This window comes from Trachypithecus francoisi, unplaced genomic scaffold, assembly GCF_009764315.1.
Source record: "Trachypithecus francoisi isolate TF-2019V2 unplaced genomic scaffold, Tfra_2.0 Lachesis_group5, whole genome shotgun sequence".
Taxonomy (NCBI): domain Eukaryota; kingdom Metazoa; phylum Chordata; class Mammalia; order Primates; family Cercopithecidae; genus Trachypithecus; species Trachypithecus francoisi.
This window is the reverse complement of record NW_022681470.1, coordinates 99,099,411-99,169,010: the sequence shown is the minus strand read 5'-3', so window position 1 is coordinate 99,169,010 and position 69,600 is coordinate 99,099,411. Positions and strand designations below refer to the sequence as shown.

Sequence of the window (69,600 nt, the reverse complement as noted above, 5' to 3'; positions counted from 1 at the left end):
TAGATTTGATATTTTAACTCTGGAGGAGAAGTAATTGGTGAGATTAGTCCTCAAGAACCTCTTTGATCATTTCTCCTGCTCAGACATCTTTAAACATTTGCTTATGTTGGGGTTAATAACAATAATTGTTAAAATAATGATTGCTTCCCCTTACTGAGCACTTAACTGTTTACCTTAAACTTACTTAGCAGTAAGCTAAGAGTTTACCTTACACTTACTTAGCAGGATGGTCTCGATCTCCTGACCTCGTGATCCGCCCGCCTCGGCCTCCCGAAGTGCTGGGATTACAAGCGTGAGCCACCGTGCCCAGCCTACAGCCACTTGTTAAGATAGGTTCTGTTGGCCGCATGCAGTGGCTCACACCTGTAATCCCAGGTGGGTGGATCATTTGAGGTCAGGAGTTCAAGACCAGCCTGGCTAACATGGTGAAACCCCACCTCCACTAAAAATACAAAAATTGGCATGGTGGTGGGCGCCTATAGTCCCAGCTACTCAGGAGGCTGAGGCAGGAGAATCCCTTGTACCTGGGAGATGGAGGCTGCTGCCACTGCACTCCAGCCTGGGTGACAAAGGAAAACACTATCTAAAAAAAAAAAAAAAAAAAAGGACCAGAAGGACACTGTCATAGCTCGTAATATTGCTTATCAATAATTCTGTAGTAGGCCTGAAGGGCAGCTCTGTTTGGGTTTCAGAAATTGACCCTTAAGTGAGAGACTGTCCATGTAACCGAGGGGACTAGGTTTAATAATTCATTTAATATGTGTGATTGAAAATCTGTATCTACTAATTTTATAAATATTAATTATCTATGAACATTATTAAATTCTGTAAGAACAGCATTCTAGGACCATTTTCTTCTCTCTGACTCCTAAGCATTGTTAGGTGTGATATCATTTGTTCTTTCATTCAAGAATTTATTGAGTATCTGTGAAGATGGCAGGTAATCTGATAGGTAGTGAGGACAGAAAATTGAACAGGAGTGGCTTCTGCCTTCCTGGACCTCCAGTGACTAGAAGAGAAGACATATTAATCCCGTGACTATGAGAAAGTGTGACAAGTATTATAACTGTAGAGGTATAGATACAGAGAGTGTAATGGAGGGAGTCCTAACTTCACGTTGGTGGGTGTAGGGAAGGCCTCCCTGAGGAAAGGACCTTTAGGATGACACTTGACAAGGATAGGAAGGGTGTACCAGGCAGTGGATGGCATGGGCAAAGGCCTGGAGAGAGTGGAAAAGATCATGCTCAGGTAGATAGGAAGAACTGCAGGAAGTCTAGTACAGGTGGCGGTTACAGGGCAAGGAGGACACAGCAGCATCAAGAGGTTACACGGGTAGACAGAGCCAGATCTTGCAGGACTAGGCTAGAATGTGTAAATTGACTTTAAAGAACCCAATGAGCTCCTAGGCTGACGTGACTATGGGAACAGAAAGGAGCTGTGTGGTACTAAAACCAGAAGAGTTAAAGTCTCAGAGGCCACATGGTTTATGCCCATGAAGCACTCTCTGGAGCACATGGTACCCTGAGCCTCAAAAGTGTGTGTTTGTTCCCTGCAACAGGGCTTCCCTTAAAGTGGAAATGGCTTTGTCAGGCCAACCAGGTTGACAACAACTGCCATGGTCACCTGCCTCTGTGTGCTGCAGGTGGCCTTCTCATTATAGTTTGCCTTTCTTTACAACTGTGCTTCCATGGAATGATGGGTGGATCAGTGGAACCCAGTATGTGCTCTTTAGAGAGTTGTCTCCAGGATGTAGGTTATCATGATCCTCTGTCCTCTATTTTATGTAAATTGATACTTAGAGGCTTGATTAGATTTAGGTTTACTTTTTTACCCCATAACATGACTACTTCATAGGTGGTACTATTTCTTTTCTATAAGGAGACATGTATGTCTAGCTGCTTCTTTTTTTGTGTAACAGCAGTGATTGATTCTCAATGCTTAGGTCAATTAACTCATTATCAGTTGCAAAATAATGATATTCTGTCACTCTTCTTTCATATATTAGCTGGAATACTTCAGTAAAGAGGAATATTATTATTTTTTAGAGATAAGGTCTTGGTCTGTCACCTAGGCTGGAGTACAGTGGCCAGATCATAGCTCACTGGAACCTCAAACTCCTTGGCTCAAGTGATCCTCCCACCTCAGCCTTCCCAGTAGCTAGAACTACAGGGAGGCATCACCACGTTGAGTTAATTTTTAAGTTTTTTTGTAGAGATGCTATGGTACCAAGGCTGGTCTTAAACTCCTGGCCTCAAGTGATCCTCTCACTTCTTTTCAAATCCCAGGGGAAAATTATTATTTTTAATAGTAAATATCTGGAAACTACTTACATATCTACTAGCATGTGGCAATAACGTGTTAGGATCCTTTTTGGTGGAAATAAAAATGGACATGTGCGTATTATTGATATGTATGCACTGATATTAAGTAAAACACTTTTCTGGGATTTCACATAACAAAACTAATAATAGTGGCTACTCTTTTTTTTTTTTTTTTGAGATGGAGTCTTACTCTTGTTGCCCATGCTGGAGTGCCATGGCACGATCTCAGCTCACTGCAACCTCCACCTCCCAGGTTCAAGTGATTCTCCTGCCTCAGCTTCCCATGTAACTGGGATTACAGATGTGTGCCTCCATGCCTGGCCAATTTTTTGTATTTTTACTAGAGACGGGGTTTCACCATGTAGACCAGACTGGTCTCAAACTCCTGACCTCAGGTGATCTACCCGTCTTGGCCTCCCAAAGTGCTGTGGTTATAGGCGTGAGCCACCGTGCCTGGCCAATAGTGGCTACTCTTTTCTTTTCTTTTTTTTTTTTTTGAGACAGAGTCTCGCCCTGTCACCCAGGCTGGAGTGCAGTGACATGATCATGGCTCACTGCAATCTCCACCTCCTGGGTTCAAGCGATTCTTCTGTCTCAGCCTCCCAAGTAGCCGGAACCACAGGTGTGTGCCACCATGCCCGGCTAAGTTTTGTAGTTTTTAGTAGAGACGGGGTTTCACCATGTTGGCCAGGCTGATCTTGAACTCCTGACCTCGTGATCCACCCACCTCGGCCTCCCAGAGTACTGGGATTACAGGCGTGAACCAATGCGCCTGGCCAATAGTGGCTACTCTTAAGGAGAAGAATTTCCTTGGGCCAGAGAGACGAATTTGCTTTTTCCTTTATATCTTTCAGTACTGTTTAAATTTATGATCAATGTTCACTTAAAAAAAACAATGTTCACAATGTTATGTGGTTCACTGTTCACATAACCACAGTAAAGGTTATATGAACAGTGGGATTACTGGCCTTTAAAAAAAAGCCTATAAGAATATTTTTTTGGTGAAAATAATGTATTTAAAAATAACTGTTCTACTGCCTGGCACTGAGTAGACTCTCAATACATTGTAGTTAATTCTGAAAAATAGTCTAAAAAAATCTTCATCAATGCAAACAGCAATCAACTTAATAACAATAGCAGCAACAGCAACAACAACAACAACTCCAGAAGTCCCTAGGGTGGATGAGGTAACATATAGGTTTGGGACTGAGTCTCCACTATTCCTAACCTATTTTTTAAAAATCCCTCAAGATTAATGAACACTTGCTTTGCAGGAGGCAGTCTCTGGAGTGATTTTCCTGACTAGTTAACTTCGCTAATGAGTTTTCGGTCACAGGTCTGGTCATCAGACAAACCAGGAGAGCCAGTCAGGCTCTTTAAGGAGGACTGGGTCATCGAGAGCTGTGAAACTAGCTAAAAATCAGAGTTGATGGAACTGGCCTGGGAGAGTTGGTATAGGTTCTTGAGCAAGTCAAGAGCAATACTTTGGGAAGGTTATTATGACCTTTGTGTCTTTATTCTGAAGAAATGTGCAGGATGCATAGAAGAAAGAGAATACAGGAAACCGGAAACCAGTGGGGAGGCTGCTGCAACCAGTAATGAGTTCTTAGACAAGCATAGAGACAGCAGGGAGAGAGAAGATAAACAAAAACCATGTTCTGAATGGAGGCAAAAAACTGTTTTAGTTTTCTATTTATGTGTAAAAAATTACGCCAAATTAAGTGGTTTAGGACAATACTCATTTAGCCTCTCATAGTTTCTGTAGGTCTGGGCATGGCATAGTGGGAGTCTTTGATTAGAATCTCACAGGGGTAAAATCGAAGTGTGAACTGGGCTGCATTTTCATATGAAGGCTGGGGTCTTCCAAACTCATCCAGGTTGTTGGCAGAATTCAGTTTCTTGCAGGTGTAGAATCGAGGCCCTCAGAGGCTGCCCTTCTCCACAGGCAGGTCACAGCATGGATATTTGCTTCTAATGGCCAGCAGAAGAGTATCTTTGTTGCTTCCATTTTATCTAATTCAGGAAGGCCTTGACCCTCTTTTAAAAAGCTCACCGGGCCAAGTGCAGTGGCTCACGCCTGTAATCCCAGCACTTTGGGAGATCGTAGCAGGTAAATCACCTGAGGTTCAAGACCAGCCTGGCCAACATGGTGAAGCTCCAGCTCTACTAAAAATACAAAAATTACCCGGGCATGGTGGCAGGAGGTTGAGGCAGGAGGATCATTTGAACCCAGGAGGTATAGGTTGCGGTGACCCTGGATCACACCACTGCACTCCAGCCTGGGCGACAGAGTAAGACTCTCAAAAAAAAAAAAAAAGGCTTACCTAAGTCTGTCCCGTCCAGCGGGATCGTTAATACAGACCTTGGAGGAGGGGGTGGGAATTTAGAGAGACAAGAGACACAAGAAATGGACACAAGACAGTATCCTGATCAAGTCTCGTTTATTTAGGGCGTTGGTACAGCTTATCTAGGCTGGTAAGAAAGAGGAAGTGCAGCAGAGCAGGCGGGGAGGAGAATAATGAGAGACGTCACTAGGCGCATGCTCGGTAGACTTAGTATTTCCCGGGCGCGGGAAGTTATCTACGCGCGCGCGGGGAAAGTTCGCGCGCGCGGGAAAAGTTGATGATGAAGAACCAGGAAGTGCGCCATCTTGTCTCCGCAATGCGGCGCTTAAGCAACAGAGGCCACGGCAATTTCCGGGCCTCACGGCTCGGGACATAAGTCAGGGATTCCCTTTTTACTAACTCAAAGTCAACTGATGAAGGATCTTAGCTACATCTGCAAAGTTTTCTCGATTAACAGCAAGTACAGGCAGGTTCTACCCATATTTAAAGGGAGGGGATTTAAACAACAGGTACAAGGGGCCAGGAATCACGGGAGCCATCGCAGAATTTTGCCTACTACAGGAATATAAAGGAACTGTGCATCTGAAGTCAGATACTTTTCTGTGATTTAAATTAATTTTAAAATAAAAGAGTAAAAAGTAAAAATTCCCAGTTACTGAAAGCCCACAGCATGCAAAATACTATAGACATACCATTTCAAATCCTCAGAACAAATCCTGAGAGGTAAATGTTATGGTTTTTATAGTGGAGGATACTGAGGTTCAGACATGTCAAAGAACTTGGAATTTTCCTTCTAGTACAACATGTTGTATCAAAACAACCCCCAAAAGGTAAATATTACCCCCATTTTACAAAGAAAGAAATGGATATTTATGCAGTTTAAATAACTTGGCATTCCCTGATACACCATGATGCTCCTGAATTTTACTAAAATATTTGTCTGAAATTTGCAAATCGCAAATAATCTGAGGATCTAGCAACATATTTTTCATGTCTGTTTAATAGAACCATAGAATATTAGTGCTGGAAGGAACCCAGAAATCATCTGGTCCAATTTCCTCATATGATGTTTTCCCTGATTTTAGTAAAAAATTATTCTCTCACCTCCTGTCCCCATCAGATCCCTGAGTGGAGTAGATGTTCTTTAGAGGCCCATCTTTGGGAACATCTCTTTTTTTTTTTGGAGACAGGGTCTCACTCCCTCACCCAGGCTTGAGTGCAGTGGCATGATCTCGGCTCATGGCAACCTCTGCCTCCTGGGTTCAAGCGATCCTTGTGCTTTAGCTTCCCAAGTAGCTGGGACTACAGGTGTGCACCACCATGCCCAGCTAATTTTTATATCTTTGGTAGCGATGGGATTTCTCCATGGTCTCAAACTCCTGGACTTAAGTGACCTTCCCGCTTGGCCCTCCCAATGTGCTGGGATTATAGGTGTGAGCCACTGTGTCCGGCTGGGGCCACCTCTTCATAAGCTCTTCCCAGGGACTCCCAGGGCTTTCTCCAGCTCCTCTGGGCAGATGAGAGAAGCCAGCTGGGTCTCTAGATGTGCCTCCAGATACACACTCCCAGCTGCCTGAAGTACGTGGCCACTTGCCATTGCCAGTTGACGGTTATGATCCAGTGTGGCCTGAAGTGAACTCTCTTCAGCAGCTCCTCTTCACAGGCTGTCTATTCCTGTGAAGGTGGCATCATTCTCCTAGTCATTCAGGCAGGAAGGTGCAGAGTCATCTTGGATTACATTTTGCCCCAACAACTCCCTTTCTGCTTTTCCCGCTATCCAGGTTCAGGCAATCTTCTATGTGCAATAAAGTCAACAGTTCCCCTCCTGTCCATTCCTGTGTGTAGTTCCCTTGTTCTCATCCTTGGTCCTCTCATCTTCGTCTCCGAGACTTGGCCTCCTGCTTTGGATATGGCTCCCTTCTGATACCTTTTGCACCCTCCATCCCAAATTAGCCCACTTTATACACAGTTCATATCACGTTACTTAGAATCATGGCTGCACTGTGTCCCCTGACATTTCCTCCTTAAAATTTTGTTTTTAATGCAAATTTATTTGGAGATAACTTTTCCTTATTTAGTATTATCCCATTTTATGTGCATTCCTTACTCAGTCTGAGACAATTATTCTTTTTGCTTTTATGTGTTATTGTGAAAAAGTATATTTCTATGCATGTAAAAATTATTCTTACATAGTACTTTTTTTTTTTTTTTTTTTAGACGGAGTTTTGCTCTTGTTGCCCAGGCTGGAGTGAAATGGCACGATCTTGGCTCAATGCAACCTCCACCTCCTAGGTTCAAATAATTCTCCTGTCTCAGCCTCCCGAATAACTGGGATTACAGGCTCCAGTCACAATGGCCAACTAATGTTTGTATTTTTAGTTGAGATGGAGTTTCACCATATTGGCCAGGCTGGTCTCGAAATCCTGATCTTGTGATTTGCCCACCTGGGCCTCCCAAAGTGCTGGGAGTGTAGGCGTGAGCCACCATGCCTGGCCTCCTCTTGGGTTTTTATGGAAGCTTCATGATGTCAGCATTCCTTCCCCCAGGGTATAGGGCGGCACCCTCTCTGGACAAAAACCAATATACATTATAACACCACATATATTTTTTCTTTCTTTCTTTCTTTTCTTTTTTTTTTTTTTTTTTGAGTCTTGCTCTGTCATGCAGGCTGGAGTGCAATGGCACTATCTTGGCTCACTGCAACCTAAGCCTCCTGAGCTCAAGCAATTCTCCTGTCTCAGTCTCCTGAGTATCTGGGATTACAGGTGCACACTGCCATGCCTGACTAATTTTTTGGATTTTAGTAGAGACAAGGTTTCACTGTGTTGCCCAGGCTGGTCTCGAACTCCTGAGCTCAGGCAATCCACCCACCTCACCTCACAAAGTGCCAGGATTACAGGCGTGAGCCACCATGCCCGGCCTATATATGCATATTTTTTCTAACACATACTTTTTCTTGGTGCCAACAATATTTTAAACACTTTACATGTATTAACTCATTTTATCCTCACAAAACCCTATCAAGTAGGTAGTATAAGTATGTCCATTTACAGATTGGGACATGGAGGAATCACAGAGAGGTTAAGAAACTTTCTCAGCGTCACACAGTCTGTGCCAAACCAGGTTTCAGCTCCAGAGTCTGCCTTTTAGTCACTATTCAACACTACTAATATCAAAGAAGTAAGATGTTGATGCAGCATTTATAGTATTTTTTTTTTTTTTTTTTTTTTTTTGAGACGAAGTCTTGCTCTGTTGCCCAGGCTGGAGTGCAATGGCATGATATCGGCTCACCACAACCTCCACCTCCTAGGTTCAAGCGATTCTCCTGTCTCAGCCTCCCGAGTAGCTGGGATAACAGGCTTGCGCCACCACGTCCACCTAATTTGGTAGTTTTAGTAGAGACGAGGTTTCTCCATGTTGATCAGGCTGGTCTCGAACTCCTGATCTCAGGTTATCCACCCGCCTCGGCCTCCCAAAGTGCTGGGATTATAGGCGTGAGCCACCGCGCCTGGCCTATAGTAATTTAAAAGATTAGAAATTACCAACAGGCGGGGTGTAGTGGCCCATGCTTGTAATTCCAGCAGTTTGGGAGCCCGAGGGGGGCAACTTTGTTGGGAGTTGGAGACCAGCCTGACAACATGGTGAAACCCTGTCTCTACAAAAACTATAAAAATTAGCTGGACGTGGTGGTGCGCGCACCTGTAGTCTGAGCTACGTGGGAGGAGGAGGTGGGAGGATCGCTTGAGCCTGGGAGATTGAGGCTGCAGGCTGCAGTGAGTTATGATCACACCACTGCACTCAGCCTGGGCGACAGAGACCCTGTCTCCAAAACAAAACAAAACAACCTCTGACAATGTAGGAATGCTGAAATGAATTCTATTGATTCTAAGTAAAAACTCAACCTATCCCAATTAGCCCAAGACCACTACTTAGTCTACCTAAGCCAAGTTTGTTGACTTGTTACGATGAGGGAGAACACACAACAGAGAAACTGGTGGCAGGGTGGTGGGAGGAGGGTGCTCACCAAACAAGAGGAAAATTGGAGTTATCATTGATTTTGGGAGAAGAGTGGAGTGTAGTGTTCATAGGCTCAAAGCAAAACAGGGTTGTGTGAAAGCATAGGCATAGGATGGGACTTTGAAGTGGATCCAGGGTCTTGTTTCCTTGGAAACTACGAAGTTGAGATAGAGGTGGAATGCTGTGTTCAGAAATCCCTCACTTGAAGTTTTGCACCTGGGTTGAAAATTACTGCTGTTTTTTGTGTCAAGGTGGCTTAGGTCCTTCATTGGAGGAGGGGGATGCTTCATTGTTGCTTGATATGATTTCAAGCAGCCAAAGTTCTGATGGTCTGTGATTTTGAGCACAAGTTTCTCAGTGAATAAGAAAGGAGAGAGGGGACTTATGAGCCTTTATAGCTGTAGCATGCCCTTGGGAGAAGAATGTTTTCTGTTATTTCTGGGCTAGCTTTATCTCTGTTAGTGCAGCCTAATGAATGGCAGAACAGGTTTTTATTTTCTCAGTCCTAGCGAATTTCTGCTTCTCGAAGTGCATGTTAGTGGTAATGTGTTTTATATCTTACTTTCTTATTTTCCCTCCCTTTAATCTATATTTTATTTTATTTATTTTTTAGTTTTTTGAGACGGAGTCTCGCTCTGTCGCCCAGGCTGGAGTGCACTGGCAGATCTTGACTCACTGCAAGCTCCGCCTCCCATGTTCACGCCATTCTGCTTCAGCCTCCTGAGTAGCTGGGACTACAGGCGCCTGCCACCCATGCCCGGCTAATATTTTATTTTTATTTTTAGTAGAGATGGGTTTTCACCATGTTAACCAGGATGGTCTTGATCTCCTGACCTTGTGATCCACCCGCCTCGGCCTCCCAGAATGCTGGGATTACAGGCGTGAGCCACAGTCCCCGGCCAATGTAAATGTATTTCTTACTGTAGACTGAGGTCAGGACAGTGGGCTGTACTGTACACATATTGATATTATTTGTATCCATTCCATGTATCACTTTCTCCTGAAGCATCGAATCTAATACAAAAAAAAAAAAAAAAAAGCAAAACACAAAACCTAGGCCCAAATTCCACCTTGGCCATGTTTTAGCCCAGTAACTCACATTTCCCAGTGTCTAATCTTTACCAGAAACTTCCTTATCTGTAAAATAGGGTAAAAGCCTTTTCTTCTTTCCAGGGTTGTTGTGGACTCAAATGAGAGGCTGTTAGTGAAAGGTTTCTGTGAATTGTGAAGCTCTTAGGAACCCAATTATTCCTGCTGGCTTGGCCACATAGTCTAAAAAAATCTCTACATAATTAGCATCTAGAGATTAGATAATTTACCCATTTTTTTCCACGTGCTTGTCTATTTCCCAGCATGATGGTAACATTTCCAAGGGAAAGATCTAGAATATATGTTCTATGAATTAATGTTTATCATAAAAATAATGAAATTGCTAATAACTATTGATTTATTGTCATGTTGAGACTCTGCTCCAAGTACTTTGTATGGACTGTATAGCAATTTATCCCTGCACTAATCCTATGAGGTATGTGTATTTATTGTTACTGTTTTACAGATATTGAAACTAAGACACTGAGCCTCTATTTTAGCCTCATGTCTTCTTTCCTTCCAGCTTTCCCCAGGCAAGTAAATGCAGGCCACAGTCTGCCAGCCGCCCAACCATTCAGGCTTTTCATTATTATAGGAAGTATCTGGTCAAGGACTACCAACATCTTCCTGTCCTGCCCCGTGAGTTCCCCAAGTGGAGACACAGCCTGTTCCCCAACACCTACACTCATGAACACAGGAGGGTTGGCCAAAATTGCACAGCTTTGATGCTTAGTTTTATACTCAGGTGTAAGTGACTGATAGAAGGGCCTTTTGGAGGTAGAGAGTGCACAGGCTCTGAAGAGGCAAGACCAGGGGAAGTCTGGACCTGCTTCCAGAGTGTCCTCCCACAAGGCTTAGTGCTCAGGACCTGTAGTGGGTTGAATATGTTCCCTAAAGTTCATGTCTATATTCACCCTGAGAGCCTTTAGAGGGAGCATGGTACTTTATTTCAGACTTCTGGTCTTCAGAACTGTGGAAGAATACAGTTCTGTTGTTTTCAGCTACCAAGTTTGTGGTCATTTGTTATGGCAGCCCTAGGAAACTAACACGGGTTGAGTATCCCTTATCTGAAATGCTTGGGACTGAGAGTGTTTCCGGTCTCAGATTTTGGAATATTTGCATATATATAATGAGATATATTGGGGATGGGACCCAAGACTGAACACGAAATCCATCTATGTTTCATAAATACCTTAATAACACTTACACTGTGCTCCATTTTCTCCAACAACTTGACTTTCTGTACTATAGGTAAACATAAATGTTTTCTCTCCTCACCCCCCCCTTTTTTTTTTTTTTTTTTTTTTTTTTTTGAGACGGAGTCTCGCTCTGTCGCCCAGGCTGGAGTGCAGTGGCCGGATCTCAGCTCACTGCAAGCTCTGCCTCCCGGGTTTACGCCATTCTCCTGCCTCAGCCTCCCGAGTAGCTGGGACTACAGGCGCCCACCACCTCGCCCGGCTAGATTTTTGTATTTTTAGTAGAGACGGGGTTTCACCGTGTTAGCCAGGATGGTCTCGATCTCTTGACCTCGTGATCCGCCCTTCTCGGCCTCCCAAAGTGCTGGGATTACAGGCTTGAGCCACTGCGCCCGGCCCTCACCCCCTTTTTTTTTTGAGACAGAGTCTTGCTCTGTCGCCCAGGCTGGAGTGCAATGGCATAATCTCAGGTCACTGCAACCTCCGCCTCCTGGATTCAAGTGATTCTCCTGCCTCAGCCTCCCGAGTTGCTGGGACTACAGGCACGTGCTGCCACGCCTGGCTAAATATTGTATTTTTAGTAGAGACGGGGTTTCACCATGTTGGTCAGGCTGGTCTCGAACTCCTGACCTCAAGTGATCCAGCTGCCTCAGCCTTGCAAAGTGCTGGAATCACAGGCGTGAGTCACCGTGCCTGGCCTTGCTTCTTCTCTTTTAAAATCACTGTCACTCATGGGGTATCTGCAGGCCTTTTTCATATTTTCAACAATATCTTTATACCACAGAGTAGAGAATAAACAAACAAACAAACAAAAAATACCCACAGTGAGTAAGGCACATAGGTCTTGGCTCCTACGTGGGGCATTATGGGGAACGTGCTGTTGATGACACTGGCCTGCACACATGCCATTTTATGACCCTTTGTGAGTGTGTGCACGTTGGGGAAACCGGGCATGTGCAAAAAAGATACGTCTCAGTGGAAAGGGGCTGGGAGGGCCTTTTTTTTTCTTTCCTTGGGCACCCTGAATAAGCTATACATTGTATGACCCATTGTGTGAGGTCAGGTGTGGCATTTTCCACTGAGGCACCACATTAGTGCACAAAATTGTTCAGATTTTGGAGCATAGGGTTTCGGATTTTCAGATTAGGGATGCTCAACATGTACAACATCCTTGCAACAATCTGGGTGTGAGCTTTCCTCAAGAGCAAGAAGAGCTTGCCACTTCTGCTGTATGACCACGGTGAAGCCAGCCTGTCACCCTCCTGCCCTGGATGACCCCAGGGAGCTCTACAGAGGTCCATGGCTGTGGGAGGCCAGTAATTGTCTAGGAGAGCTCAGTGCCACTTGCAAAGACAACAGATCTCTCTAGAAATTCTGGGCTGAGCAGGTGAAGGCGGCTGGCCAGGCCCATGAAGGAGCCTAGTCAGCCATAAGGAAAGGTTCACTGTGGGGCCCCCGACTTCCCATTCCTGATCTCCTTTTCACCTCTGCTGCCTCTGACTTCCTTTTCTCTTTCCCTCCAAGTATACCTCATACTCTGCTCCTGATGACACTCAAATCTCACCCCTCCCCGCCCCCCGTCAAATAAAAAGAGCCTAGCGGCTCTTGTAAGAACGGTGTATTCGTTTTCTAGTGTTGCATTGATAAGTTATCATAAACTTAGTGGTTTAGAACAACACAGATTTGCCGGGCGTGGTGGCTCACGCCTGTAATCCCAGCACTTTGGGAGGCCGAGGCGGGTGGATCACCTGAGGTCAGGAGTTCGAGACCAGCCTGACCAACATGGTGAAAACCCCTCTCTCCTAAAAATACAAAACTTAGCCGGGTATTGTGGCACGTGCCTGCAATCCCAGCTACTCAGGAGGCTAAGGCAGGAGAATTGCTTGAACCTGGGAGGCAGAGGATGCAGTGAGCTGACATCACGCCATTGCACTCCAGAATAGGCAACAAGAGCGAAACTCCATCTCAAAAAAAAAAAAAAAAAAAAAACAAAAGAAACAAAACAACAACAACAACAACAACAACAAAAACCACACAAATTTATTCTCTTATCATTCTGGAGGTCAGAAGCCCCACATAACTTTTAAGGGGCTAAAACAAATGTCTGAAGGACTGGTTTGTTCTGGAGCCTCCAGGTATATAATCCATTTTTTGAATCTTCCAGCTTCTAGAAACTGGCATTTTTTAGCACCTGGACAGATCACTCTAATGTCTGCTTCTGTCATCACACCCCCTTCTCCCTGATTGACCCTCTCGTCTCTCTAAGGACTCATGTGATTATATGAGGGGCTCATCTCAGTAATCCAGGATAAGTTCTTTATCTCAAGGTCCTTAATTTATTCACATTTGCAAAGTTCCTCCGCCATATAAGGTAACATATTCACAGATTCCAAGGATTGGGATGCGGGTATCTCTGTGGGGCTATTATTCAGTCTACTCCAAATGTGCACTCCTCCCTAAAGTATTTCTCTTTGAGCACCAAGGGGAACTCTGCCTTCAGCTAAGGCTACACAACTAGCCTGATGGTGGACTGTAGCAACTTGTAGGCAAGGGGTACAGCTCAGGGCAGCTACCCCTCCCTCTTCTGGGGCCAACCTGGAGGAAGTTCCTTCCAGAGTCCAGGTTATACTTGCTTCTGGCCTGCAAATTCCTGAGAATTCTTTGAAACCTAGGAGGGGCCTGGTATTATGCCCTTTTGAGTGAGAATTCAGAGGCCAGTGGAATTAGGGCAACCAGGCACTTCCTGATCATCTACTATGCTCCAGGATGCTGACTTGGAGAGATGAAGAAGGCAAAATGCCCGTTCTGACGGCACTCAGAATTTCGCAGGGAACTGGAAGGATAAATGAATCTGGGAGGGACTGCTAAACCAGAGTGGAGGGTAAACTTGTTAGAACCTGAGAAGAATGCTGTCTGAAAAGGTAGAGAAGTCAGGAGAAGCAGTGAGGCCCTCAACCGTGTGTATCACAATGCCTCCTGTCACTTCCTTTCTGAGCTTCCAGTACAAGCTTCTCGGTGGGTGTTTTCTGCCCAAGCACATGAACTTTGGAGACCTCGCACTTTGGACACAGTCCCTGGCCCTGACACTTAATAGTTTTGGGAACTTGGACAAAATACTCAAAGGTTCCTAGTCTGTAAAGTGAGAATGATAAAACATCTGCCTTCCTTGCAGGATTGTTGTGGTGATGTATAAGACATAAAATAGGAAGCATAGTCAGCAGTCCCTGAGCTTAAGGAATGTTAAGTTATAATCATTATTTCTGAACTTTGGTGCACAATATGACCCTGTTGACACCTCCTTTGCCTCCTTGGGACATATTCTCTTCTGGTGGTCCTCATCCCTTTCCAGCTATCCTCTGTCTCTTGGTATTCTCCTAATCTACCAACTCCCATCAATGTTCCTGCTTGCCCAGGGTGCCTGTCTCAGTCTTCTTCTTTTCTCCCTAACCCCTGCGAAGATCTCATCAAATTCCCTGCCTTTCGTTTTCCTTATCGATTTGCTGAGGGCTTACTGACAAGTATCTCCAGCTGAGACCCTTTACTGATTCCAGTAATAACAACTGGTGGATGTGTTCTCCTAGATAGAGAACAACAATCTCAATTTTCAATGTCGGGAGGGACTTTATGCATCTTTTTGCTTTCAAAAGCAATTTCTGTCTGGGCGTGGTGGTTCATGCCTGTAATTCCAGCACTTTGGGAGGCCAAGGCGGTTGTCTCACTTGAGGTCAGGGGTTCGAGACCAGCCCGGCCAACACGGTGAAACCCCCGTCTCTACTAAAAATACAAAAAATTAGCTGGGCGTGGTGGCAGGCGCCTATAATCCCAGCTACTTGGGAGGCTGAGGCAGGAGAATCGCTTGAACCCGAGAGGCGTAAGTTGCAGTGAGCAGAGATCTTTCCACCGCACTCCAGCCTGGGCAACCGAGAGAGACTCTGTCTCAAAAAAACAAAAACAAAAAGAAAAGCAATTTCTTCTCTCTGCATTCTCCATGTTACTAAAATGTAACATCAACCCCATAGCTCCTCAGGCCAGAAGAACCTTTGTTGCCTGCATTCTCCAAATGCCTAAATCACCAATTTTTTTTTTTTTTTTTTTTTGAGATGAAGTCTCACTCTGTCGCCCAGGCTAGAGTGCAGTGGCACGATCTTGGCTCACTGCAACCTCCACCACCCTGGTTCTAGCAATTCTCCTGCCTCAGCCTCCCGAGTAGCTGGGACTACAGGTGTGTGCCACCACGCCTGGCTGATTTTTTTTTTTTTTTTTTTTTTTTTTATTCTGAGATGGAGTCTTGCTCTGTCGCCTAGGCTGGAGTGCAGTGGTGCAATCTGGTCTCGCTGCAGGCTCTGCCTCCCGGGCTGACGCCATTCTCCTGCCTCAGCCTCCTGAGTAGCTGGGACTACAGGCACCTGCCACCACGCCCGGCTAATTTTTTGTATCTGTAGTAGAGACGGGGTTTCACCGTGTTAGCCAGGATGGTCTCCATCTCCTGACCTCATGATCCCCCCGCCTCGGCCTCCCAAAGTGCTGGGATTACAGGCATGAGCCACCGTGCCTGGCCAACTTTTGTATTTGTAGTAGAGAGGAGGTTTCACTGTGTTGGCCAGGCTGGTCTTGAACTCCTGACCTCATGTGATTGGCCCACCTTGGCCTCACAAAGTGCTGGGATTAGAGGCATGAGCCATCATGCCCCGCCCTAAAATACCAAATCTTATTAAATCTACATTCTACAATTCTGTCACATCCATCACTTCATCTCTGTCCACTCCTAGCATTGACTTAGCTGAGGACATCATCAACTCTGATCAAAGGACCCTAAGTCTAAGTAACAATACCGGTTTCATGGCAGGGCTTCCCTGGAACTAGGCTGGATGTAATGAGAATTTTCAAGAGAATGTGAATTGCTCTTTACTTGATTTTCTTTCTTTCTCTCTTTCTCCCTCTTTCTTTCTCTTTCTTTCTTTCTTTCTTTCTTTCTCTGCTTCCTTCCTTCCTTCCTTCCTTCCTTCCTTCTTTCCTTCTTTTTTTTCTTTCTTTCCTTTCTTTTCTTTCTTTCTTCTGTTTGTTTTGAGATGGAGTATTGCTTTTGTCACCCAGTTTGGAGTGCAATGGTGCGATCTCAGCTCACTGCAACCTCCGCCTCCCGGGTCCAAGCGATTCTGGTGCCTTATCCTCCTGAGTAGGTGGGATTACAGGTGCCCACCAACAAGTCCAGCTAATTTTTTTTTTTTTTTTGTATTTTTAGTAGAGATGGGGTTTCACCATGTTGGTCAGGCTGGTCTCGAACTCCTGACCTCAGGTGATCTGCCCGCCTCGGCTTCCCAAAGTGCTGGAATTACAGGCGTGAGCCACCGCGCCCGGCAATTTTCTTTCTTTCTTTCTTTCTTTTTTTTTTTTTGAGACGGAGTCTCGCTCTGTCGCCCAGGTTGGAGTGCAGTGGCCGGATCTTGGCTCACTGCAAGTTCCGCCTCCCGGGGTTACGCCATTCTCCTGCCTCAGCCTCCCGAGTAGCTGGGACTACAGGTGCCCGATACCTCGCCCAGCTAGTTTTTTTGTATTTTTTTAGTAGAGACGGGGTTTCACCGTGTTAGCCAGGATGGTCTCGAACTCCTGACCTCAGGGGATCCACCTGCCTCGGCCTCCCAAAGTGCTGGGATTACAGGCTTGAGCCACCGCGCCCGGCCGATTTTCTTTTCTTTAAGACCAATCTGAAAGTGCGGAACTCTGTGCACCTGAAATGCTTACATTTTGATATTGACATGAAAAAATTGGGTCCTACTTTGCCCCAGTTTCTCAACCCAAAGAAGACATTCCAAAAGTTTCCTATGGGGCCTAGGAAGTTTGGCCTTCACAGGATAGTGGCAGCAGTGTTAACTTTGTCCTATGACCAAAAGGTGTCAAAGCTGTTACTCAACTGTCTGTGACAGTATGGGAAACCCTGACAGCACTGGAGAATTCCTCATGGTCCTTCCAGACCATGGTCACGGTGAGAACCAGATCCTGTTGCCCTGGCCCCGCGGGGAAATCCCCAAGATAGCTGCTGATAGTTAAGGAAACAGTGTCCTGCCTAGGCTGGGTGAGAGAGATTGGGTCAGACAGGCTGCACTTCCTCAGTGAGTGTGCATATGCCTGTTCGCACTGCCTATCGTTTCCTCACCCAATGTGAGAGCAGGGGGCTCAGCTGGGCTGAGTGGAGAATTCATGGGACCTTTCCATGGTCAAGACCCAAAACTTCTATTGTATAGCATCCCTGGAACAGAGAACAGGAGGCAGTCAAGGCCCCAGCTTCAACCTTTTGACAGTAAACCGAAAAGACCAAGTAGTGAGGCCTCCACTGTCTCACACAAGCCAAGACCAGGTCTTAGACTATCCAGTGTTCCTTTCTCTCTTTCACGGTGCTGAATTTGGGGAATGAGCACTCCATTGTCATAGGAGGGGCAGATGGGGGTGGAAGAGTGAGAAGGGTGAAGGTAGGACATAGACATCGCCACTAAGCCAGAGACCCCTGAACTGCCATAGCCATGACATGCACAGGTTGTCCTCAAATCCCAGGGCCATGGACAGGTCTTGGTGTCTTTCGAATTTTAAGTTGGTTGGCATCTGTCTAGTTTAAAACCCGATTTAGCTTCAGTTCAACCAGGGAGTATGATTCTTTGGGGAGAGGGCGCTGACCTAGAAATCTACATGCTCAGTGGTCTGCCCAGCCACTAATGGCTCTGACACACTGGAAAGGCACTCACCCTCTGAGAGTTTCAGACTATATCTTTGAAAATAAAATTCAGTGGATGAGGTACTGGGTGCAAAGGTATTGTCCTCAACAGCTCTAAGTTGCTACTTCTAACTCACAGAGTACATATCACAAAGGATCCCACCATCCATTGTCGGTCTGAGCAGGGAATGGGACTTTGGCAGACCATGAATCCTATATTAGTTTCTAGAGGAACTATAACAAAACACCACAGACTTGGGGGTTTAAACCGAGATTGTACCACTGCACTCCAGCCTGGGTGACAGAGTAAGACTCTGAATCAAAAAAAAAAAAAAAGTGTATACATGGGAGCACTCTGAGATGAGTAACTCAAAGGGGTGGTTAGAATTTGGGATCTACTAACAGCAGGGGAAAAGGAGGAGGAATAAAGGACATATGGAAAACCAAATGACTTTTGAAAAGATAAATGGTCCCTTAGAATAGATGGGAGATTCGAGTCTTGTGACAATGTCTATTTGGGTGTGATGACTACTTTTCATCTCTGAGATTAGATTTGCTTCTAGTCCTGAAGAAGATTTATGACAACTGAGTTAAAAATTTGAGATTTGCGAGGAGGATCTGCTATTAAACAGGTAAGGGATTTTAGCTGTTTATTTCAGCTGAAAATAATTCTTAAGTCGAAACTGGCACATTTGGAGGTAGCATGTCCTGATCCCCTTAAAAAGGGAACTGAATAGACCCCGTATCTCTGATTCTGCCCAGGGTCCTGTGCCCGCTGACACCAGAAATCACCACTCCTCTCAGCCTTGTTTTGTGGTTGTTTTATCATGCTGCAATTTGGCTATGTCTTTTCTAACGGTGTTTAAAAGCAATCAGATGCAGGAACTTTTCCTTTTATTAACTATTATTGAGCTTATATTGGACACTGAACTAAGTGTCAGTTTACAAAAATGAATACACAAAAATCACTGCCAGTAAGGAACACACAGCCAAGATGGGGGAGTACTAAGATGTAAAGAGATGTAAAATAATGTGAGAGATTCGGCGAGAGTTACTAAAGAGTCAGAAAAGGGCAAGCATGTTTCTTCTCTGTCCTGAAGCAGCCAAGGGAGAGGAAGATGTCTGATGCCAATGCTGGGGTGTTGGTTTAGGCATGTAGATGCTGTGATGCGTAGTGGAACCGTTCAATGAGCAGACAGGAGAACCAGCTTTATGCGGGGAGGGAGAGAATTGCTCCCCTCATCCCCCGTGAGTCACACCCTGGAGATGATAAATTTCAACATTTTGATTTCGGGAGATTTTGAGTTTTGAGCTTAAAATGACCGAAGAACCACGAGGTGGATCTACGTGTTTCGAGTCCAGAAGTCTGAATACAGATTTACGATTTATGAGTACATAGGAGGTGGATCCAAGGGAGAGATTAAACAGGGCACAGAAGAGTTTCTAAAAATAATATTTTTCGGGGAAAAAAACCCCCAACAAAACACGATTCTTTCAGCAGAAACCAGAACATTTGCTCACAGACTCTCCTACAGAGAGCCCTGATAAAGTAATAAACATGCTAACAGTAAGAACCCCAACCAATTTCATAGGGCAGTTTGTGGTAATTACTCTCAGTATGGAGCAGATAGTCCTCTTGCAAAACCCGATTTAGCAAACTTTGCTAGCTCCATGCGGGGCCTCCAAAGGACACAGTTGGGCACTAAATCCTGGCTGAAAACAAAGGCCGATTTAGAGGATGCGTATAAACGGATGCACAGACTATCCCTCAGTCTTCTCTGTAGCAGGCCCTCCGTATACGCGGGTTCCCCAAGATCGAAATATCAAACAAATGAATTTTTTAAAAAAAGTACAACAAAAGCTAGTAAAAATAAAAACAGCATAACAATTACTTACATAGCATTTACATTAGATTTGGTGTTACAAAGTAATTTAGAGACCATTTAAAGTACACGGGAGGATGTGCATAGTTATGTGCAAATACTACGCCATTTTCTATGAGAGACTTGAGCAACCTGGATTTTGGTATCGGCGGGAGCCCTGGACCAATCCCCCTCAGTTCTACCGAGGGAGAACTGTTTTGTTTCTTCCAGCACTGCTTTGACCGACAGCGTGTTGGGATTCGCTGACCTCCATGAGAAAGCTTGGCAGCATGCTGAGATCAGTTTTCCCAGGGCCAGAATTCTCCCGTGTGAGCTAAAATAGAGTGGCTCGGTCCAACAAAACAGAGCCTAGAGTCAGGAATTATGGCGAACCTGCTCCCTGCCGTCCTCCCTTGGCGCACAGATCCCTGGCGCCGCCGCTCTCGAGGCGGCCTCTCGGGTGTTAGCCTCATCGTCTGAACGGCGCTTCCTGAGGCTTTATATAAGCACGGCTCTGAATCCGCTCGTCCGGATTAAATCCTGCGCTGGCGCGCTCCTGCCCGCCTCCGGCCTCCATTTGCTCTACCTGAGGCTCCCTCCAGAAGAACTTTCCCTTAGCCTCAGTGCAGTGCCTTCCGGGCGTCCTCAGACCAGACACAGGCCAAAGCCACTGCAGAATCCGGAAGCCCCTGGTTGGGATCTGAATTCTCCCGGGGACTATGGCGTAGTGGGTGGGGAGGGGGGGAAGAGGGTGGGAGGGACCTGAGCAGAGTGGAGGAGGAGGGAGAGAAAAACAGAAAAGAAATGACGAAATGTCGAGAGGGCGGGGACAACTGAGAAAGCTTCCCGCCGGCGCGCTTTCGGTTTTCAATCTGGTCCGATACTCTTGTATATCAGGCGAAGAGCGTGCTTCCCTTGACAGAAGCTGTCTTTCAGGCTGTAGCAGTCATGTCTGGCAGGGGAAAGGGTGGAAAAGGCTTAGGCAAAGGGGGCGCTAAGCGCCACCGCAAGGTCCTGAGAGACAACATTCAGGGCATCACCAAGCCTGCCATTCGGCGTCTAGCTCGGCGTGGCGGCGTTAAGCGGATCTCTGGCCTCATTTACGAGGAGACCCGCGGTGTGCTGAAGGTGTTCCTGGAGAACGTGATTCGGGACGCAGTCACCTACACCGAGCACGCCAAGCGCAAGACCGTCACAGCCATGGATGTGGTGTACGCGCTCAAGCGCCAGGGGCGCACACTGTACGGCTTCGGAGGCTAGGCCGCCGCTCCAGCTTTGCACGTTTCGATCCCAAAGGCCCTTTTTAGGGCCGACCACTTGCTCATCTGAGGAGCTGGACACTTGACTGTATAAAGTGCAACAGTAACGATGTTGGAAGGTAACTGGCAGTGGGGCGACAGTCGGATCTGAAGTTAACGGAAAGCTACTGTGGCCCATGGCGCTCACAGCCGTAAAGACTTAAGTCGTTGACCGAAAGCGGCTTTTTCACTTAGTTGGGCTTTTTTTTTTTTTTTTTTAGCCTTTATCGATATGAAAGGTTGAATGTGCTCTAGGTTTGAGCACTCCTTTCTCGGCTTGCTCTTCTGGAGCAGAATATAGGCACACCTAGAGGGGCACGTCAGTCTTTGCGATCACCAGATCTGGTTCAGAGAAATAGGCACTGGCAATTTACACGTGCCTTGCTAGGTAATCTCACTATATTTGCTCAGGCAAAGTGGGAGAATCAGCCTTAGATTTTCGTTCTAGAGATGCCGGCTTTCCCACCTGATCGGCTTAGATTTCGTGATTGACTGTTCTGGGCTTCATTTTACCCTCTACATAACAAGCGGGTGGACTAGATGCCTTAGTAAGGGTCCATGTTATATGGTATCTTCAGCCACGCACTCAGCTCAATCTTAACACAGTTAAAAAAATGAGTTTCTAGCAAGCTATCTGCCCAGTGCCTGAGAAGTATCATTTCTTGTGTTCAGTAAAAAGGCTCCTAATTTAATCAAGGACCTATGAGATAACTGTCTTTCAGCTGTGGCATTGCAAGGATACAAATGCAGAGACATTTTAACGTGATCCTTCTTTAAGAGTGAACCAACGATATGATCTGAAAGCAACTTCACCACTAATTCAGGTATGTGACTTCTACTTCTTAGGGCCTGTTGTAGCTTAGAATGGGAGACCTGCAGAAACGTGCCTACCATCAATACAGAAAGCACAATTTAATTTTGACAAGGCAAAAGCCAAATCTGTATCAGCATGGCATATGTTACAGCAAGCTATTCTTTACACTACCACCTCTAAATTGCCCTAATTTGGATTAAAGTGTGGGTTCACATTTCTAATCCTTATAGTTTTGCAGCCATTGCATAGCCCATAATATATATATATATTTTTTTTAACATTCTAGGCTTATGATTTTACTGTGTATGTATTTGGAAGAAGAAATTCTGTCAGCTCCCAAAGGATAGACCAGCAGTTGCTTTATTGGTTTTCAGATGTGGCTGCTCTCATCAGCATCAAACACTTGAGACTGAATTAAGCTTAAAACACGGTACTTAGCAATCAGGTTGCCCGCAAAGCACTGGATGCAAGACTTGCCTTCCAGGAGCTTACCAATCAGGTTGCCAGCAAAGCGGTGGATGCAAGACTTGCCCTCCAGGAGCTTACCATCAGAACGGAGAAGACAAACAAATGCATAATATATAGACGACATAATTCCATACCTGTACACATTTAAGAATAAACAGTCCAATAGTAAGAGGCAGTACATATTCAATTGCTGAGAAATGTAGACAATAACTACTGTAGGAATCCTAATGCTACAGAAGTCACTGGCTGCTGGGAAACCAAGGAAAACCTGGCTATGGACGTTGGGGCTTGTGTCCGACTCTGAATAAAGGGCAGAATGATTGGCATCCTACTGAGATACATAGTAAAGGGGGTGCGGGCAGGGAGGAAGTGGCAAGAATAACATTTGTGAAGATGTCCAGGTAAGAAATATTGGTTGTAATGCTCAAGATGTTTCCTTTTCCCTTTTAAATCTGACCTGTGATTTCCAGCATTGCTATTTCAAGTATCACTGATTTTTTTTAATTTTAAAGGCAATGCTGATGAATCTATCTGATCCTCACCAAGATCCACTAAAGGAGATATCAAAAATTTGAAGATAAAGAAAGGGAGTGGGGGAGAAAACACATCCATTGCCTGAATTAGTTGTTCTCAAAATGTAGCCTCTCATCTAGCAGCACTGATCACCTGGGATAAACTCTTGGGCCCCACCCCAGACCTATTGAATGAGAAACTGAGGGGTGAGATAGTAATCGGTGCTTTAAAAAAGCCCTCCCGGTGATTCTGATACACATTAAAGGTTGAAAGCCACTGACTTAGGTAACAGCCTGCCTTCCTTCCTTTCTTCCTTTCTTTCTTTCTTCCTTCCTTCCTTCCTTCCTTCCTTCCTTCCTTCCTTCCTCCCTCCCTCCCTTCCCCCCTTCCTTTCTTTTTCTTTCTTTCTTTCTTTCTTTTTCTTTCTTTCTCTTTCTTTCGTTTCTCTTTTTCTTTCTCTTTCTTTCTTTCTCTTTCTTTTCTTTAATTTCTTTCCTTCCTTCCTTCCTTCCTTCCTCTTTCTTTTTATGAGATGGAGTCTCAATCTGTCATGCAGGCTGGAATGCAGTGGCACGATCTTGGCTGACCGCAACCTCCACTTCTCGGGTTCAAGTGATTCTCCTGCCTCAGCCTCCCGCGTAGCTGGGACTACGGGCGCCCACGACCACGCCGGGCTAATTTTTGTATTTTTAGTAGAGATGGAGGTTTTGCCATGTTGGCCAGGCTGGTCTCGAACTCCTGACTTTAGGTGACCCGCCCTCCTCGGCCTCCCAAAATGCTGGGATTACAGGCGTGAGCCACTGCGCCTGTCCTCTTTTTCTTTTTTTTAAACAGCTTTTGTTTTAATGAAAAAATATTTAAAACCTGAATATATGTTGCCCAGATGTTTACCCAAATGTAAAAATTTGCTTTAGTTTGAGGCCCAGCTAATTTGTGTATTTTTATTAGAGACCGGGTTTCACCGTGTTGGCCAGGCTGGTCTTGAACTGCTGACCTCAGGGGATCCACCCATCTCAGCCTCCCAAAGTGCTGGGATTACAGGCATGAGCCACCATGCCCGGCCACTTACTGAGAATTCCTGCCTTTTTCACAGGATTATTTTAAGGATCAAATGAAAAGTTCTACGTGAAAGAAGAATGAGGCCATGAAGTGATACCGAAACCAAAGGTGATATATGTATTGCCTTTCCCACTCAATGTAGTTCGTTTTTTGTTTTGTTTTTTTGAGAGACGATTTAACTCTACTTATTGTTACCAGGCATTGCTTGGGTACTGCTACTACGGAAATAAAGAAAGACAAATCCTTACCCTGAGAAATGTTGCCAGCCTAATGCTGAGAGGTTAAGGAAGGGAAGGGGTATTAAGATAGGAGAGGGCAGAGGCAAGGAGGAGGGCCCAAAGAGATGAGGGCAAAGAAGAGCAAGGGAGCCGGGCACTGTGGCTCATGCCTGTAATCCCAGCACTTTGGGAGGCCAAGGCAGGCAGATCACGAGCTCAAGAGATTGAGACCATCCTGGCCAACATGGTGAAACCCCGTTTCTACTAAAAATATAAAAATTAGCTGGGTGTGGTGACACGCACCTGTAGTCCCAGCTACTCTGGAGGCTGAGGCAGGAGAATCGCATGAACCCGGGAGACGGTGGTTGGAGTGAGCCGAGATTGTGCCACTGCACTCCAGCCTGGGCGACAGAGCGAGACTCCGTCTCAAAAAAAAAAAAAGAAAGAAAAAGATAGCTCTCCTACAGAATGGAAGCTCAGTGTGGCAGGGCAGAAAGACCAGCCTGACTATGTAATCTACTAGACCAGAGCTGGCGAGAGCTTCAGTTAAGGCATGGTCGTGGGTAGACGGAGAAAAGGTGATACAATTGAAAATCAGAAGGTAGATTTAGTAACATTTGGAACTCATGAGATTTGCACAGAGGGCAAGAGGAAGGGACACCTGACCCAGAACAGATGGGGGTAATGAAGGTGTCTTCCAGGAAGACGGGGAATGTGGAAAGAAACAAATCGGTTTGGAAAGCAAGAGGATGCATGTGGTTTTGGAAATAAACTGGGTTTGAAGTGCCTAGTATCCATCCAGAAGGACCTGTCTACCAGGCAGTTAGAAACATTGGTGTAGCCAGGCACAGTGGCTCACGTCTATAATCCTAGCACTTTGGGAGGCCAAGGTGGGAGGATGGCTTGAGCCCAGGATTTCGAGACCAGCCTGGGCAATGCAGTGAGATCCTGACTCTACAAAAAATAAAAAAAATTAGCCGGGCCTGGTGGTGTGTGCCTGTAGTCCCAGTTACTCTCTCTCTCTCTCTCTCTCTCACACACACACACACACACACACACAGACACACACACACAAAATGTGTAGAGCTCAGGATAGGGTCTCAGCAGAAGATACCAATTTGGGACCATTTAGCTAAGGGATAGAAATATGGAAAGCAGGGAGTCAATCTCACTTGAGTTGCAGGGAGAAAAGAAGGTGGCCAAGGCCAGCACGGGGGAAACCAGGAATATTGATGGGGAAGAGAAAGACATGAGAAGACCGAGATGGGGACCTAGAGAAGGATAAGGGTGACCAGGAGAGTGGACAAGTCCTCTTCTAAGGAAGAAAAAGCAGTGTAAACATGGCCATGTCTCTTACCACGTAGTTCCCCTCCAAACACACACACACCTGTCCCCCACTAGCCTGCCTAAGGCAGAATTAAATGTGAACAAAGCACGTTTTTCACTTCATAAAAGCCACAGATTCAGAGTGGACTTACTGGCAACCAAGGTAGCCACGTAGAAGCTAGTTATTAGAGGAAGAGGTGGGTTTGAGACAGGGTCTCACTCTCTTGTCACCCACACTGGAGTGCAGTGGCACAGTCTGAGCTCACAGCAGCCTCTGCCTCCCGGGCTTAAGTGATTCTCCCACCTCAGCCTTCCGAGTAGCTGGGACCACAGGCAAATGACACCACCCCCGGCTAGGTACTTCTTTTTTCTTTTTCCTTTTTTGTTTTTGTTGTTGTTGTAGAGACAGGGTCTCGCCAAGTTTCCCAAGCTGGTCTGGAACTTTTGACTTCAAGCAATCCGCCCGCCTCCGCCTCCCAAAGTGCTAGGATTAACAGCTGTGAGCCACAGTGCCCAGCCAGAGGAAGCGTATTTCTTTACCGTATCCTGGCAGATTCCTGAGTGCAGGCCTTCACAGTGCCAGGACCACAAGATGTAATGAATTCTATTCCTGACTGGATATGAAAAAAATGCCACGAAATTTTCCTTTGAGATTCAGCCGGGGAGACCTGGAGTTTAGAGGTGCCCAGACTGGTGAGTGAAAGGAGTGTGATCCGGGGGGTGGGGGCAGTCAGAGGACCTAGATGTCTGACACCAACATCCCCAGGTTCCAGTCTCTGCTCAGTCACTACTGGGCCTGAGAAGCTGGGTGCAGAGATGGTGGGTGACCCACCCACCTCTGAAGGTCACTACTTTTTGAAGTCAGAATACCGCCCATGCACTGTGGGCCTAAGCAGGTTCTGAGGGTCTCCGCAGAGACCCAGAGGCATGCTCTAGAAATTGCTGTGACTCTGGAGCAGAAACATGTGGCAGTCCCCAGCAGGGCTCACCTACACTGCTCTCCTCACTTAACACGCCTCAGGAAAGGCAAAATGGCAGCTTTACAAAACGAAGTTTTCTTCCATTTTCCCTTCTCCCCTCTTAATTCTCACAGATCTCTGCAGTGACTGCTTTTAACCTGTCAACTGTGAGGAAACAAACAGAAAACCAAAGCCCTGGCTTCTTTGAGGTGGAAATAAATGACCGAGAAGGTGTTACCTAAGACCTCTACGGCCATTTGTATCTGGCCCTGTGTAGAGTGGGCTCTGCAAGACCCTGCCTCACTTTCCCACTAAGAGGCCTTGGACTTCCCAGCTCCCAGAGACTATAGAGATCGCCTCTGAGGCCTCCTGTCACGCTTTCCTAAGGTGAGGAACTTCATTTGCCCAACGGAGGCCCACGTTCTGCCTGTTTGATCTACTGTCTTCCCAAGGATCTGAACTCGGGGACCAGCGTCTGCCCACATGTCCGACGAAAACAATGTAAAGGAACTACTGAGTCTGGACAGAAAATCCAGACATACCATGCAGCTTCTAAGAGGACCGAGTGCCCTCACTGGAATAGAGTGAGTCTCCTTCTGTGGACATGGACAGGGAACAGCTCGATGAAGCCCAGATTCACAAAATTCCGCCCACACCCCGTGCCCCCGGGAATTTTGGCTTAGGGGCAGGATGTGGGGGTTAACACTGTGCTGGTGGAGGTGGCGCGGGCCCCACCGGCAGCCCCAGCGCAGTTCTCCCCACGTTTGCCCGGAGAACCCCGGCGAGGCCCAGGTGGTCATTTCCCTCCCCAGCCGGAGGGCCGCGCCGGGTGAGGCCGGTTTGGGCGCGAAGCACGGGCGTGTGGCCCTCCACTTCCGTAAAGGCCAGGCGCTCTCAGGACCGCGAGCCCTGAGCGTCCGCCTGGTGACCCCTGGCCTCGGGACCGACGCCCCGTCCCTCCTGCCCCGCCTCCCCCAGCCACGCAGGGCCCCGGTCACGCGCGGGAAGAGCCGGACCGCCAAAGCCCCCAAGCCGGCGCCCAGGAAAGCGGCCGCAGCCCGGCCAGTCCGGATAGGCCAACTGGCCGAAGTCGGCAGAGCTCAAGATGGCACCGCAGCAGGGGACCTGACTTGTCAACCGACCCGGTGTTTTGTTGGGGGCGTGACCGGAAGTGCCTTCCCCGCTCTACTGCCCGAGGAGGACGGAGGGCAAGCGGTACAGCTTCTTCCAAGTGCTGATGTGGGTGGCTCTGAAAAGAGCCTTTTGGATACGATGGAACCTCCGACCGAACGCGCACTTCTTAAGCCCGCTCACCACGGATGCGGCGGGCCAGCTGGATGTCCTTGGGCATAATGGTCACGCGCTTGGCGTGGATGGCGCACAGGTTCGTGTCTTCGAACAGCCCCACCAGGTACGCCTCGCTGGCCTCCTGCAGCGCCATCACGGCAGAACTCTGGAAGCGCAGGTCCGTCTTAAAGTCCTGCGCGATCTCGCGTACCAGCCGCTGGAAGGGCAGCTTGCGGATCAGCAGCTCCGTGGACTTCTGGTAGCGCCGGATCTCCCGCAGGGCCACGGTGCCGGGCCGGTAGCGGTGCGGCTTCTTCACCCCGCCCGTGGCCGGCGCGCTCTTGCGGGCCGCCTTGGTGGCCAGCTGCTTCCTCGGGGCCTTGCCGCCGGTCGACTTGCGGGCAGTCTGCTTAGTACGGGCCATAGCGAACCAAAACACAAGCCTACCAGCGCAGCGGCGGGGAGAGAAACGAGCTGCTGCCCCTGCGGCAGCCGTCTTTATAAGCACAGTCTTTTCCCGATTGGGCGGAACAAGAATTGAAAATCCCGCGCTGGCTGTCCATTGGCTGTGACGTCACCCGTCCTAAAGTCACCGGTTGGCTTGGGCAGTCCTCCCTAATCCCGCCCACCCGCCTCACTTTCTACTTTCCAGTTGGCCAAGTTTTGCAAGCTTGTTTTTCCCCTTTCCTTCAGGGTGAAAGTCGGTTTCCATTGCAGTTTTGTCAGATTGTTCCCTGTCCGCCCTTCGCTTCCTTTCTTGCTGCGCCCTGCGGCTCCGGCATGGACCCTCATTCTTCCATTTGCCCCCAACCTCCAGTTTCTACTTGGCGGATCGTTTTTCGCCTGTCGGGTACCTTTTGGGTGGGAGAGGTGTCCGCCCCCAGATTCCGCCTCCGAGACCCTTACTCTCCGCCGCCGGGGCGCTTTGGAAAACAAAACAGAAACTAAGACTTAAGTCAGCTCCGTGAAGCCAAGACCCAGCTCCGCCACACTGGCGAGCACTACCCGCTCAGGGTCCTCCCCATCGGGGGTGGGGGCAAGGAGCACGTCCCGCTAGTGCTAGGCTAGGTCTAAGTGCCCGGCCACGGCCTGCGGAAACCATTGGGGAAGCGCGCGCTCCGGGCGCAACACTTAAGCGCCTTGGGTACTGCCCGCGGCACTGGTGTTCGTGACTGTGTGGAGTGGACTGTGGCGGCGCCCAGGATGTTTGGCGCCTCCACCTGCGCTGGGAAGTCCTAGGACTGGGGACCCACTCATCGATGACCCAAGGCAGTTACGTGCTCCAGATGCAAGAGGGCACACGCGCGCGCGCGCACACACACACCCCATCCCGTCCCGTCCGCTGCAGGTTCTCTGTTTACTACTGAGAAACGCTGGGCTCTCGGAGCCGGCATTAGCAACTCTTTTATTTGAAAACGTGGGTGGCTCTGAAAAGAGCCTTTTGAGTTCACAGGTGCCCCTTCGAGACGCGGGCCGGGCTGGGCCCACTTGGGCCGGACGTCAGCCTCACTTGCCCTTTGCCTTGTGGTGACTCTCCGTCTTCTTAGGGAGCAGCACGGCCTGGATGTTAGGCAAGACGCCGCCCTGGGCGATGGTGACTTTGCCCAGAAGCTTGTTCAGTTCCTCGTCGTTGCGGATGGCCAGCTGGAGGTGACGAGGGATGATGCGCGTCTTCTTGTTGTCCCGAGCCGCGTTGCCCGCCAGCTCCAGGATCTCGGCGGTCAGGTACTCGAGGACCGCCGCCATGTAGACTGGCGCGCCGGCCCCCACCCGCTCCGCGTAGTTGCCTTTGCGTAGCAAGCGGTGCACTCGCCCTACCGGGAACTGGAGGCCGGCGCGGGACGAGCGCGACTTGGCCTTGGCGCGGGCCTTGCCTCCTTGCTTGCCACGACCAGACATGACAGCGATAGTAGTCACCTGAGTGAAACTCCTGTCTGGCGAACGGAAAAGTCACCCAAGACGCCGCCGTCTCACCCTTTTATAGACAGAACGCCGATTGTCCACGGAGCACTTTGATTGGCTCAAGCAAATCTTGTCCCGGTAGCCAATAGGATAGCTCAGCCAGAATCCACTCATTTACATAATCTCGTCTCTCTCGCATTGGGCGCCGCGAAAAACTCGCGAACCACCACGCAGCGTCATGCGCACGGCCTCTGTAAGGGCACAGCCGTTTCCGGTAGACCCCGAGACTACGGTTCTGCCTGCGTTCTCGGGGGGTCAGAGTCGGTCTTGGGTCTGGCCATACCTGAACCTGCAAAGTCCGCGCTGGCTCCCATGAAGGGCTCCGAGAAAGCCGTCACCAAAGCCCAGAAGAAAGACGGCAAGAAGCGCAAGCGCGGCCGCAAGGAGAGCTACTCCATCTACATGTACAAGGTGCTGAAGCAGGTCCACCCCGACACCGGCATCTCCTCCAAGGCCGTGGGCATCATGAACTCCTTCGCCAACGACATCTTCGAGCGCATCGCGGGAGAGGCGTCCCGCCTGACGCACTACAACAAGCGCTCCACCATCACGTCCCGCGAGAGCCAGACGGCCCTGCGCCTGCTGCTGCCCGGCGAGCTGGCGCAAGCACGCCTTGTCCGAGGGCACCAAAGCTGTCACCAAGTACACCGGCTCCAAGTGAGTCCCGGCTGCTTGACTCCAAAGTCTCTTTCCAGGGCTGCTTAACCCCCTCAGTGAAATAAGCTGTTTTCCCACTGCTTACTGTAAGTTCTGCTTAGGGGTTTTCCCGCAGCACCTATCCCTTTTCTTGCAGCTCATGGGAGAAGAATGTAAGATAAAGCTATAATCTGTAGCTTGGTCGAGAACTACCTTGTAATAACATGGTCATGTGCACATAATTTGCCTTTTCCATAGTGAGTCGGTTTGCTTCCGGGGCGGTCAGTGTAAATCTGCTCAGGAGAGTGGAAGGAAAAAATGTTAACTGCATATTGAGCTCGTAACATTGTGTAGTAACCTGAGAATATTCCTAAAACTTTTGCGACCACGCCTCACCATGTAAAGTTTCCTTCCGCACCTGTAGACCTCCAGTTTACGTAGCCGTCTTGTCTCAATTTGGTGTTCCTTTCAGGTACTGTCAATCTGTAGGTATTTATTCCTGGGTTTCAAGACGTTAAATGCTCTCAGAATAATGGAAAGGCTGCTGTCATGGATAGTAAAGCTTTTTAGTCAAGTGTTGATATGTAGACAATTCCCCACTGTTATCGTTGGGTATTTTACAATTTTCTGCTTAAGCAGTGGAATGAAAAAATTAGGTAAGTTTTAAAGGCCTTCATTTTTGAGACTGGATACCTTAAACAATAGTTTCCTAAACAGTTAAAACTGATTTAACCCCGAAGCTTTTGAGACACACAAAAATATATACATAAATATATATTTTATATTCCTTAAACCCCACATAGTTCCACTGACCCAAATCACTGGGGGCGAGAGACAAGCAATCTATGACACAACACTAGGTGATTCATAAGTTTGGTAACCAGTGACATTGGGTTATGCAGTTGCCATATTCCTTGGTAAGAACGCGTTCACAATTTTCAGTCACTACACCAGATAATTCCCCCTCCCCACACCCTCCTTTTTTCCGAGAATTGCAGTGCGATATACAAAAGTTTCATTTAATCCTTTATTAAATCAGGACTTTATATATTTTTATTAGGATTGGAAATACATTTCAAAAAGATCAAGTGAGAACAGAAGATAAAAGTACCAAGATAAAGGCATAATGCAAACTTACTAGAAAATACATGTTAAGCATACTGCATTGTCCTAGTAGCCCCTTGCTTTTCACTTTTTTCTCTTTATGTACCTACATAAAATTCCAAATAGTATCTTCTAGGATGACACACTTGCTGTGTACCCCACCCAAATAAAAACAGATTTTTTAGTTATTAGGTATTGTGCTAAATCTACCTTATTTTATTGCCAAAAGAAAAAAAAAAAGCAAGCTTTTCAAAGCTTCATCCCCAGGAAACATTTTCTTGCTTTTACACATACCTTACATGGCTCTACTGAGAGATAAAGCCTAAGCCTGCAAAGTTAATTTAAAGCATGGAGGTGGGGGTCAGAGAGAAAGACAACAGGGAAAGGTTGAGTTTGTAAGGCAGGTATGTAACTTCATTTTAACAGGCACCTGCATGGCGTCGAGTAAATAACCTAATTATATGTGGGGGAGGGAGTGGTCAACATTTGGTCCTGGGGACTGAGAATAAGAGCAGGAAAGCAATAAACAGCTAACTATGAGAGTGACTCAATGTAATTATATTACTTGTCAATCGCTACTTTTCCTTTCTTACCAAAATTCACACAGGTATGAAAGCAATATGACATTCAGGTTCCATTATGTGTATTTGTGCACATGACTTCCCACAATAAGGGAGAAGAAAAACCACTGCACATTCGGATAAAACACGCTGGGAATACAGCAGTAAACAGAATAGAAAAAGTCTACACTTTAATTAGTGGATAAGTAAAAATAAGTGAACAAATAAATTTATATTATTCAGGGGGCCATATGTGCAATTGCTGTTAAGTAAAGCAGAACATGGAGTGGAATAGGGATGACAGGTTTGATCCGTTAATACTTGAGCAGAGCTGTATACAATAAGATAGTTGTAGGATATCTTAAGGCAGAGTATTCTCAGAACAGAACATGGTAAGTACAAAGGCCCCAAGGCAGGAACAAGCTTGGTGAATGTGGCTGAAGCACGCTGACCAAAGGAAAGTTTTGCAGAGATCAGAGAGGTGCTTGAAGGCCGGATCATGTAGGCCATTAAGGAGCTTCACAGGCCACTGCAGAGACTGTCTTTTAAATGAAATAGAGTACTCTTGGAGAATTTGACTGGAGAGGCAGGTGGTAGCAGTGGAGATGTGGAGATGCAGATTAGTTGCAGAGATATTTTTAATGAAATTGATTTAGTATAGGCTGACTAAAAGAGAAATCAAGGATTAATTGTAGGTTTTTACACTGAGCACTTGAGCTACTATTTGCTGATAGGAGGGAGGAGTAGTCTTGGAGGAAGGAAACCAAGAATACTGTTGAACAAAATGTTGAAGACTCTTGGTAAGTACTGAAGTATAAGTATCACAGGAAGTCAGAAATATAAGAATCTGGAGTTTAGGAAAGAAGGGGATTAGGTTTGTAAGATCTCATATCAGTCTGATTCTTATTCTTTTGTGGACAATCTACCCTTTCTTTCTGTAAATACTTAGACATCATGATGTCTGTGTGTGTATACACACACACATACTTCCCCCCTGCCCCCAGGATCGCCTCAGCTTTCATCTCAGTATTTGACTGAAACCTTCTATTCAACTTCAGTGGCAGCCTTAGAATAACCAGATGTCTATGTCAGTGTCATTTGGGGCATCTCTGGTCTTGTGCAATCACAAAAGTCGCCATTACTGCTACACAGTATGTATTATAACCAATGGATATCATTCAGAGTTCTAGTTGACATATGCTATTATCAAACGTATATAATAAGGCTTTTAATATAACTTGGGGGTGAAATTAGTAAAATATCAATTTACATAAATTAATTTTATTGTAAAAATAAAATACATTAATATATGAGTTTCTGTACTGTCTGATTATACAGTTTTTAAAGTATTTCCCATTTTTTTATTTTGAAAATTTTAAACCTACAGAAAAGTTGGAAAAAAAAGTACAAAGAGCAACCATAGTCCCTTCACCTGGATTCACCAATTATTATGATTTCGCTGCTTTTGCCTTATCTTTGTCTTCTCAGGTACACACAGCCCCTGAACCATCTGAAAATAAACTGCAAATATGTTGGCACTTCTCCGTAAATATGGTGGCATGTCTCAAAAATAGGATATTCTCCTAAATAGCTACAATAACATTGTTATACCTAACAAATTTAATGCTGATTCAGTATTAATATGCAATCCATATTCAGATTTCTCCAATTATTGAAAAAACTGTATAGCTCCTGTGGCTGCTGCAACAAATGGTTGCAAACTCAATGGTTTTAAAACAACAGTCATTTATTCTCTTACAGTTTTGCAGGTCTGAAGTACAAAATCAATTTTACTCAGTAGAAATCAAGGCTGCATTCCCTCCAGAGGCCTTAAGGGGGAGGGTCTATTTCCATGCCTTTTCCAGCTTCTAGAGGTTATTTCTGGTTTATGGTCCCTTCTATCTTCAAAGCAAGCAGCCTATTAATCTTCAAATCTCTCTCTGCTTCTACACTTGACTTTCTTGCCTCTCCTATACTGACTGTGGTGATTACATTTGGGGCCTACCTGGATAATCCGGCATAATCTCTCAATCTCAGAATTACATCTGCAAAATCTCCTTGGCTATATAAGGAAATACTCAGGCTCTAGGGATTAGGATATGGACATATTTGGGAGCCACATTTAGCCTGCCACAGCCATTGACTAATGTTATGGGTTGAGTTGTGTCCCCCCAAAAGAAATGTTGAAGTCTAACCCCTAGTTCCTTAGAATTTTGCCTTCTTTGGAAATAGGGTCTTTGCAGATGTAATCAAGTTAAAATGAGGTCGTTAGGGTGGGCCCTAATCCAGTATGACTGATATCTTTATAAGAAGACATGGAGACAGCTGGGTGCGGTGGCTCACGTCTGTAATCTCAGCACTTTGGGAGGCCAAGGCAGGTGGATCACCTGAGGTCAGGAGTTCGAGGCTAGCCTGACCAACATGATGAAACTCCATCTCTACCAAAAATACCAAATTAGCCAGGTGTGCTGATGCATGCATGTAATCCCAGCTACTCAGGAGGCTAAGGCAGAGAAATTGCTTGAACCCGGGGGGCCGGAGGTTGCAGTGAGCCAAGGTCATGCCCTTGCACTCCAGCCTGGGCAACAAGAGAGAAACTCCATCTAAAAAAAGAAAGAAAGAAAACATGGAGACGTACATTAAAAGACTGAGGTAGAGATTACAGTTATGCTGCCACAAACCAAAGAACAAATGGGGCTACCAGACACTGAAAGACAAGAGTCTTCCCCTAGTGGGTTTGGAGAGAGCATGGCCCTACCAACACTTTGATTTCAAACTTCTGGCCTCTAAAACCATGAAAGAATAAGTTTCTGTTGTTTTACGCCATACAGTTTATGGTACTTTGACAGCCCCAGGAAATTAATACAACTACTAAAATTTTTTAATTTAGTTTATTTAAAAATTTTAAATAACACTTCACATCTAAAATAAAAAAACCCTGGACATTCTTCCTGTGATGGTAATATTAGTCTTTAGCCTTAGTCAAGTGTTGATTTTCAACATTTGGACATTTGTTCCAAATATGTAATAGGAGCAACTCTGTCCTAATAGACCCCATTTGACTTCTTTGAGACCTTTCACGAAAGATCTTTCCCTGTATCTAGGAAATTATTTATTATTCCTGAAATATTTCAAGATTCAAACTGGTATAGGCAAATATGTCAGACAAATTGGCTTAACTGGAAGTCCAAAGGTACAGCAGGGATCCAAGGTTGGCTGAACTCCATGAGTGGCTCAGTTCTCTGATTCTCCCACACTGTGCCCTCCTCTGCATTTTGTCTATAATCATTCTTGCCTTCATACCTAAAGACAGTCCATCCTGCTGCTGCCTCTTGAAAACAAATAAGCTGCTTTCCCAAAAGATAATAGCATGCTACACTCCCCTGCTGAGTTAGTCAGTTGTTAACTCAGTTCACTTCCTGAAATGTTAAATGCCAATTAGTTTGATCTAGATTCCTGAACTAATCACAGTAAGAAGCAGGTTGAGACAACAAACGAATCAGGCCAACCCTAAGAACTGTGGGCAAAATGTGTTTCTGGGAAACACATGTGGCAGCACTGTAACAGAAACAGAATTATAAATACAAATACTACCTAGTGAATAACATACATTATAGGACTATGAACTACTGTTATACCTCATGACAAACACATGAGTAATAAAGTCTAGAAAAATACTTTAAGGTGATGTCCATCATTCCCATTGCTGTGTTCACAGTTCACAGGTAGATCCTAAAGACAGGCTTGTGTTGTCTTTACTGAACTCTAGATCCATCTCTCAAACTGTCAACTGCACATATCCACTTGAATAGCAAAGAGCTTCTCAAATTTCAAGCAGAACTCTGGATCTCCCTTCAGTGTCCCAACGAGTATCTTCTCCCAGTGTTCGATCCTAATAGTACCACGATCTACACAGCTGCTCAAGCCAAAAATCTAGGGGTTTCAGTTACCTAAATCCTGTTCCTCAGCCACATCTATTCTACGTCAAAGATAAAATCCAACATTTCTGTTTCCATTACCACCACTGCACTCCAACATGTTATTTATCTGGTGTTTTTTCACACTTTAGCATGCATCAGCATCACCCAGAAAGCTTGTTAACACAAATAATGGAACCTGGGAATTTCCATTTTTAATAACTTCAAGTAATGCAGATGCTGCTGGTCTGGAAAGACTTTAAGACTTAATCACTGCTCCAGACCACAAAACTGCAACAGCCTCCTAATTGCTTTCCTTGCTTCTATTGTGGCCAGCCTAGGATTTATGATTCCCCAAAGCCATCAGTATAATCTTTTAAGGTTAATGAGGCTGTGTAATTCCAAATCCAGTGTTCCCAAAGCAGAGAACAAACCTAATCAATTTCCCTTGCAAATTGGTGTTCCTTCTGTTCTTCAGGCATCCCAAACTCTGGCTTCAGAAATCATACATATTTTGTTGCCATTGTATGGAACTAATCATTAAACTGGACAAGCTTTTCCAAGCGATAATTCTTAGGGAAAAAGTCACTATTTAATTATTGAGGAGGGAATGAACAGACACGAGACAAAGACAAACAGAGAACATGGTGGCCGCCCCCAGAGCCTCTGCCTCACTTTATTTATACTCCATAAACTCCACCTCGGCAGAAATAACACAATGCAAAACAAACTTTCTGTATCCAGATGTATACTTCTGCTTAGTTCCCTGTCTCTAGGCTCCTCCTTATCTGTCCGCCTTCTTGGCGCCTACGGGAGTTCATTAAAAGTTCAACTGGAAATATTGTCCTTGAGCCCTATCTATTCTTAGCATATTGTTTTCAATAGCCCCTGCATTTCCCCCTTTTTGTTTTGCCTCAATCCTAGAAAGGTAGCCCATACTTGCTCCTGCATTTTTCCTTGTTTTTGTATGCGATGGAGGGAACATCGGATCACTATAAGAAGTAGACTCAATCCGAGTGCCCAAAGCAATATACTTCCAGAGATTATAGAAATCCATGTTTTCATTTGGGTCCATGGGTTAAGGGCAGCAAGGCGTTGACTCAGCTCCTGCAGGGTAGCTGTTCCGGACAATACATGTAATTGTTGTCGAAATGCTTCGGAAATGTTTTGAGTGAGTTTTTGGATGTCCAAACTGATATTTTTATGGCCTATTAATAATTTTTGGATTTTGGTCCAATTCTGAGAGACATTAAAAGGCACAGGCGTTATGCAAAATTGAGTGGAATTCCAATCACATTGCAATGTTGTCCGAGTACTGAGGATAGTTAGCTGATCTCTAAGCCACGTTAAGGCTTGCTCCATGCTGTCCAATCTTTTAGCAAGTTGAGTATCAATGTTTCATTGTTGAAGCCACAACTGGTGAGATTGCTCATGCCACTGTTGCACAAATTCAGCATTTTGTATGCTTTGATGTAGAGCGAGCCCTGCCATGGCTGCAGTGGAGGCGATGGCAACGAGGCCCATCACCGAGGAAATTATAAGTCCAAGGGCACAACGGGTCCGCTGGAGGGAAGTCAAAATATAAGTCTCAAGAGGTGATGCCCCCCACGGTCGCGTAAGGTTGACAGGTAGCCAAATTTCCTTACGAGCCCTGAGAATATAAATATCCCCAGTAAAGTTGTGCCACCAGGAATGATTGAGGCAAGACAAAAATGTACACGTATTTGTACAATTAACAATCCCCGTATCATTATCCCATGTCAAATTTCCCGCTAATAATAGATAAGGCTTTCGGACACAAGCAATAATATATCAGGAGGTATTCTGATGTAATTGAATATGAAAAGAGTTATTCGGGTTAGAAAGATTAAGGGACATATTCCCCACAAAAGTACTAATAGCATTATCTGCAGCTAATAACTTCCAAAGATGACTCTGTACTTGTAACGAGTGTTTAAGATGAGGCATATGTGGCGACAGGTCCTTCACGCCATATCAAGGTTTCATTACCGTCAGCGACAATACTTTTATTTACCCGGTGCCATTTCAAAGGTATGTGACTAAATTTTGTTTGAAAATCACCGTGCACACTTCAATCAGTTACTTGTAGCCTATTGTATTCTAATAAAATCCAGGGCTTAGTTCCCTGACAGTGCTGCCAGTCTAGCACCTCAATATTAGGGGAAACCTCTGGGATAGGACAAAAAGGTAAGGAACTAGGAATAGTCTCATTACTATATACAGTATTATACTGAAAGCTTCTAGTTACAATAATAACAGTATTAGCAGCCACATGGCTATGATTATAGCGAACAGCCCAAGCTTCATGCGATTTCCGGAGACAATGAGGACTATTTCCCATGCAAATTGGAAGTCCTTCCACTCCAAATTGGTATGTGCTGTTTATTATTCCCATTTCCCACTCTATGTTGTCCTTGTCCATATAGGGGGACGGCATCCAAGTAGTGTCATTGGTGAAAACCTTAATTTCCGCCTCCCCCCAGGCGACTCCCTGATACAAGGGTGGAAAGGGAATATAAGTCCAATATTCATACAAAGCCTCACTAAGGGAAATAAATCCCCCACCGAGGCACAACCAACAAAGGAAGAGATGCATGCTGAGTCCAGTTTTCTTTTCAACAGGGTTTCAATCTTCTTGTAGGAAACCACTCAGGTCCGCTCCCTGTAAGGACAAGAGCATAGCCCTGTCCCTGTTTTAGAACTTGTCCTTGAGTATACTTACCTTCTTCATTAGGATACCAAATCCTTAAATTATCGGTGGGGACTATCACCGAGGGAGGTGAGGAAAGATGAGTTACAGCAGCAGAGTCCTGCAATTGTCTCCATTGATTCAGAAAATTTAAGGTAAAAAGAACCTTCAGAATCTGTTTTTTGGGGACTCATTTCCCCCTTTTTGTTTTTGCAGTTGAGTTTTTAAGGTTAAATTTGCGCGCTCAATGATGGCTTGACCTTGACTGTTGTCCGGGATACCGGTGAGATGTTGAATATTGTATTGCTGTAAAAAAACCTGTAATTTACGAGAGACATAGGCAGGGGCATTATCAGTTTTAAGTATAAGAGGAATGCCCATGATGGCGAAACAAGCTAAGAGATGAGTAATAACAGAATCAGCTGTTTCAGATGGCAACGGAGTTGCCCATTGAAAATGAAAGTATTAATGGTATGATGAACATACTTTAATCGTTCCAAAGAAGGGATATGAGTAACATCCATTTGCCAAATCTGATTAACTTGAGTACCTCGCGGATTAACCCCAGGATGAAAAGATGGAATGCTCAAAGGAGCACAAGAAGGACAAGCTCGAATAAGAGAACGAGCTTGTTTACGAGTTAAATGAAACCGTCGTTGAAGGCCAGAACTATTAGTGTGATGTAGAGTATGTTCTTGTTCTGCAGCCTGCAGGTGGCAGATTAAAAGTGAATTAATCTGAGTATTACCATGAACTAACGGTCTAGGAAGTTGAGAATGAGAACGAAGATGAGTGATGAATAAAGGAGCTCGACGTTGGCTCAAAACAGAGGACAACAAGGAAAAGAGTTTTTGAAGAGAAGAAGTAGCACAAAGAGGTAGAGTGGCCTGAGAAATATAAGAAGTAACATAAACGGCGTATTGAGAATCACTAACAATGTTACAACTGGTGGTAGGAAAATCAAGTAAGACCATGAGAATAGCAAACAGTTTTCTCTGTTGCACCAAAGAATAAGGATAAACGGTAATCCGAGATTGATGAACACTCCAATATCTAGCCTTATCGTTGCTACTAGCATTAGTAAAAAAGGTAGGACCTTGAACGGGAAATACAGATATTGGTGAGAAAGACAATACAGAATGTTGCCTGAAAAATGAAAAGATCGGAGACTTAGGATATTGGGTAGAAAATTGTCCAACAAATGAGGCGCAAGCAACTTGCCAAGAATCAGAAGTGGCAAGAAGATAAGTAATCTGACTATGAGTGAATTGAGAGATAATGAAGGAAGGATCTCCTCCCCAGAGTTGTCGACAGCGATGCCGTCCTTTGATGATCACAGCTAAACGGTCGATATAAGTAGTCAAGCATTTAGATGTTTTGTTGGACAAGAAGATCCATTCTAACGGCCGATTTGTTTGATGAATCATTCCTGTGGGAGAATGTAAAGTATGAAATAAACAAAAGGAAAGGGGAACGTCGGGAAGGATATAATGTAAATAGGCCTTTTGAAGTTGCTCTTCTACAAGCTGGAGTTTCTGTAAAGCCAAAGGAGTTAAATGACGTGAGCTGTCCAAGTGACTGTCTCCTTCTAGAATAGAAAAAAGATGTTGTAACTGATACGTTGGTATTTCTAAAACAGGACACATCCAATTAATGTCTCCTAAAAGCTTTTGAAAGTCATTTAATGTTTTTAAATGATCGTGTCGAATTTGAATTTTTTGGGGTCGAATATTTCGTGTTCCCAAGGTATAACCTAAATATTGAATAGGAAAATCTACTTGAATTTTTTTCTGGGGCAATATTAAGTAAGTAGAAAGAAAGCTGAGTTTGTAACGATGTAAAAGCATCTTGCTGCTTTTCTTTGGTGGGTGCAGCAAGAAGAATGTCATCCATATAATGATATAAAAGAACAGAAGGATGACGCTTTCAAACAGGATCCAGGGCCCGATGAACAAATTCTTGACACAAGGTAGGGCTGTTTAACATACCTTGAGGTAAAACCTTCCACTGATATCGAGAAAGTGGCTGAGAATTATTAAAAACAGGGACAGAAAAGGCAAACCGCTCACAATCTTTTTGATCTAAAGGAATAGAAAAAAAACAATTTTTTAAATCAATAACCATGAGCAACCAATCTTGAGGAATCATAGAAGGGTTAGGAAGGCCAGGTTGTAAGGATCCCATGGGTTGAATACATGCATTAATAGCACGAAGATCTGTTAATAGTCTTCATTTACCGCTTTTTTTCTTTATCACAAAGACAGGGGAATTCCATGGAGAAGTATTAGGTTCTATATGACCTAAGGATAATTGTTCTTGAACTAAGTTTTCCAAGGCCTCAAGCTTTTCACGTGTTAAAGGCCACTGTTCAACCTATACAGGAATATTAGTTTTCCACTTCAAGGGAAGGGCTTGAGGCTGTTGAACAGTGGCTACATGTTTAAAGATTTTTCAAGGGGATTGTAGCCCATGCGGAACATCATATTCTTGGCAGAATTAGAGACACGAGGAATAGAAACAAAAGCTCCAAATTGTTGCAATAAATCTCTCCCCCATAAATTTAGGGCAATATGAACAATATAAAACTGGACTTGGGCCATTTGACCATCTGGCCCTCGACAACTCAAGGATTGAGAACTTTGATACACCTCAGAGGCGGAGCCTAATCTGGTAAGAGAAACAGCAACAGGCTGTTTAGGCCACTGTAAAGGCCATTGGTCGGAGGCAATGATGGAAACGTCAGCTCCAGTGTCGACTAAGCCCTGAAAAATTTGTCCCTCTACTTCGAGGGGAAACAAGGGTTTTTGTTGAGTTACTAAGGTTTCCCAAAAAATATGTTTACCCGTGCTTCCAAAACCTCCGGTTCTTTCTTGCCTCCGTGAATGGAACTGAAAATAGGGTAGTAAAAGGAGTTGTGCAATCCGCTGCCCATCTTTAAGGGATATGGGTTTATGAGCCTGTGCCATAATTTGAATTTTCCCTTTATAATCAGAATCTATAACACCCAAATGAACTTGTAAACCCTGTAGAATACTACTACTGCGTCCTATAAGCAATCCAACAGTATGTGGAGGTAATGGCCCAAAAATACCTGTAGCCAATTTAACAACTCCCATTTCTGGGGTGAGTTCGACGGCCTGCAAAATCGCCACATCAGTAGCGGCGCTATCAGAAGTAGCAGAGAAAAGCTGAGCTACTGAAAATTGGGGGTTAACATTGACTGATTGGCCTGCTGATGCTGGACCCCCAAGCTGACTGGAAATTGCAATTGAAGAGGGCTTGTATTGTTGCTGGGGCCCCAAGCTGAAGGGCCCCTCTGCAAGTTTCCCGATCCGGAAGTTAGAGGATTACCATTTTTGTCCACTTTAGAGTGACATTCATTAGTCCAGTGTCGCCCTTTCCCGCAACAACGACAAGGCTCAGTGGGAAGCCTTTTAGAGCCTACTTTGGAGGAGTCATTCTTATTAGATAACTTACGGCACTCCTTTTTAAAATGACCAGTCTTTCTACATTGGAAGCAAACTCCCTTTTTTCCCATGAGTGCCTTGGATAGAGCTCCAGCAAACAATGGAGCATTATAGGCAGCCCCTCCCACTCCTGCACAGGCTCTAATAAAATCTTCTATTTGTAAGTTACCAGCAGCCTTTAGAGGACACAACAACCTCTGACATTCCTGATTAGCATTCTCAAAAGCTAATGTGGTTACTAGGATTTTGCCTGCTGCCCCATTACCCACAGTCTTTATTATAGCATCTTGGAGCCGAGCAACAAAATCAGGATAAGGTTCATTGGCACCCTGCAAAACCTTAACAAAAGACAAAGCAGTTTTTCCCGATGGTTTTACTTTACACCAAGCCTTTAAAAAAGTCCTTTAACTTGTGATAATGCCATGTCATTGAGCCCAGATTGAGCCACTACGGTAGCAAACTGACCAGTACCTGTTAATTGCTCTTCTGTTGGTCCTGGAGGATTTCTAGCGGCATTGCGGCGGGCCTGTTCTTTGGCATCTTCCAACCACCAACTATGTAACTGAAGCCATTGAGAGCGGTCCAAAACAGCCTTCCCCAAAGTCTCCCAATCAAGAGGCAAAAACAGATTTTCAGAGGAGAAAGAGTTTAGAAGCCCCATGACAAAAGGAGATTGAGGGCCATAATTAGCAACAGCTGCCTTCATTTTTTTAAGGAACTTAAATTGAAGGACATTATACTGCACATTTATACCTCCTTGAGGAAATTGATCATTAGGGCCAAAAGGTTGCCTAGTAATGGGGAACAATTGTAGAGGATCCTCATCCTCTTGAGAATCCAATACCTCAATTACAGCTTTAGTAGTAGAAGCGGGGACAGTAAAAACCGTGCCTGAATGAGGCAGCATTTCCATCGGCGGTGGTGGTGGTGGTGGAAAACTATCCTCCTCCTCCACCTTGGGTGCTGAGGGGGGTGGATGAACCACGGGAAAAGTAAAACCAGGAGTGGGTGGAGAAGGTTGAGGGGGAGACAACTGCAATTGTAAAATTTGTTGTAGCAATTGGACAACCGGCTGAAGCTCCTTTTGAAGTTCTGATTCCTTTTCATGAGACACATCATTATACAAAGGACCTTCTCCACCAGTTACAGGATTATCTAAAGGAGGGGAAATAGCTATCGGAGACTTTGAAGACTCCTCATCCCCACCTTCCCCTTTTTCAGAGTCTGTCTCTAAGAGCTCCAAGGCCTGAGTAATAGAGGCACAGAGGGCCCACAAAGGTGCCGACATTACATCGCCGCGCTGGTGCGCTTGACGAAGGGTCTTAACAACCTGTTGCCAATCTCGTTTATTTAATTGCACTTTAGCTTGATATTGAAACCAATAGCAATGTTGTTCCACATGAGCAAACAATTTCCGCAAAGTTCTCTCTTTTGTATCAAACCCAATCGAAAGTAGAAGCCCTTGTAATAATCTCAAATATTTTGAGATCAAGGAATTGGAATTCCCCATTATGAAAGCTCAAGAAGGTTCCCCTTAACAATCTCCAGGTTTTACCCGCTCCTAGGGGGTTCCCCTTCTTGTTCCCTGCTACTCACCCCTGCGGACCCTGCTCGCTGGGCCACTTACTGAGGACTGCGCCGGGGATGGTAGAGAATGAACAGACACAAGAGACAAAGACAAACAGAGAACATGGCGGCCGCCCCCAGAGCCTCCGCCTCACTTTATTTATACTCCATAAACTCCACCTCAGCAGAAATAACACAATGCAAAACAAACTTTCTGTATCCAGATGCATCCTTCTGCTTAGTTCCCTGTCTCTAGGCTCCTCCTTATCTGTCCGCCTTCTTGGCGCCTACGGGAGTTCATTAAAAGTTCAACTGGAAATACTGTCCTTGAGCCCTATCTATTCTTAGCATATTGTTTTCAGTGGCCCCTGCATTTAATGGTATTGGGTAGATTTTAGGGTATCTCAAGTAGGAAGCACAGATGATGTTAACGGTGTTAATTCCTGGTTATCAAAATCAAACTTCCATCTACCTGCTTAAGAAATTTTCACATGAATGGTGGTGTAGGCACGTGTTTGTGAACCGATATAAAAACCTCAAGAAATTTCTCAAAACCATATGTAAATGTTGAACTATTTATTCCCTTTTAAGTACACATCTGAGAGCATACAATGTATTTAATCTCTACCTTCATTTTAGCACTGAAGAGCAGACACAACCTTTGTTCATATACACAATTTGATCTTACATAAGCTTACCAAAATTAACACTGCATTTCTAACCAGGAAACAATTTGCTGGGCACATATTCACGGGTACCTAGGCAGAACAAAGACAGTTTCAAGAGCAGCCCCTAAGGCAAACCACAGCATGTCTACACCATAGTAAGATACCACTATCAATCTATGTAAGCTTACTTACAAGAATGCCTACGTGAAAAGAATATAGTTATCTGTGCTTGGTGGAGTTGTGGGCTCTCCGGAAGTTAAGCAGACGGGAAGCCAAAAATATAAACTGGGACTGACAACACAAGAAAGATTCTTTCACTGAGGGGGTTAAGCAGCCCTGGAAAGAGACTTTGGAGTCAAGCAGCCGGGACTCACTTGGAGCCGGTGTACTTGGTGACAGCTTTGGTGCCCTCGGACAAGGCGTGCTTGCGCCAGCTCGCCGGGCAGCAGCAGGCGCAGGGCCGTCTGGCTCTCGCGGGACGTGATGGTGGAGCGCTTGTTGTAGTGCGTCAGGCGGGACGCCTCTCCCGCGATGCGCTCGAAGATGTCGTTGGCGAAGGAGTTCATGATGCCCACGGCCTTGGAGGAGATGCCGGTGTCGGGGTGGACCTGCTTCAGCACCTTGTACATGTAGATGGAGTAGCTCTCCTTGCGGCCGCGCTTGCGCTTCTTGCCGTCTTTCTTCTGGGCTTTGGTGACGGCTTTCTCGGAGCCCTTCATGGGAGCCAGCGCGGACTTTGCAGGTTCAGGTATGGCCAGACCCAAGACCGACTCTGACCCCCCGAGAACGCAGGCAGAACCGTAGTCTCGGGGTCTACCGAAACGGCTGTGCCCTTACAGAGGCCGTGCGCATGACGCTGCGTGGTGGTTCGCGAGTTTTTCGCGGCGCCCAATGCGAGAGAGACGAGATTATGTAAATGAGTGGATTCTGGCTGAGCTATCCTATTGGCTACCGGGACAAGATTTGCTTGAGCCAATCAAAGTGCTCCGTGGACAATCGGCGTTCTGTCTATAAAAGGGTGAGACGGCGGCGTCTTGGGTGACTTTTCCGTTCGCCAGACAGGAGTTTCACTCAGGTGACTACTATCGCTGTCATGTCTGGTCGTGGCAAGCAAGGAGGCAAGGCCCGCGCCAAGGCCAAGTCGCGCTCGTCCCGCGCCGGCCTCCAGTTCCCGGTAGGGCGAGTGCACCGCTTGCTACGCAAAGGCAACTACGCGGAGCGGGTGGGGGCCGGCGCGCCAGTCTACATGGCGGCGGTCCTCGAGTACCTGACCGCCGAGATCCTGGAGCTGGCGGGCAACGCGGCTCGGGACAACAAGAAGACGCGCATCATCCCTCGTCACCTCCAGCTGGCCATCCGCAACGACGAGGAACTGAACAAGCTTCTGGGCAAAGTCACCATCGCCCAGGGCGGCGTCTTGCCTAACATCCAGGCCGTGCTGCTCCCTAAGAAGACGGAGAGTCACCACAAGGCAAAGGGCAAGTGAGGCTGACGTCCGGCCCAAGTGGGCCCAGCCCGGCCCGCGTCTCGAAGGGGCACCTGTGAACTCAAAAGGCTCTTTTCAGAGCCACCCACGTTTTCAAATAAAAGAGTTGCTAATGCCGGCTCCGAGAGCCCAGCGTTTCTCAGTAGTAAACAGAGAACCTGCAGCGGACGGGACGGGATGGGGTGTGTGTGTGCGCGCGCGCGCGTGTGCCCTCTTGCATCTGGAGCACGTAACTGCCTTGGGTCATCGATGAGTGGGTCCCCAGTCCTAGGACTTCCCAGCGCAGGTGGAGGCGCCAAACATCCTGGGCGCCGCCACAGTCCACTCCACACAGTCACGAACACCAGTGCCGCGGGCAGTACCCAAGGCGCTTAAGTGTTGCGCCCGGAGCGCGCGCTTCCCCAATGGTTTCCGCAGGCCGTGGCCGGGCACTTAGACCTAGCCTAGCACTAGCGGGACGTGCTCCTTGCCCCCACCCCCGATGGGGAGGACCCTGAGCGGGTAGTGCTCGCCAGTGTGGCGGAGCTGGGTCTTGGCTTCACGGAGCTGACTTAAGTCTTAGTTTCTGTTTTGTTTTCCAAAGCGCCCCGGCGGCGGAGAGTAAGGGTCTCGGAGGCGGAATCTGGGGGCGGACACCTCTCCCACCCAAAAGGTACCCGACAGGCGAAAAACGATCCGCCAAGTAGAAACTGGAGGTTGGGGGCAAATGGAAGAATGAGGGTCCATGCCGGAGCCGCAGGGCGCAGCAAGAAAGGAAGCGAAGGGCGGACAGGGAACAATCTGACAAAACTGCAATGGAAACCGACTTTCACCCTGAAGGAAAGGGGAAAAACAAGCTTGCAAAACTTGGCCAACTGGAAAGTAGAAAGTGAGGCGGGTGGGCGGGATTAGGGAGGACTGCCCAAGCCAACCGGTGACTTTAGGACGGGTGACGTCACAGCCAATGGACAGCCAGCGCGGGATTTTCAATTCTTGTTCCGCCCAATCGGGAAAAGACTGTGCTTATAAAGACGGCTGCCGCAGGGGCAGCAGCTCGTTTCTCTCCCCGCCGCTGCGCTGGTAGGCTTGTGTTTTGGTTCGCTATGGCCCGTACTAAGCAGACTGCCCGCAAGTCGACCGGCGGCAAGGCCCCGAGGAAGCAGCTGGCCACCAAGGCGGCCCGCAAGAGCGCGCCGGCCACGGGCGGGGTGAAGAAGCCGCACCGCTACCGGCCCGGCACCGTGGCCCTGCGGGAGATCCGGCGCTACCAGAAGTCCACGGAGCTGCTGATCCGCAAGCTGCCCTTCCAGCGGCTGGTACGCGAGATCGCGCAGGACTTTAAGACGGACCTGCGCTTCCAGAGTTCTGCCGTGATGGCGCTGCAGGAGGCCAGCGAGGCGTACCTGGTGGGGCTGTTCGAAGACACGAACCTGTGCGCCATCCACGCCAAGCGCGTGACCATTATGCCCAAGGACATCCAGCTGGCCCGCCGCATCCGTGGTGAGCGGGCTTAAGAAGTGCGCGTTCGGTCGGAGGTTCCATCGTATCCAAAAGGCTCTTTTCAGAGCCACCCACATCAGCACTTGGAAGAAGCTGTACCGCTTGCCCTCCGTCCTCCTCGGGCAGTAGAGCGGGGAAGGCACTTCCGGTCACGCCCCCAACAAAACACCGGGTCGGTTGACAAGTCAGGTCCCCTGCTGCGGTGCCATCTTGAGCTCTGCCGACTTCGGCCAGTTGGCCTATCCGGACTGGCCGGGCTGCGGCCGCTTTCCTGGGCGCCGGCTTGGGGGCTTTGGCGGTCCGGCTCTTCCCGCGCGTGACCGGGGCCCTGCGTGGCTGGGGGAGGCGGGGCAGGAGGGACGGGGCGTCGGTCCCGAGGCCAGGGGTCACCAGGCGGACGCTCAGGGCTCGCGGTCCTGAGAGCGCCTGGCCTTTACGGAAGTGGAGGGCCACACGCCCGTGCTTCGCGCCCAAACCGGCCTCACCCGGCGCGGCCCTCCGGCTGGGGAGGGAAATGACCACCTGGGCCTCGCCGGGGTTCTCCGGGCAAACGTGGGGAGAACTGCGCTGGGGCTGCCGGTGGGGCCCGCGCCACCTCCACCAGCACAGTGTTAACCCCCACATCCTGCCCCTAAGCCAAAATTCCCGGGGGCACGGGGTGTGGGCGGAATTTTGTGAATCTGGGCTTCATCGAGCTGTTCCCTGTCCATGTCCACAGAAGGAGACTCACTCTATTCCAGTGAGGGCACTCGGTCCTCTTAGAAGCTGCATGGTATGTCTGGATTTTCTGTCCAGACTCAGTAGTTCCTTTACATTGTTTTCGTCGGACATGTGGGCAGACGCTGGTCCCCGAGTTCAGATCCTTGGGAAGACAGTAGATCAAACAGGCAGAACGTGGGCCTCCGTTGGGCAAATGAAGTTCCTCACCTTAGGAAAGCGTGACAGGAGGCCTCAGAGGCGATCTCTATAGTCTCTGGGAGCTGGGAAGTCCAAGGCCTCTTAGTGGGAAAGTGAGGCAGGGTCTTGCAGAGCCCACTCTACACAGGGCCAGATACAAATGGCCGTAGAGGTCTTAGGTAACACCTTCTCGGTCATTTATTTCCACCTCAAAGAAGCCAGGGCTTTGGTTTTCTGTTTGTTTCCTCACAGTTGACAGGTTAAAAGCAGTCACTGCAGAGATCTGTGAGAATTAAGAGGGGAGAAGGGAAAATGGAAGAAAACTTCGTTTTGTAAAGCTGCCATTTTGCCTTTCCTGAGGCGTGTTAAGTGAGGAGAGCAGTGTAGGTGAGCCCTGCTGGGGACTGCCACATGTTTCTGCTCCAGAGTCACAGCAATTTCTAGAGCATGCCTCTGGGTCTCTGCGGAGACCCTCAGAACCTGCTTAGGCCCACAGTGCATGGGCGGTATTCTGACTTCAAAAAGTAGTGACCTTCAGAGGTGGGTGGGTCACCCACCATCTCTGCACCCAGCTTCTCAGGCCCAGTAGTGACTGAGCAGAGACTGGAACCTGGGGATGTTGGTGTCAGACATCTAGGTCCTCTGACTGCCCCCACCCCCCGGATCACACTCCTTTCACTCACCAGTCTGGGCACCTCTAAACTCCAGGTCTCCCCGGCTGAATCTCAAAGGAAAATTTCGTGGCATTTTTTTCATATCCAGTCAGGAATAGAATTCATTACATCTTGTGGTCCTGGCACTGTGAAGGCCTGCACTCAGGAATCTGCCAGGATACGGTAAAGAAATACGCTTCCTCTGGCTGGGCACTGTGGCTCACAGCTGTTAATCCTAGCACTTTGGGAGGCGGAGGCGGGCGGATTGCTTGAAGTCAAAAGTTCCAGACCAGCTTGGGAAACTTGGCGAGACCCTGTCTCTACAACAACAACAAAAACAAAAAAGGAAAAAGAAAAAAGAAGTACCTAGCCGGGGGTGGTGTCATTTGCCTGTGGTCCCAGCTACTCGGAAGGCTGAGGTGGGAGAATCACTTAAGCCCGGGAGGCAGAGGCTGCTGTGAGCTCAGACTGTGCCACTGCACTCCAGTGTGGGTGACAAGAGAGTGAGACCCTGTCTCAAACCCACCTCTTCCTCTAATAACTAGCTTCTACGTGGCTACCTTGGTTGCCAGTAAGTCCACTCTGAATCTGTGGCTTTTATGAAGTGAAAAACGTGCTTTGTTCACATTTAATTCTGCCTTAGGCAGGCTAGTGGGGGACAGGTGTGTGTGTGTTTGGAGGGGAACTACGTGGTAAGAGACATGGCCATGTTTACACTGCTTTTTCTTCCTTAGAAGAGGACTTGTCCACTCTCCTGGTCACCCTTATCCTTCTCTAGGTCCCCATCTCGGTCTTCTCATGTCTTTCTCTTCCCCATCAATATTCCTGGTTTCCCCCGTGCTGGCCTTGGCCACCTTCTTTTCTCCCTGCAACTCAAGTGAGATTGACTCCCTGCTTTCCATATTTCTATCCCTTAGCTAAATGGTCCCAAATTGGTATCTTCTGCTGAGACCCTATCCTGAGCTCTACACATTTTGTGTGTGTGTGTCTGTGTGTGTGTGTGTGTGTGTGTGTGAGAGAGAGAGAGAGAGAGAGAGTAACTGGGACTACAGGCACACACCACCAGGCCCGGCTAATTTTTTTTATTTTTTGTAGAGTCAGGATCTCACTGCATTGCCCAGGCTGGTCTCGAAATCCTGGGCTCAAGCCATCCTCCCACCTTGGCCTCCCAAAGTGCTAGGATTATAGACGTGAGCCACTGTGCCTGGCTACACCAATGTTTCTAACTGCCTGGTAGACAGGTCCTTCTGGATGGATACTAGGCACTTCAAACCCAGTTTATTTCCAAAACCACATGCATCCTCTTGCTTTCCAAACCGATTTGTTTCTTTCCACATTCCCCGTCTTCCTGGAAGACACCTTCATTACCCCCATCTGTTCTGGGTCAGGTGTCCCTTCCTCTTGCCCTCTGTGCAAATCTCATGAGTTCCAAATGTTACTAAATCTACCTTCTGATTTTCAATTGTATCACCTTTTCTCCGTCTACCCACGACCATGCCTTAACTGAAGCTCTCGCCAGCTCTGGTCTAGTAGATTACATAGTCAGGCTGGTCTTTCTGCCCTGCCACACTGAGCTTCCATTCTGTAGGAGAGCTATCTTTTTCTTTCTTTTTTTTTTTTTGAGACGGAGTCTCGCTCTGTCGCCCAGGCTGGAGTGCAGTGGCACAATCTCGGCTCACTCCAACCACCGTCTCCCGGGTTCATGCGATTCTCCTGCCTCAGCCTCCAGAGTAGCTGGGACTACAGGTGCGTGTCACCACACCCAGCTAATTTTTATATTTTTAGTAGAAACGGGGTTTCACCATGTTGGCCAGGATGGTCTCAATCTCTTGAGCTCGTGATCTGCCTGCCTTGGCCTCCCAAAGTGCTGGGATTACAGGCATGAGCCACAGTGCCCGGCTCCCTTGCTCTTCTTTGCCCTCATCTCTTTGGGCCCTCCTCCTTGCCTCTGCCCTCTCCTATCTTAATACCCCTTCCCTTCCTTAACCTCTCAGCATTAGGCTGGCAACATTTCTCAGGGTAAGGATTTGTCTTTCTTTATTTCCGTAGTAGCAGTACCCAAGCAATGCCTGGTAACAATAAGTAGAGTTAAATCGTCTCTCAAAAAAACAAAACAAAAAACGAACTACATTGAGTGGGAAAGGCAATACATATATCACCTTTGGTTTCGGTATCACTTCATGGCCTCATTCTTCTTTCACGTAGAACTTTTCATTTGATCCTTAAAATAATCCTGTGAAAAAGGCAGGAATTCTCAGTAAGTGGCCGGGCATGGTGGCTCATGCCTGTAATCCCAGCACTTTGGGAGGCTGAGATGGGTGGATCCCCTGAGGTCAGCAGTTCAAGACCAGCCTGGCCAACACGGTGAAACCCGGTCTCTAATAAAAATACACAAATTAGCTGGGCCTCAAACTAAAGCAAATTTTTACATTTGGGTAAACATCTGGGCAACATATATTCAGGTTTTAAATATTTTTTCATTAAAACAAAAGCTGTTTAAAAAAAAGAAAAAGAGGACAGGCGCAGTGGCTCACGCCTGTAATCCCAGCATTTTGGGAGGCCGAGGAGGGCGGGTCACCTAAAGTCAGGAGTTCGAGACCAGCCTGGCCAACATGGCAAAACCTCCATCTCTACTAAAAATACAAAAATTAGCCCGGCGTGGTCGTGGGCGCCCGTAGTCCCAGCTACGCGGGAGGCTGAGGCAGGAGAATCACTTGAACCCGAGAAGTGGAGGTTGCGGTCAGCCAAGATCGTGCCACTGCATTCCAGCCTGCATGACAGATTGAGACTCCATCTCATAAAAAGAAAGAGGAAGGAAGGAAGGAAGGAAGGAAAGAAATTAAAGAAAAGAAAGAGAAAGAAAGAAAGAGAAAGAAAAAGAGAAACGAAAGAAAGAGAAAGAAAGAAAAAAGAAGAAAGAAAGAAAGAAAAAGAAAGGAAGGGGGGAAGGGAGGGAGGGAGGAAGGAAGGAAGGAAGGAAGGAAGGAAGGAAGGAAGGAAGAAAGAAAGAAAGGAAGAAAGGAAGGAAGGCAGGCTGTTACCTAAGTCAGTGGCTTTCAACCTTTAATGTGTATCAGAATCACCGGGAGGGCTTTTTTAAAGCACCGATTACTATCTCACCCCTCAGTTTCTCATTCAATAGGTCTGGGGTGGGGCCCAAGAGTTTATCCCAGGTGATCAGTGCTGCTAGATGAGAGGCTACATTTTGAGAACAACTAATTCAGGCAATGGATGTGTTTTCTCCCCCACTCCCTTTCTTTATCTTCAAATTTTTGATATCTCCTTTAGTGGATCTTGGTGAGGATCAGATAGATTCATCAGCATTGCCTTTAAAATTAAAAAAAATCAGTGATACTTGAAATAGCAATGCTGGAAATCACAGGTCAGATTTAAAAGGGAAAAGGAAACATCTTGAGCATTACAACCTCTATTTCTTACCTGGACATCTTCACAAATGTTATTCTTGCCACTTCCTCCCTGCCCGCACCCCCTTTACTATGTATCTCAGTAGGATGCCAATCATTCTGCCCTTTATTCAGAGTCGGACACAAGCCCCAACGTCCATAGCCAGGTTTTCCTTGGTTTCCCAGCAGCCAGTGACTTCTGTAGCATTAGGATTCCTACAGTAGTTATTGTCTACATTTCTCAGCAATTGAATATGTACTGCCTCTTACTATTGGACTGTTTATTCTTAAATGTGTACAGGTATGGAATTATGTCGTCTATATATTATGCATTTGTTTGTCTTCTCCGTTCTGATGGTAAGCTCCTGGAGGGCAAGTCTTGCATCCACCGCTTTGCTGGCAACCTGATTGGTAAGCTCCTGGAAGGCAAGTCTTGCATCCAGTGCTTTGCGGGCAACCTGATTGCTAAGTACCGTGTTTTAAGCTTAATTCAGTCTCAAGTGTTTGATGCTGATGAGAGCAGCCACATCTGAAAACCAATAAAGCAACTGCTGGTCTATCCTTTGGGAGCTGACAGAATTTCTTCTTCCAAATACATACACAGTAAAATCATAAGCCTAGAATGTTAAAAAAAATATATATATATATTATGGGCTATGCAATGGCTGCAAAACTATAAGGATTAGAAATGTGAACCCACACTTTAATCCAAATTAGGGCAATTTAGAGGTGGTAGTGTAAAGAATAGCTTGCTGTAACATATGCCATGCTGATACAGATTTGGCTTTTGCCTTGTCAAAATTAAATTGTGCTTTCTGTATTGATGGTAGGCACGTTTCTGCAGGTCTCCCATTCTAAGCTACAACAGGCCCTAAGAAGTAGAAGTCACATACCTGAATTAGTGGTGAAGTTGCTTTCAGATCATATCGTTGGTTCACTCTTAAAGAAGGATCACGTTAAAATGTCTCTGCATTTGTATCCTTGCAATGCCACAGCTGAAAGACAGTTATCTCATAGGTCCTTGATTAAATTAGGAGCCTTTTTACTGAACACAAGAAATGATACTTCTCAGGCACTGGGCAGATAGCTTGCTAGAAACTCATTTTTTTAACTGTGTTAAGATTGAGCTGAGTGCGTGGCTGAAGATACCATATAACATGGACCCTTACTAAGGCATCTAGTCCACCCGCTTGTTATGTAGAGGGTAAAATGAAGCCCAGAACAGTCAATCACGAAATCTAAGCCGATCAGGTGGGAAAGCCGGCATCTCTAGAACGAAAATCTAAGGCTGATTCTCCCACTTTGCCTGAGCAAATATAGTGAGATTACCTAGCAAGGCACGTGTAAATTGCCAGTGCCTATTTCTCTGAACCAGATCTGGTGATCGCAAAGACTGACGTGCCCCTCTAGGTGTGCCTATATTCTGCTCCAGAAGAGCAAGCCGAGAAAGGAGTGCTCAAACCTAGAGCACATTCAACCTTTCATATCGATAAAGGCTAAAAAAAAAAAAAAAAAAGCCCAACTAAGTGAAAAAGCCGCTTTCGGTCAACGACTTAAGTCTTTACGGCTGTGAGCGCCATGGGCCACAGTAGCTTTCCGTTAACTTCAGATCCGACTGTCGCCCCACTGCCAGTTACCTTCCAACATCGTTACTGTTGCACTTTATACAGTCAAGTGTCCAGCTCCTCAGATGAGCAAGTGGTCGGCCCTAAAAAGGGCCTTTGGGATCGAAACGTGCAAAGCTGGAGCGGCGGCCTAGCCTCCGAAGCCGTACAGTGTGCGCCCCTGGCGCTTGAGCGCGTACACCACATCCATGGCTGTGACGGTCTTGCGCTTGGCGTGCTCGGTGTAGGTGACTGCGTCCCGAATCACGTTCTCCAGGAACACCTTCAGCACACCGCGGGTCTCCTCGTAAATGAGGCCAGAGATCCGCTTAACGCCGCCACGCCGAGCTAGACGCCGAATGGCAGGCTTGGTGATGCCCTGAATGTTGTCTCTCAGGACCTTGCGGTGGCGCTTAGCGCCCCCTTTGCCTAAGCCTTTTCCACCCTTTCCCCTGCCAGACATGACTGCTACAGCCTGAAAGACAGCTTCTGTCAAGGGAAGCACGCTCTTCGCCTGATATACAAGAGTATCGGACCAGATTGAAAACCGAAAGCGCGCCGGCGGGAAGCTTTCTCAGTTGTCCCCGCCCTCTCGACATTTCGTCATTTCTTTTCTGTTTTTCTCTCCCTCCTCCTCCACTCTGCTCAGGTCCCTCCCACCCTCTTCCCCCCCTCCCCACCCACTACGCCATAGTCCCCGGGAGAATTCAGATCCCAACCAGGGGCTTCCGGATTCTGCAGTGGCTTTGGCCTGTGTCTGGTCTGAGGACGCCCGGAAGGCACTGCACTGAGGCTAAGGGAAAGTTCTTCTGGAGGGAGCCTCAGGTAGAGCAAATGGAGGCCGGAGGCGGGCAGGAGCGCGCCAGCGCAGGATTTAATCCGGACGAGCGGATTCAGAGCCGTGCTTATATAAAGCCTCAGGAAGCGCCGTTCAGACGATGAGGCTAACACCCGAGAGGCCGCCTCGAGAGCGGCGGCGCCAGGGATCTGTGCGCCAAGGGAGGACGGCAGGGAGCAGGTTCGCCATAATTCCTGACTCTAGGCTCTGTTTTGTTGGACCGAGCCACTCTATTTTAGCTCACACGGGAGAATTCTGGCCCTGGGAAAACTGATCTCAGCATGCTGCCAAGCTTTCTCATGGAGGTCAGCGAATCCCAACACGCTGTCGGTCAAAGCAGTGCTGGAAGAAACAAAACAGTTCTCCCTCGGTAGAACTGAGGGGGATTGGTCCAGGGCTCCCGCCGATACCAAAATCCAGGTTGCTCAAGTCTCTCATAGAAAATGGCGTAGTATTTGCACATAACTATGCACATCCTCCCGTGTACTTTAAATGGTCTCTAAATTACTTTGTAACACCAAATCTAATGTAAATGCTATGTAAGTAATTGTTATGCTGTTTTTATTTTTACTAGCTTTTGTTGTACTTTTTTTAAAAAAATCATTTGTTTGATATTTCGATCTTGGGGAACCCGCGTATACGGAGGGCCTGCTACAGAGAAGACTGAGGGATAGTCTGTGCATCCGTTTATACGCATCCTCTAAATCGGCCTTTGTTTTCAGCCAGGATTTAGTGCCCAACTGTGTCCTTTGGAGGCCCCGCATGGAGCTAGCAAAGTTTGCTAAATCGGGTTTTGCAAGAGGACTATCTGCTCCATACTGAGAGTAATTACCACAAACTGCCCTATGAAATTGGTTGGGGTTCTTACTGTTAGCATGTTTATTACTTTATCAGGGCTCTCTGTAGGAGAGTCTGTGAGCAAATGTTCTGGTTTCTGCTGAAAGAATCGTGTTTTGTTGGGGGTTTTTTTCCCCGAAAAATATTATTTTTAGAAACTCTTCTGTGCCCTGTTTAATCTCTCCCTTGGATCCACCTCCTATGTACTCATAAATCGTAAATCTGTATTCAGACTTCTGGACTCGAAACACGTAGATCCACCTCGTGGTTCTTCGGTCATTTTAAGCTCAAAACTCAAAATCTCCCGAAATCAAAATGTTGAAATTTATCATCTCCAGGGTGTGACTCACGGGGGATGAGGGGAGCAATTCTCTCCCTCCCCGCATAAAGCTGGTTCTCCTGTCTGCTCATTGAACGGTTCCACTACGCATCACAGCATCTACATGCCTAAACCAACACCCCAGCATTGGCATCAGACATCTTCCTCTCCCTTGGCTGCTTCAGGACAGAGAAGAAACATGCTTGCCCTTTTCTGACTCTTTAGTAACTCTCGCCGAATCTCTCACATTATTTTACATCTCTTTACATCTTAGTACTCCCCCATCTTGGCTGTGTGTTCCTTACTGGCAGTGATTTTTGTGTATTCATTTTTGTAAACTGACACTTAGTTCAGTGTCCAATATAAGCTCAATAATAGTTAATAAAAGGAAAAGTTCCTGCATCTGATTGCTTTTAAACACCGTTAGAAAAGACATAGCCAAATTGCAGCATGATAAAACAACCACAAAACAAGGCTGAGAGGAGTGGTGATTTCTGGTGTCAGCGGGCACAGGACCCTGGGCAGAATCAGAGATACGGGGTCTATTCAGTTCCCTTTTTAAGGGGATCAGGACATGCTACCTCCAAATGTGCCAGTTTCGACTTAAGAATTATTTTCAGCTGAAATAAACAGCTAAAATCCCTTACCTGTTTAATAGCAGATCCTCCTCGCAAATCTCAAATTTTTAACTCAGTTGTCATAAATCTTCTTCAGGACTAGAAGCAAATCTAATCTCAGAGATGAAAAGTAGTCATCACACCCAAATAGACATTGTCACAAGACTCGAATCTCCCATCTATTCTAAGGGACCATTTATCTTTTCAAAAGTCATTTGGTTTTCCATATGTCCTTTATTCCTCCTCCTTTTCCCCTGCTGTTAGTAGATCCCAAATTCTAACCACCCCTTTGAGTTACTCATCTCAGAGTGCTCCCATGTATACACTTTTTTTTTTTTTTTGATTCAGAGTCTTACTCTGTCACCCAGGCTGGAGTGCAGTGGTACAATCTCGGTTTAAACCCCCAAGTCTGTGGTGTTTTGTTATAGTTCCTCTAGAAACTAATATAGGATTCATGGTCTGCCAAAGTCCCATTCCCTGCTCAGACCGACAATGGATGGTGGGATCCTTTGTGATATGTACTCTGTGAGTTAGAAGTAGCAACTTAGAGCTGTTGAGGACAATACCTTTGCACCCAGTACCTCATCCACTGAATTTTATTTTCAAAGATATAGTCTGAAACTCTCAGAGGGTGAGTGCCTTTCCAGTGTGTCAGAGCCATTAGTGGCTGGGCAGACCACTGAGCATGTAGATTTCTAGGTCAGCGCCCTCTCCCCAAAGAATCATACTCCCTGGTTGAACTGAAGCTAAATCGGGTTTTAAACTAGACAGATGCCAACCAACTTAAAATTCGAAAGACACCCAAGACCTGTCCATGGCCCTGGGATTTGAGGACAACCTGTGCATGTCATGGCTATGGCAGTTCAGGGGTCTCTGGCTTAGTGGCGATGTCTATGTCCTACCTTCACCCTTCTCACTCTTCCACCCCCATCTGCCCCTCCTATGACAATGGAGTGCTCATTCCCCAAATTCAGCACCGTGAAAGAGAGAAAGGAACACTGGATAGTCTAAGACCTGGTCTTGGCTTGTGTGAGACAGTGGAGGCCTCACTACTTGGTCTTTTCCGGTTTACTGTCAAAAGGTTGAAGCTGGGGCCTTGACTGCCTCCTGTTCTCTGTTCCAGGGATGCTATACAATAGAAGTTTTGGGTCTTGACCATGGAAAGGTCCCATGAATTCTCCACTCAGCCCAGCTGAGCCCCCTGCTCTCACATTGGGTGAGGAAACGATAGGCAGTGCGAACGGGCATATGCACACTCACTGAGGAAGTGCAGCCTGTCTGACCCAATCTCTCTCACCCAGCCTAGGCAGGACACTGTTTCCTTAACTATCAGCAGCTATCTTGGGGATTTCCCCGCGGGGCCAGGGCAACAGGATCTGGTTCTCACCGTGACCATGGTCTGGAAGGACCATGAGGAATTCTCCAGTGCTGTCAGGGTTTCCCATACTGTCACAGACAGTTGAGTAACAGCTTTGACACCTTTTGGTCATAGGACAAAGTTAACACTGCTGCCACTATCCTGTGAAGGCCAAACTTCCTAGGCCCCATAGGAAACTTTTGGAATGTCTTCTTTGGGTTGAGAAACTGGGGCAAAGTAGGACCCAATTTTTTCATGTCAATATCAAAATGTAAGCATTTCAGGTGCACAGAGTTCCGCACTTTCAGATTGGTCTTAAAGAAAAGAAAATCGGCCGGGCGCGGTGGCTCAAGCCTGTAATCCCAGCACTTTGGGAGGCCGAGGCAGGTGGATCCCCTGAGGTCAGGAGTTCGAGACCATCCTGGCTAACACGGTGAAACCCCGTCTCTACTAAAAAAATACAAAAAAACTAGCTGGGCGAGGTATCGGGCACCTGTAGTCCCAGCTACTCGGGAGGCTGAGGCAGGAGAATGGCGTAACCCCGGGAGGCGGAACTTGCAGTGAGCCAAGATCCGGCCACTGCACTCCAACCTGGGCGACAGAGCGAGACTCCGTCTCAAAAAAAAAAAAAGAAAGAAAGAAAGAAAAGAAAATTGCCGGGCGCGGTGGCTCACGCCTGTAATTCCAGCACTTTGGGAAGCCGAGGCGGGCAGATCACCTGAGGTCAGGAGTTCGAGACCAGCCTGACCAACATGGTGAAACCCCATCTCTACTAAAAATACAAAAAAAAAAAAAAAATTAGCTGGACTTGTTGGTGGGCACCTGTAATCCCACCTACTCAGGAGGATAAGGCACCAGAATCGCTTGGACCCGGGAGGCGGAGGTTGCAGTGAGCTGAGATCGCACCATTGCACTCCAAACTGGGTGACAAAAGCAATACTCCATCTCAAAACAAACAGAAGAAAGAAAGAAAAGAAAGGAAAGAAAGAAAAAAAAGAAGGAAAGAAGGAAGGAAGGAAGGAAGGAAGGAAGGAAGCAGAGAAAGAAAGAAAGAAAGAAAGAAAGAGAAAGAAAGAAAGAAAGAGAAAGAAAGAGGGAGAAAGAGAGAAAGAAAGAAAATCAAGTAAAGAGCAATTCACATTCTCTTGAAAATTCTCATTACATCCAGCCTAGTTCCAGGGAAGCCCTGCCATGAAACCGGTATTGTTACTTAGACTTAGGGTCCTTTGATCAGAGTTGATGATGTCCTCAGCTAAGTCAATGCTAGGAGTGGACAGAGATGAAGTGATGGATGTGACAGAATTGTAGAATGTAGATTTAATAAGATTTGGTATTTTAGGGCGGGGCATGATGGCTCATGCCTCTAATCCCAGCACTTTGTGAGGCCAAGGTGGGCCAATCACATGAGGTCAGGAGTTCAAGACCAGCCTGGCCAACACAGTGAAACCTCCTCTCTACTACAAATACAAAAGTTGGCCAGGCACGGTGGCTCATGCCTGTAATCCCAGCACTTTGGGAGGCCGAGGCGGGGGGATCATGAGGTCAGGAGATGGAGACCATCCTGGCTAACACGGTGAAACCCCGTCTCTACTACAGATACAAAAAATTAGCCGGGCGTGGTGGCAGGTGCCTGTAGTCCCAGCTACTCAGGAGGCTGAGGCAGGAGAATGGCGTCAGCCCGGGAGGCAGAGCCTGCAGCGAGACCAGATTGCACCACTGCACTCCAGCCTAGGCGACAGAGCAAGACTCCATCTCAGAATAAAAAAAAAAAAAAAAAAAAAAAAAATCAGCCAGGCGTGGTGGCACACACCTGTAGTCCCAGCTACTCGGGAGGCTGAGGCAGGAGAATTGCTAGAACCAGGGTGGTGGAGGTTGCAGTGAGCCAAGATCGTGCCACTGCACTCTAGCCTGGGCGACAGAGTGAGACTTCATCTCAAAAAAAAAAAAAAAAAAAAATTGGTGATTTAGGCATTTGGAGAATGCAGGCAACAAAGGTTCTTCTGGCCTGAGGAGCTATGGGGTTGATGTTACATTTTAGTAACATGGAGAATGCAGAGAGAAGAAATTGCTTTTCTTTTTGTTTTTGTTTTTTTGAGACAGAGTCTCTCTCGGTTGCCCAGGCTGGAGTGCGGTGGAAAGATCTCTGCTCACTGCAACTTACGCCTCTCGGGTTCAAGCGATTCTCCTGCCTCAGCCTCCCAAGTAGCTGGGATTATAGGCGCCTGCCACCACGCCCAGCTAATTTTTTGTATTTTTAGTAGAGACGGGGGTTTCACCGTGTTGGCCGGGCTGGTCTCGAACCCCTGACCTCAAGTGAGACAACCGCCTTGGCCTCCCAAAGTGCTGGAATTACAGGCATGAACCACCACGCCCAGACAGAAATTGCTTTTGAAAGCAAAAAGATGCATAAAGTCCCTCCCGACATTGAAAATTGAGATTGTTGTTCTCTATCTAGGAGAACACATCCACCAGTTGTTATTACTGGAATCAGTAAAGGGTCTCAGCTGGAGATACTTGTCAGTAAGCCCTCAGCAAATCGATAAGGAAAACGAAAGGCAGGGAATTTGATGAGATCTTCGCAGGGGTTAGGGAGAAAAGAAGAAGACTGAGACAGGCACCCTGGGCAAGCAGGAACATTGATGGGAGTTGGTAGATTAGGAGAATACCAAGAGACAGAGGATAGCTGGAAAGGGATGAGGACCACCAGAAGAGAATATGTCCCAAGGAGGCAAAGGAGGTGTCAACAGGGTCATATTGTGCACCAAAGTTCAGAAATAATGATTATAACTTAACATTCCTTAAGCTCAGGGACTGCTGACTATGCTTCCTATTTTATGTCTTATACATCACCACAACAATCCTGCAAGGAAGGCAGATGTTTTATCATTCTCACTTTACAGACTAGGAACCTTTGAGTATTTTGTCCAAGTTCCCAAAACTATTAAGTGTCAGGGCCAGGGACTGTGTCCAAAGTGCGAGGTCTCCAAAGTTCATGTGCTTGGGCAGAAAACACCCACCGAGAAGCTTGTACTGGAAGCTCAGAAAGGAAGTGACAGGAGGCATTGTGATACACACGGTTGAGGGCCTCACTGCTTCTCCTGACTTCTCTACCTTTTCAGACAGCATTCTTCTCAGGTTCTAACAAGTTTACCCTCCACTCTGGTTTAGCAGTCCCTCCCAGATTCATTTATCCTTCCAGTTCCCTGCGAAATTCTGAGTGCCGTCAGAACGGGCATTTTGCCTTCTTCATCTCTCCAAGTCAGCATCCTGGAGCATAGTAGATGATCAGGAAGTGCCTGGTTGCCCTAATTCCACTGGCCTCTGAATTCTCACTCAAAAGGGCATAATACCAGGCCCCTCCTAGGTTTCAAAGAATTCTCAGGAATTTGCAGGCCAGAAGCAAGTATAACCTGGACTCTGGAAGGAACTTCCTCCAGGTTGGCCCCAGAAGAGGGAGGGGTAGCTGCCCTGAGCTGTACCCCTTGCCTACAAGTTGCTACAGTCCACCATCAGGCTAGTTGTGTAGCCTTAGCTGAAGGCAGAGTTCCCCTTGGTGCTCAAAGAGAAATACTTTAGGGAGGAGTGCACATTTGGAGTAGACTGAATAATAGCCCCACAGAGATACCCGCATCCCAATCCTTGGAATCTGTGAATATGTTACCTTATATGGCGGAGGAACTTTGCAAATGTGAATAAATTAAGGACCTTGAGATAAAGAACTTATCCTGGATTACTGAGATGAGCCCCTCATATAATCACATGAGTCCTTAGAGAGACGAGAGGGTCAATCAGGGAGAAGGGGGTGTGATGACAGAAGCAGACATTAGAGTGATCTGTCCAGGTGCTAAAAAATGCCAGTTTCTAGAAGCTGGAAGATTCAAAAAATGGATTATATACCTGGAGGCTCCAGAACAAACCAGTCCTTCAGACATTTGTTTTAGCCCCTTAAAAGTTATGTGGGGCTTCTGACCTCCAGAATGATAAGAGAATAAATTTGTGTGGTTTTTGTTGTTGTTGTTGTTGTTGTTGTTTTGTTTCTTTTGTTTTTTTTTTTTTTTTTTTTTTGAGATGGAGTTTCGCTCTTGTTGCCTATTCTGGAGTGCAATGGCGTGATGTCAGCTCACTGCATCCTCTGCCTCCCAGGTTCAAGCAATTCTCCTGCCTTAGCCTCCTGAGTAGCTGGGATTGCAGGCACGTGCCACAATACCCGGCTAAGTTTTGTATTTTTAGGAGAGAGGGGTTTTCACCATGTTGGTCAGGCTGGTCTCGAACTCCTGACCTCAGGTGATCCACCCGCCTCGGCCTCCCAAAGTGCTGGGATTACAGGCGTGAGCCACCACGCCCGGCAAATCTGTGTTGTTCTAAACCACTAAGTTTATGATAACTTATCAATGCAACACTAGAAAACGAATACACCGTTCTTACAAGAGCCGCTAGGCTCTTTTTATTTGACGGGGGGCGGGGAGGGGTGAGATTTGAGTGTCATCAGGAGCAGAGTATGAGGTATACTTGGAGGGAAAGAGAAAAGGAAGTCAGAGGCAGCAGAGGTGAAAAGGAGATCAGGAATGGGAAGTCGGGGGCCCCACAGTGAACCTTTCCTTATGGCTGACTAGGCTCCTTCATGGGCCTGGCCAGCCGCCTTCACCTGCTCAGCCCAGAATTTCTAGAGAGATCTGTTGTCTTTGCAAGTGGCACTGAGCTCTCCTAGACAATTACTGGCCTCCCACAGCCATGGACCTCTGTAGAGCTCCCTGGGGTCATCCAGGGCAGGAGGGTGACAGGCTGGCTTCACCGTGGTCATACAGCAGAAGTGGCAAGCTCTTCTTGCTCTTGAGGAAAGCTCACACCCAGATTGTTGCAAGGATGTTGTACATGTTGAGCATCCCTAATCTGAAAATCCGAAACCCTATGCTCCAAAATCTGAACAATTTTGTGCACTAATGTGGTGCCTCAGTGGAAAATGCCACACCTGACCTCACACAATGGGTCATACAATGTATAGCTTATTCAGGGTGCCCAAGGAAAGAAAAAAAAAGGCCCTCCCAGCCCCTTTCCACTGAGACGTATCTTTTTTGCACATGCCCGGTTTCCCCAACGTGCACACACTCACAAAGGGTCATAAAATGGCATGTGTGCAGGCCAGTGTCATCAACAGCACGTTCCCCATAATGCCCCACGTAGGAGCCAAGACCTATGTGCCTTACTCACTGTGGGTATTTTTTGTTTGTTTGTTTGTTTATTCTCTACTCTGTGGTATAAAGATATTGTTGAAAATATGAAAAAGGCCTGCAGATACCCCATGAGTGACAGTGATTTTAAAAGAGAAGAAGCAAGGCCAGGCACGGTGACTCACGCCTGTGATTCCAGCACTTTGCAAGGCTGAGGCAGCTGGATCACTTGAGGTCAGGAGTTCGAGACCAGCCTGACCAACATGGTGAAACCCCGTCTCTACTAAAAATACAATATTTAGCCAGGCGTGGCAGCACGTGCCTGTAGTCCCAGCAACTCGGGAGGCTGAGGCAGGAGAATCACTTGAATCCAGGAGGCGGAGGTTGCAGTGACCTGAGATTATGCCATTGCACTCCAGCCTGGGCGACAGAGCAAGACTCTGTCTCAAAAAAAAAAGGGGGTGAGGGCCGGGCGCAGTGGCTCAAGCCTGTAATCCCAGCACTTTGGGAGGCCGAGAAGGGCGGATCACGAGGTCAAGAGATCGAGACCATCCTGGCTGACACGGTGAAACCCCGTCTCTACTAAAAAATACAAAAATCTAGCCGGGCGAGGTGGTGGGCGCCTGTAGTCCCAGCTACTCGGGAGGCTGAGGCAGGAGAATGGCGTAAACCCGGGAGGCAGAGCTTGCAGTGAGCTGAGATCCGGCCACTGCACTCCAGCCTGGGCGACAGAGCGAGACTCCGTCTCAAAAAAAAAAAAAAAAAAAAAAAAAAAAGGGGGGGGTGAGGAGAGAAAACATTTATGTTTACCTATAGTACAGAAAGTCAAGTTGTTGGAGAAAATGGAGCACAGTGTAAGTGTTATTAAGGTATTTATGAAACATAGATGGATTTCGTGTTCAGTCTTGGGTCCCATCCCCAATATATCTCATTATATATATGCAAATATTCCAAAATCTGAGACCGGAAACACTCTCAGTCCCAAGCATTTCAGATAAGGGATACTCAACCCGTGTTAGTTTCCTAGGGCTGCCATAACAAATGACCACAAACTTGGTAGCTGAAAACAACAGAACTGTATTCTTCCACAGTTCTGAAGACCAGAAGTCTGAAATAAAGTACCATGCTCCCTCTAAAGGCTCTCAGGGTGAATATAGACATGAACTTTAGGGAACATATTCAACCCACTACAGGTCCTGAGCACTAAGCCTTGTGGGAGGACACTCTGGAAGCAGGTCCAGACTTCCCCTGGTCTTGCCTCTTCAGAGCCTGTGCACTCTCTACCTCCAAAAGGCCCTTCTATCAGTCACTTACACCTGAGTATAAAACTAAGCATCAAAGCTGTGCAATTTTGGCCAACCCTCCTGTGTTCATGAGTGTAGGTGTTGGGGAACAGGCTGTGTCTCCACTTGGGGAACTCACGGGGCAGGACAGGAAGATGTTGGTAGTCCTTGACCAGATACTTCCTATAATAATGAAAAGCCTGAATGGTTGGGCGGCTGGCAGACTGTGGCCTGCATTTACTTGCCTGGGGAAAGCTGGAAGGAAAGAAGACATGAGGCTAAAATAGAGGCTCAGTGTCTTAGTTTCAATATCTGTAAAACAGTAACAATAAATACACATACCTCATAGGATTAGTGCAGGGATAAATTGCTATACAGTCCATACAAAGTACTTGGAGCAGAGTCTCAACATGACAATAAATCAATAGTTATTAGCAATTTCATTATTTTTATGATAAACATTAATTCATAGAACATATATTCTAGATCTTTCCCTTGGAAATGTTACCATCATGCTGGGAAATAGACAAGCACGTGGAAAAAAATGGGTAAATTATCTAATCTCTAGATGCTAATTATGTAGAGATTTTTTTAGACTATGTGGCCAAGCCAGCAGGAATAATTGGGTTCCTAAGAGCTTCACAATTCACAGAAACCTTTCACTAACAGCCTCTCATTTGAGTCCACAACAACCCTGGAAAGAAGAAAAGGCTTTTACCCTATTTTACAGATAAGGAAGTTTCTGGTAAAGATTAGACACTGGGAAATGTGAGTTACTGGGCTAAAACATGGCCAAGGTGGAATTTGGGCCTAGGTTTTGTGTTTTGCTTTTTTTTTTTTTTTTTTGTATTAGATTCGATGCTTCAGGAGAAAGTGATACATGGAATGGATACAAATAATATCAATATGTGTACAGTACAGCCCACTGTCCTGACCTCAGTCTACAGTAAGAAATACATTTACATTGGCCGGGGACTGTGGCTCACGCCTGTAATCCCAGCATTCTGGGAGGCCGAGGCGGGTGGATCACAAGGTCAGGAGATCAAGACCATCCTGGTTAACATGGTGAAAACCCATCTCTACTAAAAATAAAAATAAAATATTAGCCGGGCATGGGTGGCAGGCGCCTGTAGTCCCAGCTACTCAGGAGGCTGAAGCAGAATGGCGTGAACATGGGAGGCGGAGCTTGCAGTGAGTCAAGATCTGCCAGTGCACTCCAGCCTGGGCGACAGAGCGAGACTCCGTCTCAAAAAACTAAAAAATAAATAAAATAAAATATAGATTAAAGGGAGGGAAAATAAGAAAGTAAGATATAAAACACATACCACTAACATGCACTTCGAGAAGCAGAAATTCGCTAGGACTGAGAAAATAAAAACCTGTTCTGCCATTCATTAGGCTGCACTAACAGAGATAAAGCTAGCCCAGAAATAACAGAAAACATTCTTCTCCCAAGGGCATGCTACAGCTATAAAGGCTCATAAGTCCCCTCTCTCCTTTCTTATTCACTGAGAAACTTGTGCTCAAAATCACAGACCATCAGAACTTTGGCTGCTTGAAATCATATCAAGCAACAATGAAGCATCCCCCTCCTCCAATGAAGGACCTAAGCCACCTTGACACAAAAAACAGCAGTAATTTTCAACCCAGGTGCAAAACTTCAAGTGAGGGATTTCTGAACACAGCATTCCACCTCTATCTCAACTTCGTAGTTTCCAAGGAAACAAGACCCTGGATCCACTTCAAAGTCCCATCCTATGCCTATGCTTTCACACAACCCTGTTTTGCTTTGAGCCTATGAACACTACACTCCACTCTTCTCCCAAAATCAATGATAACTCCAATTTTCCTCTTGTTTGGTGAGCACCCTCCTCCCACCACCCTGCCACCAGTTTCTCTGTTGTGTGTTCTCCCTCATCGTAACAAGTCAACAAACTTGGCTTAGGTAGACTAAGTAGTGGTCTTGGGCTAATTGGGATAGGTTGAGTTTTTACTTAGAATCAATAGAATTCATTTCAGCATTCCTACATTGTCAGAGGTTGTTTTGTTTTGTTTTGGAGACAGGGTCTCTGTCGCCCAGGCTGAGTGCAGTGGTGTGATCATAACTCACTGCAGCCTGCAGCCTCAATCTCCCAGGCTCAAGCGATCCTCCCACCTCCTCCTCCCACGTAGCTCAGACTACAGGTGCGCGCACCACCACGTCCAGCTAATTTTTATAGTTTTTGTAGAGACAGGGTTTCACCATGTTGTCAGGCTGGTCTCCAACTCCCAACAAAGTTGCCCCCCTCGGGCTCCCAAACTGCTGGAATTACAAGCATGGGCCACTACACCCCGCCTGTTGGTAATTTCTAATCTTTTAAATTACTATAGGCCAGGCGCGGTGGCTCACGCCTATAATCCCAGCACTTTGGGAGGCCGAGGCGGGTGGATAACCTGAGATCAGGAGTTCGAGACCAGCCTGATCAACATGGAGAAACCTCGTCTCTACTAAAACTACCAAATTAGGTGGACGTGGTGGCGCAAGCCTGTTATCCCAGCTACTCGGGAGGCTGAGACAGGAGAATCGCTTGAACCTAGGAGGTGGAGGTTGTGGTGAGCCGATATCATGCCATTGCACTCCAGCCTGGGCAACAGAGCAAGACTTCGTCTCAAAAAAAAAAAAAAAAAAAAAAAAATACTATAAATGCTGCATCAACATCTTACTTCTTTGATATTAGTAGTGTTGAATAGTGACTAAAAGGCAGACTCTGGAGCTGAAACCTGGTTTGGCACAGACTGTGTGACGCTGAGAAAGTTTCTTAACCTCTCTGTGATTCCTCCATGTCCCAATCTGTAAATGGACATACTTATACTACCTACTTGATAGGGTTTTGTGAGGATAAAATGAGTTAATACATGTAAAGTGTTTAAAATATTGTTGGCACCAAGAAAAAGTATGTGTTAGAAAAAATATGCATATATAGGCCGGGCATGGTGGCTCACGCCTGTAATCCTGGCACTTTGTGAGGTGAGGTGGGTGGATTGCCTGAGCTCAGGAGTTCGAGACCAGCCTGGGCAACACAGTGAAACCTTGTCTCTACTAAAATCCAAAAAATTAGTCAGGCATGGCAGTGTGCACCTGTAATCCCAGATACTCAGGAGACTGAGACAGGAGAATTGCTTGAGCTCAGGAGGCTTAGGTTGCAGTGAGCCAAGATAGTGCCATTGCACTCCAGCCTGCATGACAGAGCAAGACTCAAAAAAAAAAAAAAAAAAGAAAAGAAAGAAAGAAAGAAAAAATATATGTGGTGTTATAATGTATATTGGTTTTTGTCCAGAGAGGGTGCCGCCCTATACCCTGGGGGAAGGAATGCTGACATCATGAAGCTTCCATAAAAACCCAAGAGGAGGCCAGGCATGGTGGCTCACGCCTACACTCCCAGCACTTTGGGAGGCCCAGGTGGGCAAATCACAAGATCAGGATTTCGAGACCAGCCTGGCCAATATGGTGAAACTCCATCTCAACTAAAAATACAAACATTAGTTGGCCATTGTGACTGGAGCCTGTAATCCCAGTTATTCGGGAGGCTGAGACAGGAGAATTATTTGAACCTAGGAGGTGGAGGTTGCATTGAGCCAAGATCGTGCCATTTCACTCCAGCCTGGGCAACAAGAGCAAAACTCCGTCTAAAAAAAAAAAAAAAAAAAGTACTATGTAAGAATAATTTTTACATGCATAGAAATATACTTTTTCACAATAACACATAAAAGCAAAAAGAATAATTGTCTCAGACTGAGTAAGGAATGCACATAAAATGGGATAATACTAAATAAGGAAAAGTTATCTCCAAATAAATTTGCATTAAAAACAAAATTTTAAGGAGGAAATGTCAGGGGACACAGTGCAGCCATGATTCTAAGTAACGTGATATGAACTGTGTATAAAGTGGGCTAATTTGGGATGGAGGGTGCAAAAGGTATCAGAAGGGAGCCATATCCAAAGCAGGAGGCCAAGTCTCGGAGACGAAGATGAGAGGACCAAGGATGAGAACAAGGGAACTACACACAGGAATGGACAGGAGGGGAACTGTTGACTTTATTGCACATAGAAGATTGCCTGAACCTGGATAGCGGGAAAAGCAGAAAGGGAGTTGTTGGGGCAAAATGTAATCCAAGATGACTCTGCACCTTCCTGCCTGAATGACTAGGAGAATGATGCCACCTTCACAGGAATAGACAGCCTGTGAAGAGGAGCTGCTGAAGAGAGTTCACTTCAGGCCACACTGGATCATAACCGTCAACTGGCAATGGCAAGTGGCCACGTACTTCAGGCAGCTGGGAGTGTGTATCTGGAGGCACATCTAGAGACCCAGCTGGCTTCTCTCATCTGCCCAGAGGAGCTGGAGAAAGCCCTGGGAGTCCCTGGGAAGAGCTTATGAAGAGGTGGCCCCAGCCGGACACAGTGGCTCACACCTATAATCCCAGCACATTGGGAGGGCCAAGCGGGAAGGTCACTTAAGTCCAGGAGTTTGAGACCATGGAGAAATCCCATCGCTACCAAAGATATAAAAATTAGCTGGGCATGGTGGTGCACACCTGTAGTCCCAGCTACTTGGGAAGCTAAAGCACAAGGATCGCTTGAACCCAGGAGGCAGAGGTTGCCATGAGCCGAGATCATGCCACTGCACTCAAGCCTGGGTGAGGGAGTGAGACCCTGTCTCCAAAAAAAAAAAGAGATGTTCCCAAAGATGGGCCTCTAAAGAACATCTACTCCACTCAGGGATCTGATGGGGACAGGAGGTGAGAGAATAATTTTTTACTAAAATCAGGGAAAACATCATATGAGGAAATTGGACCAGATGATTTCTGGGTTCCTTCCAGCACTAATATTCTATGGTTCTATTAAACAGACATGAAAAATATGTTGCTAGATCCTCAGATTATTTGCGATTTGCAAATTTCAGACAAATATTTTAGTAAAATTCAGGAGCATCATGGTGTATCAGGGAATGCCAAGTTATTTAAACTGCATAAATATCCATTTCTTTCTTTGTAAAATGGGGGTAATATTTACCTTTTGGGGGTTGTTTTGATACAACATGTTGTACTAGAAGGAAAATTCCAAGTTCTTTGACATGTCTGAACCTCAGTATCCTCCACTATAAAAACCATAACATTTACCTCTCAGGATTTGTTCTGAGGATTTGAAATGGTATGTCTATAGTATTTTGCATGCTGTGGGCTTTCAGTAACTGGGAATTTTTACTTTTTACTCTTTTATTTTAAAATTAATTTAAATCACAGAAAAGTATCTGACTTCAGATGCACAGTTCCTTTATATTCCTGTAGTAGGCAAAATTCTGCGATGGCTCCCGTGATTCCTGGCCCCTTGTACCTGTTGTTTAAATCCCCTCCCTTTAAATATGGGTAGAACCTGCCTGTACTTGCTGTTAATCGAGAAAACTTTGCAGATGTAGCTAAGATCCTTCATCAGTTGACTTTGAGTTAGTAAAAAGGGAATCCCTGACTTATGTCCCGAGCCGTGAGGCCCGGAAATTGCCGTGGCCTCTGTTGCTTAAGCGCCGCATTGCGGAGACAAGATGGCGCACTT

At 46.6% G+C, this 69,600-nt stretch overlaps 5 protein-coding genes, 1 long non-coding RNA gene and 2 pseudogenes across 9 annotated transcripts; 4 read left to right on the top strand and 4 right to left on the bottom strand.

Annotated features, from left to right (window-relative positions):
- Positions 1-17,985: 17,985 nt before the first annotated feature.
- Positions 17,986-27,179, top strand: LOC117075520 (histone H4). 2 transcript variants are annotated; one of them, XM_033197974.1, is made up of 2 exons: positions 17,986-20,914; positions 26,326-27,179. In XM_033197974.1, the coding sequence occupies exon 1, from the start codon at positions 20,485-20,487 to the stop codon at positions 20,794-20,796; it is 312 nt and encodes a 103-aa protein (XP_033053865.1). In that variant the 5' UTR covers positions 17,986-20,484; the 3' UTR covers positions 20,797-20,914; positions 26,326-27,179. The 2 variants fall into 2 exon arrangements, with proteins under 2 accessions (XP_033053865.1, XP_033053864.1); XM_033197973.1 differs by lacking the exon at positions 26,326-27,179 and adding an exon at positions 21,935-22,442 and having other exon boundaries at positions 17,986-21,658.
- A 188-nt stretch (positions 27,180-27,367) lies between these two features.
- Positions 27,368-28,625, bottom strand: LOC117075503 (histone H3). Its single transcript, XM_033197951.1, has one exon. The coding sequence runs from the start codon at positions 27,900-27,902 to the stop codon at positions 27,492-27,494; it is 411 nt and encodes a 136-aa protein (XP_033053842.1). The 5' UTR covers positions 27,903-28,625; the 3' UTR covers positions 27,368-27,491.
- A 237-nt stretch (positions 28,626-28,862) lies between these two features.
- On the bottom strand, positions 28,863-29,585 carry LOC117075507 (histone H2A type 2-A). Its single transcript, XM_033197955.1, has one exon. It carries the CDS (start codon positions 29,375-29,377, stop codon positions 28,985-28,987), a length of 393 nt encoding a protein of 130 aa, XP_033053846.1. The 5' UTR covers positions 29,378-29,585; the 3' UTR covers positions 28,863-28,984.
- A 20-nt stretch (positions 29,586-29,605) lies between these two features.
- Positions 29,606-33,062, top strand: LOC117075513 (annotated as a pseudogene). Its single transcript, XR_004434021.1, has one exon. The product of XR_004434021.1 is annotated as a histone H2B type 2-E-like (transcript).
- Positions 33,063-44,297: 11,235 nt separating this feature from the next.
- Positions 44,298-44,896, bottom strand: LOC117075515 (annotated as a pseudogene).
- Positions 44,897-44,947: 51 nt separating this feature from the next.
- On the top strand, positions 44,948-45,676 carry LOC117075505 (histone H2A type 2-A). Its single transcript, XM_033197953.1, has one exon. The coding sequence runs from the start codon at positions 45,162-45,164 to the stop codon at positions 45,552-45,554; it is 393 nt and encodes a 130-aa protein (XP_033053844.1). The 5' UTR covers positions 44,948-45,161; the 3' UTR covers positions 45,555-45,676.
- A 1,363-nt stretch (positions 45,677-47,039) lies between these two features.
- On the bottom strand, positions 47,040-55,608 carry LOC117075521 (histone H4). 2 transcript variants are annotated; one of them, XM_033197976.1, is made up of 2 exons: positions 53,625-55,608; positions 47,040-48,213 (listed from the first exon to the last, which is right to left on the bottom strand). In XM_033197976.1, exon 1 carries the CDS (start codon positions 54,052-54,054, stop codon positions 53,743-53,745), a length of 312 nt encoding a protein of 103 aa, XP_033053867.1. In that variant the 5' UTR covers positions 54,055-55,608; the 3' UTR covers positions 47,040-48,213; positions 53,625-53,742. The 2 variants fall into 2 exon arrangements, with proteins under 2 accessions (XP_033053867.1, XP_033053866.1); XM_033197975.1 differs by lacking the exon at positions 47,040-48,213 and adding an exon at positions 52,097-52,604 and having other exon boundaries at positions 52,881-55,608.
- Positions 54,832-55,987, top strand: LOC117075541. Its single transcript, XR_004434043.1, has 2 exons — positions 54,832-54,968; positions 55,605-55,987. It is a non-coding gene; the product is annotated as an uncharacterized LOC117075541 (long non-coding RNA).
- The last annotated feature ends 13,613 nt before the right edge of the window (positions 55,988-69,600 follow it).

Excerpts from the sequence above, each read along its gene's own strand:
- LOC117075521 (XM_033197976.1), bottom strand. The coding sequence starts at position 54,054 with ATGTCTGGCAGGGGAAAGGGTGGAAAAGGCTTAGGCAAAGGGGGCGCT.
- LOC117075503 (XM_033197951.1), bottom strand. The coding sequence starts at position 27,902 with ATGGCCCGTACTAAGCAGACTGCCCGCAAGTCGACCGGCGGCAAGGCC.
- LOC117075507 (XM_033197955.1), bottom strand. The coding sequence starts at position 29,377 with ATGTCTGGTCGTGGCAAGCAAGGAGGCAAGGCCCGCGCCAAGGCCAAG.
- LOC117075505 (XM_033197953.1), top strand. The coding sequence starts at position 45,162 with ATGTCTGGTCGTGGCAAGCAAGGAGGCAAGGCCCGCGCCAAGGCCAAG.
- LOC117075520 (XM_033197974.1), top strand. The coding sequence starts at position 20,485 with ATGTCTGGCAGGGGAAAGGGTGGAAAAGGCTTAGGCAAAGGGGGCGCT.